The sequence below is a fragment of the Rhinolophus sinicus genome, linkage group LG14, assembly GCF_036562045.2.
Source record: "Rhinolophus sinicus isolate RSC01 linkage group LG14, ASM3656204v1, whole genome shotgun sequence".
In the NCBI taxonomy this organism is placed as follows: Eukaryota; Metazoa; Chordata; class Mammalia; order Chiroptera; family Rhinolophidae; genus Rhinolophus; species Rhinolophus sinicus.
In genome coordinates, this window is record NC_133763.1 from 6,751,871 (window position 1) to 6,823,959 (window position 72,089).

Below are 72,089 nucleotides of genomic sequence, written 5' to 3' on the forward strand. Positions count from 1 at the left end.
ATCAGAGATTTTATTACAGGTGGATTGGTCATAAAACTATAAACTCATTTTTTGTTTTCAGTTACTTTCTTATTGTTGATACAACTACAAAACATCACAAAAAGATATGGTTCTCAAATGATGGCATATACCATGTTCCCCCGAAAATAAGACCTAGCTGGATAATCAGCTCTAATGTGTCTTTTGGAGCAAAAATTAATATAAGACCCAGTCTTATTTTACTATAATATAAGACCCGGTCTATAATATAATATAATATAATATAATATAATATAATATAATATAATATAATATAATATAATGCAATATAATATCGGGTCTTATATTAAGTTTTGCTCCAAAAGGACACATTAGAGCTGATTGTCCAGCTAGATCCTATTTTCAGGGAAACAGGGTATATTAGAAGGTTAGTAATAGCTAACATTCCAAACAATACATATCTATGAAAAAGCTTTCAAATGAACACATATCAATACAATTTTTAATAAACTTAAATTCTGTGCATTCTGGAACTATTAAGCGCATTCTTTGATGGTGGCTCACTGTAAGATATTGTATTGGAAATCTGTAAATTAAGCAACTGTTTCTTATGATATGCCTCCGTTTCCTGGTTGGCGTGTTCATCCAGAGATTTCCTTACACAGTTCTCTAATTCTTCAATTCCTTCTTTGGTTATTGCAGAGATGGGGGTGATACGTTGGAACTCCACAGTCCTCTCTGGAGTCACGTTTTTTTCAAATAAATGCAGAAAATCTTTAGGATTCTGGAGTTGGTGCATAGGTACATGGAATTCATCTTGGGCATCTGGCAAGTCCATTTTATGAACTGCCAGGAGGGCAGGATTTGTCTGAACTTCCTCTTTGTACAACTCCAACTCTTTTGTAAGCAGTATTATGGTTTCAAAGGCAGTTCTGTATTGAGTTTGGGAAGAAAGCTGAAATCCAGACATATCAACAACAAAAAGTAGTTGTTTCGTTCCTTTGCTCATATGTGCTTCTTCTATTAAACCAGGAAGAGCAGCTACTGATATGTTTGAAATCATTATACATAATCTTTCCAAGTTCAGGCTTTAGTGTTGTAAATGCATAAACTGCAATCGCAGGTTTTGCGTGAGAAATCTGCCTCAGCAAAGAGATTTTCCATCATTTGGGAATCCCACTAGGCCTGTATCAGCTATAAGTTTGAGATCAAGGTGAATTACTCATTTCTGGCTTTTCAATGGTCCGAAATTTGTAAGTAATTTACCACCAAGCCCTCTTTCCACTACCAAAATTCTGTCTTTCTCTTCATTCAGTTCTCCTATAATTTCACCATTTTCTTCAGTTACTGAAACACCCACTGGTAGAAGAATCTCACAGTCTTTTCCTCTGGAGCCTTTCAGTGCACTACCCCGACTATTTGCTCCTTCTGCAGCCACAAATCGTTTCTTAGGATATTTGTCTTCAAGTGGTTTTAAAGTCATTTTGTTATGGGCTACAACCCAGATGTCACCACGGTTTCCACCTTCTCCACCTAAACGAGGGTAACCCATTCCACCACTTCCCCCCCTGGTGAAGAGTCTTAGGTTATCTCTGAAACTTCCATACTTTCTGAATAACACACAACTGCAGTGCACCATGCTTGCAACTGGCCAGAACTCACTCCTGCGGCAGGTGTACAAACTCTGTCACTGTTGTTTAATTCCCCATACATTTTAGAATTTTCTCTCAATCTATTTACTGATAAATGTTAGAGCACATGTATACAAAAAGGAGAATAATCAACTATGTACTTTGCTGCAATTAATTCCCTATATATTGTCAATCACTCTGATTTTTCTTATTCTTCCATTGTACAAATGACATTTAATTCAATGTTAATAATAATTAAGATTAAGTGAATCTTTACTATAAACCAGCCCCATAATTTACATAAACAAACCCATTATACTCTCACACTTATTACACTTCACGTTATACCTTTCCTTCATTATAAGGAAATGGGGCTTCGACAATCCACCTTCTGACCGAAGCCACACATCAAACAGAACTTCGACTAGAGAGTCAAGTCCCATTTGGTCCCACTCCGAAACCTGGGCTCCACCTACTACAAGATACTTTGGACTTCTCCTTACTATTTAGGTCCTCAGTACTGTTTACTGAAGGTGTGTTTTTTTTGTTTTTTTTTTTTAATTTTTAAATTTAATGATGAAGCAGATATCCTGTCAACTAGAAAATACAGCAGCCCTGGGGGTTTTGTCTCCAAAGTGTTGGCAGTCACTCATAGAGAGATTTCTATATCCCACCAGAAAGATGGTTGTGAATACAGAGGTAGAACACAGAACTAGAAGACAAAAGTCCCAAGTACTACAGTCAACTTAAAATGGAGTGTGGAACAATAACATGGTCAATTGTATACATAGGTACAGATAACACTTGAAATTCTTACCCGTTTAGTCACTTTTTTGGGTAAAGATGTCGTCTCTGGAAGTTCCAGTTAAAAATAAAAGGCTATCTGTTAGTTTCCATTATGACTTTAGCATGATTTAAACTAATGAATTGTAAGCAACTGCACAAAGGGCATCATAGCAGTGAAAAGCCCCCTCTCAGCTGGGGTTACTCAGAGAGGTAAATTGGTCTCCAGATGAGCAGACAATTTCTTAGGCTCCGACTGTCTTCCCAACCAGGAGGGTTGCAAGGAGAGGGTGGTGGTGCCCTCTGGAGATAATGAAAGCACAGTCCAAAGTGGCTTCCTGTTCTTCTCCCAGAATAGAATTGGGATCTAAGATCAGTCTTTCTTCCATATCAAATCTTTCCCAGGCTCCCCTTAGGTTAAGACCTTCTCTTCGGCTTGCCACATGGAGCCCTTGGTGGTCTACACTCCAGCTTTGTCTCAGACTTTGCTCTCATTGTGAGTTTTCTGAATCTTTGAACTTCGCCCAGTGTACCTCCAGGCAATCCTTAAAAGTGCTGGAGAACTATTTTGAAAAGAGTAAATGAATGTATATGACTGTGTTTGCTAAATTTCCCAAACTACTAAAATTCCATGAAACGGGGTTTCGACTACTATAATCTACAACTCTCCCACGTTACCATTTTAAGTACAGCAGGACACCAAATAGGTGACAAGGAGGTAGGTGGGAATAAAAATAAAATACTGTTCTTTTGTCTTTTAAAAATGAATTACACATATGAAGAAATAAACCTATTTCTTTAAAATCCGATAGACTATTTCAGGCCATATGAAGAGAGAAACGGAATGTGTTCAATTAAAAATGATAGAGAAATGTTATTCTTTACTTTAAAATGGCTGTCACTTTAATTATTTATCAGTTTTAGTCTCGGCTCACTAGTAAAAAGACACATTTTATATAACCGGATAGCTATTATAAGCTAACCAGATACCTTTGTCTTTCTTCTTGCTTTTATATTAAGCCCTATAGACTAAACGCCTAGCTATAAATAAAACTATTGATGTTAAAAGGTCATAGCTGTGAACTTTCACATGTTTCTTCTCCACTGTATCTATATACACTGTATACTTTACAGGAAGAAGAGATTCTTTATTTAAGAGAGCTTAAACTGTTCAAATTTGTAATGTACTGGGGATTTTGGAATGTCTAGGGGACTTAGTGGATAAAGCGCTGACCTTTCATCTCTGAACCCAGACACAGTCTAACCTCAGATAAGTGCAAAAGTTTTGTGTCAGTTGCCTGCATGATAAACTGGTACTATCCACTATCTTCCAACCCAATTAAGCATTACTGGCAGATCTGGCCTCAAGAGGCACATGGGGCATAGAAATGGAATTAATTCTACTCCTAGAGAGGGCGTCTGGACCTTTAAGATAGGATTTTAAAGTTATAAACGGGAAGCATCCACAGATAGAAATCCATAAACCTGTGTGTAAGCCACCCCCCCTTCCCGCAATCACATGCAAATCTGAGATACTGGGATACTTTTCCAGATTCATACCTTTAGCTTTTATTTGGTATGTCTTCAAAGGCAATTGGTAAAATATATTTTTTTTCTGTTACTTTATAGGAAAAAGAGAATTTGAATGCGTTGGTAGTAGCAGTTGTGTGTAGTAGCAATGGGCAACGCAATTTGATGCTGAAAGAGCCAACTTAATGTTCACAGAAAAGTGTGGACTAGAGTTACTAAAATAGTAAATAATGCACAAATCCCTATTTGTCTATTTTGGAGTATGTGGTGATACGATGAAGTGGTGACAAGTTTTCATTTTATTATTTAAATGTTACTGACCTGCCATTAAAATAAACATTGGGGATAATTCAAAGAACATGTTAGTTTCTTGTGGACGTGGTTGCTGCTTTTGACATCTTTGATTTTTCAAATGTACAACCCAACAATGTACAGGAGATGCTCACTATCTGCTTTATGGGGAATGAGTAATGATGGAAGGAGGTCTTATTGCCTAGCTAGAGGCCATTTTAACTTAAAAATTAAAATGAAATGTTTCAGTTTTGCAGAAATAATGAGGAAGAGAAGTTTGAACAATTCCTATAAAATATTTAAAAAATTTAAAATGTCAGCAATGAAAGGTATCAGATTTAACTTGAGAAGAGCCTTTAGTTTAATAGAAGGTAATACAGTGATTAAGCAGTTTTATTTTTCTCCCTTAGCGAGAAGAAACAATGGCCATTGTCGTTTAATTTAATTTTAGGAGAGGTTTCATTTACATACTCATTTATGCTATTCTTTAGATTCCACACTATTATACTATTTAAAAATTAACAAAAACTGTAAAAGCCACTGATTTAATCTATTCAGTTGGATTACAGGTTATTTTCTTTTGATTTTTTTATACTTTTTCAAGTGTTACAAAATATTTGGTATTAATTTTTTATTAGTTGCAGGTAATAGACATTTATGCCCCTCACAAAGTGATAACCCCCCTCCCCCAATCTACTACCCCTCTGACACCATTTACAGTTGTTACAATTCCATTGACTCTATTCCCTATGCTGTACTCCACCTCCTGTGGCCATATATATATATCTTTATATTAAATTATAGTTGACATTTGTTATTATTCAGCTTCAGCTTCGGGTATACACTGCAGTGGTCAGGCATCTATACCGTCCATGAAGTGATCTCCCTAATAAGACAAGTATCCGTCAAATAACCTATAAGATCTTTACAACATTATTGATTATATTCCCCAAATTCTTTCATATCTCCATGGCAATTCTGTGGTTACCAATTACACTTTCTAATCCCCTCACCTTCTCTCTTATCTCCACTCCCCTCCCATCTAGCAACCCTCAGTTTTCTCTCTGTCTCTGAGACTGTTTCTGATTAGATTGTTCATTTATTCTGTTCTTTAGATTCCACATATAAGTGAAATCATAATGGTATTTGTCTTTAACCAGCACAAGTAACTTCCGAAACAAATACTGCTCTCTAAATTCTACCACCTCACAACTTTCTCTTTAGCGATCATTCATGTTTGGAAAACTAAATATAGTATTCACTCTGTAAATCTGAAAATCACGAAGTCCTTTGGACATTAAAGGGAGAATAGTTGAAAATTTTTGTCATGAGTAATCTAATTTGAAAGTTGAGTGAAGGTGAACACAATAAAGGTGAAGGGTTCAAATTTAAGAGCAGAGGCAAGGGTGGCTGGAAGGGACCAGAAACTTGAAAATACTTGAGGAGAATTGTGTTGTGTGGTTTGAAAGAAAAGAAAGTGCTCAGATGACACGGACACCTTATATTATTGGGTTTTGCCAACATTGGACAAATTAATTATTACTCAATCATACTTTAGTGAAGACATGAAGTATGAATGTCAAAAGTATTAGCTAAATAGGAAAAACAATCTGAAAGAAAGAAGTAAAATCAAGAGGTTAAGAGATTGAAAAGAGCGAGATATGAAGCAGCCAAACCATTATCAAATTGGCGGTGAGAAAATGACGCTACACTTGATCTTGACAAAGGAGATTAGAAATCTGGGCTGAAAATCTGAGTGGGATTGGAGTAGAAAATTGATGTGAGGAAGGATGAAAAGCTAAAATTCCGGTCTTGTGACTAAGGATTTTTGGTTTTATATTTTAAGATGATCTGTATGGCTTTTCAAAGGGAGATTGTACATGCTCAGTGAGAACCACTTAGAAATGGCTTGTTCTGGAAATGGTATCTTCTGGCACTCACTATTTTTGCTACCAAACATGGGAAATTAACTACGAAACCCAGAATTCTGACACCAGCACACAAACATGTCAGCCTTCTCAAATTTTTTGTTTATAAAGGTTTTTTGTTTGTTTTTGTTTTTTTAGAAACTAAAGAAATAAGCTTTTAGTTACTTTACTTGGGGTAAAGCATTGCATCCTCACCGCTATACAATGATAAGTATCTGCAAAACTCAGTTTTATGTGAATTCCATATTCTCATGACCCTTCTCTATGCTTCCCCCTTACAGCATGAATAACAATTGTCGTTTAGATAGCTACTTGGTTATTAGTTTAATATATGTATATCTTACTAGACACGAAGGTGAGATTATGTCTATTTTTACATTGTTGTCGCTGGAGTGCCAAACTACATGACACATAGTAGGTGCTTAGTAATTGTTGAATGAAAGATTGAATCATTGAATGAATAAAGCACTCCTTGAGCTGTCAGTTTGAGTTAACATACATGTAAGAAAATAGATGTCTAAAATTAAGTGGTTTTCCACTGCTCAGAAACAATTTTTGCTATTTGTAGGATACATAATACTTTTTAATCTCATTGACTTGGAAATAAGCATTTCTTCTAGAAACTAAACAAAAAGCAATTGTACAACCACAAACTCCACACAAATATTTAAGGAATAAAATACCAATTAACTAAGAAAATGCAAGTCATTGATGAGCACCATATTTTTTTTCTTTAAATTTCTCCGTATTTCTCATATACAAAGGATTGTTTAGAGATACCATAAACTGTAATTTAAAACCATGTCCACTTATTCAGTGCCTGCGGTCACTCAATGCAGAGTAAAAGCCAAGAGAAGACCACTTGCTTTAGAGATAACGCCTTTGGAATGCTAATAGCGTAAAACTTTCTGAAGGAAAATGATTCTTTACTGAACAAGCCTAGAGTCCGATTGGCTTCGTCCATTTTGCACCTTTGTGCTAGGGAATCCTTAGGTTTAAATGACGGCAGCTTCAGTCTTTGCTTTTCCATCCCTTAATCCTTCAGGAGCACAGGTTTCAGTTCAAGACAACTTCACACGGAACATAAGAAGACTCTGTGAGCCTACGTCAAGTACGACGATCTTTTTTTCAGCTGTGATCTTTCACTTGCATCCTATAGTACAAGTGACTTTGAGGCCAACCAGTGTCAAATAATTAATGCATTTTCAACGAAGGACTTTTTTTCCACTATGCTATAATGCAATGCATGAAAAGCAATAAATGCTTTCATGTAAGCCACTTGTACCTGTGGTTTTCATCACGGTTTCACTGGGACCCCTCACATTAGAGAACCTTTGTGAGGTGCCTGAGCTGAAATGGAAAGAAAAGCTGGCCTGGGAGGTTTTACATCTGGTGTACTACCCCATTACTTAAACAGGCTTCATCTTAAAAAAAAAAAAAACACACACACACACACACACAAAAAAAAAAAAATAGAAAAAGAAAAAAAACCGTTACACAGGTTGAATTGAGGCAATTATGTTCTGATCTAAGACATATATATTTGTCGATTATTTCCAGGTGGTTCTTTAAAAACATGTTTTCTTGATCTATAATTAATATTTTGCTAATGGAGCTCGAGCAAAATGCCACAAAACGACTCACCATTTCTCCATGCCGTAAATGATAAGAACTAATAGTAACCATATTAAGATTCTTAGGTTTTTAAGCATTATCCTAGTTTGCGTCACAACTATTATTTAAAATTATAATATCCAGGTGCTGTATATGGTATTTGATCAAAGGGAATGGAAATGTAATGAGTTATAAGTTTTCTCCCTGAGGACTCAAGCTGTATATAATGGGAGTGGGTGTGATTTATTTTCGGAGTCATTCTGGAAACAGTTATGAAAGCCTTTAGTTAGATGTTGGTAACTGGGGTTATTGAATCTGCTGATATTTACCACTTGTAGGGGGTTATAAGAGTGCACTTTTTGAGGGAAAAAGTGAACTAAAACGTTTTAAAAAAATGCTGCATATCAGAAAGCATTATTATCACCTGCTGATTTTTTTAATGTATGTTTCCAGACCCGATATGACATGTTCGTAGACTCAAAAAAAAAAAAAAAAAAAAGTGAAGACTTCAAAATTGACCTTTACAGATAACAAAAAGTGACACTTGATTTTTTTTGATGGTGATGAATGCATCCTCTAAATGACAATGAACAGTAGAGCTGTAATTTTATGGGGACATTTCTAATTTTTTCTCGCATTAACCTTGTATTCAGAATTGCTGACAACTTTGAATCACAGGAGTAAATCCACTTCCCATTCCTTGCCATCAATGAAAATGATCCATCCTTTCCCTTTAAGCAAATGCAGTAAGGAAGCATCAGAAGAAGGTTGAACCCTTTTTTTTTTTTCATCTTCCTCAAATATTGTTTGACCTTAATCACTGTCTTCCAACAAGCTTAATGTGACATCACCTTGAAACAAAAACACACAGCTCTCTCAAGTCTGGCTCTGGAATGAAACAGCCCTGATTATTAGTCCGCTGTGTGATCTTTTCCCATTGCACTGATGAGATGAAGCTTAATCTCGTTTCTCTCCTCTCCAGGACCACAAACCACAGGCAGTTGAAGGCCGCCTGAAAATCTCTTACATCTGGAAGAGCAATAATTCATGGGATTTCGCCTGACAACCATGACAGGCAGCAGGGCAGCCAGAAACAACCGTCTCTTATGTTGTGCTATTTGCAAAAAATCAGAAGGGGAGGAGTCAGCGCAGGGCCATAGCCTTCTTTAGCATATGTTAGTGGAGAGAACCCTTTTATTTTCCGCCAGATGCTGCATGAATAGGTCCTAAATATGACACAGACAGTAGCTATCACTTCGAAACAAAATTCCTGGGTGTCTGCTAAGCTGCAAAGCATATGAAGGCCTATTGTCTGGCAAAGGGTCATGGTTAAATTTGCACAGATTTTATAAAACAGAGATTTCAGATTCTGCACGTGATTTATGGGCATTTGCACACCCCACTGTGCTTGAATATGATACCATCTTCTGAGTAGGGTGATTTCATGAAATGTATATGGGATTTAGCTATAGCAACTTTTACTGGGCAGCTTAGAAGGGCCAGCGGAGTACTAGAATTTACTGCGGCACAGCTTGTGCTGTCAGGCTCAGGGTTGGTGTTTATGATTTCTGCAGAAGCAGAAATAAACAACTTCTCCTTAATGGCCTTCTTTATGTGTAGGCAGCAGTGGTCCTATCTGGTCTCACACAGTAGCTGGTGCAGCGGTCTGTCCCATTTCATGTGGAACCAATGTCTGAAAATTTGCATTTCTGCTTTTCTGAGCTTTCTGTGGCAGTCGCCAGAAAGAGGGAAATAGTCTGCGACTCTTTCAATGGGTAGCATTCCACTCTAGGTTTCTATGCTATAAATACATCGTGAATAGATAGAATGACTCAATTTTAAGACTCTGACAGAGAGAAGGGAAGGAAACAGCCGGATTTATTTTCAGATCGTACCTTGTCCATAAACCCTGTAAAAATACTCATCAAAGAACATTTAAATGACTTCGTTGAGATGCGTGTTCTCCCAAAGTATGCATGACATCCCTATAGCAGCACTCAATACACATGTCGATGTGTATTTAAGCAATGTTAAGAATAATATGGGGCATACACACAAATATATGAATATGTTAAATATATATTCTCCCATTAGAAAAAAAAAGTAAGTATTGAAAACTTTCCTGATATAACAAGTTTTAAAAGTTCCAAAGAATGTTGACATATTTGTATCTAGGAGCAGGCAGAAAATGCATTTTTTTTTTTTTAAAAAAACTAGACAACCGTTTCATGCCAAAGAAAAACAATTCCTTTGCCAAACTACACATTGTTAACTTAAAATGTGTTCCATGTGGAAATAGGAAGACTGATTTTAAGGAAAGGCTAGTGATCTGAAGTCAGCTGGCTCCATGCCTGCCAACTACACATTTTGGCTTTTAGTTATACAGCTAGAATTGGAAATATTTATTTCCCCTCTTTAAGACTAGCTCTTTCTCTTCGCCTAGTAAACCAATGAATTTGCTTGTAAACATGCATATAGAAACAAAACAAAACAAAACAAAAAAACTTCCAGGCAATACACAAGGGAAGAATAATTTAAAATCTTTCGTAGGCAGGATATTATAGGTTGGAAAGACTGCATTTTACTCTGTTCTCATTTTGGCCAGCCCTTTTGCCAGCATTTTTGTATACTCATCACATTTTTCTGGAAAGAAATTAAATTACCGAAGGCTTCAGCTCTTGAGTATGAAAGCTTAGGCCCATAAGACAGACACATATTTGGAAGACTTATATCTCTACTGATGACAATGTTTACCGATCACCACTGTTTAGAATTATCAACGTCAACAAGCCTTCAGAGAGCCGGTCACTGGTTTCTTTGAAGTATTCATTATACCATGGTCTTATGCAGGTTGCAGATAAATTCTGAAATGCAGCATGAATCTACAGCTATGAACAGTCATTGGAAATAGCTTACAAAGAAAGAGTCCTGATGTTGTTTTTTTTTTTTAAAATTACCTAAGCCTCATTTGCCAATCTTATCAAACTCACATTGGGTTACTTAATTTATTAACACTGCACATTTTTCAGCAATGGATCTCTGCAGAAATACTCAAGAAGTACTTGTACGTTGTTTTATGTAATATGAAAGAGGGGGCATTAGAACTTCGAGTGTATATGGAGGTGTAGCTTTTATGTCAGCTTCCCTCGCCAGGAGACAAATCCAGAGGCTTTCAGTAGCCAGATTTTAGTAAGTCTGAGGGGGCAAAGGCTATTTATTGCAATTCTGAGAGCATAAAGCTCCTCCTTTTCACACATACCCCTTTGCTGGAATGCCCAAGTTTTATTTATGATTTTGGATTTTATTTCACAGCATTCCAGTTTAGTTTAGCATGATGTATTTAATAACCATGTCGACTGTCTTAATTACCCTATAAAGCAGGGTTCCACTGGCATTTGACCCTCCACGGCATTCCAGAGAAACTGCAGGACCATGATAATTACCAACCGCCTGTGAGAAAATTAAACAAAAAGGCCCAACTTTTAAACCACCATTTTAAACGACCTATTACAGCTCAGGAATAAATCATTGATGAAATAGCCTGCTTAACAGGAAAATAGCTATTCCATAGCGAAGAATTTCCCCTCGCGTGATCATGAAGAGAATATTAAGTATTCTTCAGCTCAAAAGGTTAGATTTTATGTCTGTCCAATGCCTTTTAATGACACATTTTTGTGTAATTTTACTGTAATCAAAGGCTTTTCCAATAGAGGTTACAGACTGTGGGTATTTTGTCAGACTTAAACATTTTGCTATCCATAGAATAGTAAATGAACTTAGATATGGCCAGAGGAAAAAAAAAGTCTGTGTATAATTGGAGAAAATTCAGATTAAAAGAAGATCTATGAATAGTTTTATTTCCTTTGATTAGCAGAGCCATTTGCTATACGTTTTGCAAAAAGTGCTAATCAATCACTCGGTGTGATAAGATTGATTTATTAATTGTTGCCATAGTCCAAAAAAATAGTGACCTGCTTTGAAGGTCTAAATGTCTGGATTAATTTGAGAGTGGTGCCAATATGTCATAACTAATCATGATATATCGTTATGTTTATTTCTATGTAATAGTTCTATCAGTCTGAAGCTCAACAAACATAGAGCTTACATTCCCTCCCCCCAGCACTCCCCACGGATAAATATTTGTTTTGTGAAAACTGATATTTTACATACGTTTCCTATTATGGTTCCCAGTGTGACATTAGAGTTATACTAGATAACTCTTTTCTGATCTCACTGTAATCCAATAATTAGGGTCCTCACTTGAAACATTTTTTGACTACAGCGCAAGTAAGGACATATAAAAATTGTAAGCTTTTGTTCTTTTTTTTGCAATAATTTCGACTCTTCTTTGCAAAAAGCAAGATAAGCACATGTGCCTTGAGGTCACATAAGGTCCATTTCCAGGTTTCTAATACTGGCCACTTTTTTTTTTTTTTTGGCAAATTGCCTGGGGCCCAGGGAAGCTGGCCAATGGGTACTAAAAATAATTGGGTGAACAAGTATGCATTTTTGGCAAGGCTCTATAGTAGAAAAGAGACGTACTAAGTTGCAGTCAGGTATCCCAGCATCCCAAACTCGTTCTGCTGCTCACCAGCTGTGTGATGTTCAATAAATGAGTCACCTTCTCTGAGTTTCAGTTTTCTCACTTGTAAAGTGGAAATAATGGTGGCTGTTTCACAAGGTTTTGGGAAGGATTAAGTAAGACAATATATGTAAGATGCCTTCCAGAAGGTCTGGCACCATAATAGGTATTCGGATTTTGTTAAATTTGATCTTTTGGCTCTGTCCCCAACTGGGGTCACAGTAACATGACTAATGCTTCGTTACATGTTTTCTTATTGAAACCCACTCAAAAGTGCCCAGGCTTAACACTAAGAAGAGATCACCTATTATCAAGGAGCGGCTGACCAAGGAGCCTTAATCTATTTCCTGGACCATTCATGCCACATATATTTCTATGACCACCAATGCCAGTTTCCATTGGTACACTCCTCACTGCTCTTCAAATATTGTGTCCCTATCATAGATTAGTCCCTTAGTTATTTTCAGTACAGCTGAAGAAGGCTTAAAATAATTTTAAAACACTATGAAAGAAAAAAAGATAAATAAGGGGAAAAAAATAAACCATTGGATTCTCGAAGTAGAGATTTCTGACTTTTCTCATAGCTAGCTCTCACCACGGTCTGTCCAGTTCTAGATTTAAACCCAAAGTTCTGTGTCCATGGACCATTGTTTTCACACTCCTGGTTGCCCCTCGAAAGGAGAACGCTTCACCTTTTCCTGGAGAAGAACCATTCTTTTTGACACGTTCTAGTATTCAGGCTTCACGCTAACCATCTGCCTTGCCACCCACTTAGGAGTTTTCAACTCAAATCAAGGTTTTGGTCTGAGAAACAATCTCTTCTCAATAAAGCCGCATCACAAATTATGTCACGTTTTGGGTGAGGTGTATAGGAAACAGGTCAACGAAGACACCACGGCCCGATGAAATTCCCAAAGTGGCAGTGACTTTAATATTAGTGAAGTTACAGTTCTTTGGAAAACAAGTCTCAGGAGTAGCCCTGGTATAAAATCATCTAGGTGGAGATGGACAGCCCTGATCCAGTAGCTCCTGAAATCCACTTTTAATTAAGGTCTTCTCAAACTCTTATCTCACTGACCCATGAGTATAGCAGCTCTGGACTCCATGGACCCTGAAATGATCCTGAGAAGGATTCAGAGGGGCTGACCACTTGGGTGGAAAAAAATCACAACTTGATTTTCACTAACCTCAAACTAGAATTTATGATTTTGTTCAAATTTGAATGCAGACAACAAACCACAGTAACATTAACAGGACTTACGATGTTACCAAAATAAATCACAGATATTTTCACATCACATTACACATGTGGCGGATATCATTTATGCTCATCAACACCTCCAAGTTCCATGAGGCAGGAATGAGGTCTGTTACCATGTCTTATTATTTAATGCATTAATAATGAAGCACATATGTTACTACATCATAAATTATTTTCAAAATATTTCGATCACTGTATTTAAGTAGCATGACTTTCCTTTGCAATCGTATATGCTGCATTGTACAGATGTAAATGCATTATTCCTAGATAGGATTTTTTGGAATTTACCAGACTGCCAATGGGGTCTACAGCACAAGAAAGTTGAGAACTTATGCTAACAGCGCCTTTAATTAGCAAACAGCTAGACTTCTGATAAAGACTCTGCTTTCCTCATCCGTCTAGAGAGAAAGAAACAACTTATTCAAGCTGGCCAAGTTGTTTTTTCCCTCCCAGACTTTCCAGACTAGAAATGACAATAAAATGCTCTTTTCTGTTTGTTGAAGCTGTAAGGATGTGGAGCCAGGTTTACCACTAGGTAAAGAAGGTTCAATGACAGAAGAAAATTAAATTAACAAGCAAGGGAAGAGAAAGAGGAGGAGAGTGGAATGTCGGATACTTGTTCTTAAATCTGGATCCAGTCCCTGAGGCCAGCACCATTCCTTTATGGTTGGGTTGTACAAGCCAATGGGTTTCCTGTCAGAGTTGCTTTAGGAGGGGTTTCTGATACTTGTAACAATAACGACAACAACAAAAACATCCTAACTGATATAGAGAAACATCACTGCCTCTTTCGTCTCTGACTCAGGTAGTATATCACAAATCCCTGTCCTTAGAACATCTCTATTGTGGCCATTTATTATTTCTGCCTCTTCCGAACCCCTCCCTTCTTCTTCCATAAAAGGATACCATTTTTCCTCGGGACACTGCCTCTCCCTATTCTCAGCCTACCTGTGTGGATAAGGCTGACCCGCCATAAACTGCAGGATTCAGCCACTCAGCACATTTCATAATCCGGGCCAGGTTCAATGTAACATACGATCTGGACCCCTGGGGATCAAGTCTGGTGCTTTTATGAAACTTGAGAACCGATATAGCTCTTTCCATTGGGACTGACGGCAACAAGGAGCAGTGGTGCTGTAGGTACAGGAGAAAGGTGAGGACGTGTGCCTCTGATAGTCCTGTTTCCCAGAGGCCAGAAACTGTTCATGCTTTTCCTGCCTTGCTACAGGAGGAAATTCTTCGAGCGACGCAGCTCAGTGACCCAATCATCTCCCCTCAGCACTTTCAAAGTTGTGCCTTTTCCCTATTCTCCCCATTTTGAATGAATAAACAAACGAGTGAATGGATGAATCGAATCTCTTTAAATTTAGCCTGTACCTGGCACTGACCTGCCATACCTGAGACAGCTGCTGCCTCACCTGGCAAAACCTGTGCTCATTTTGCTTCTGACTCACTTTCTTCTACCCAAGCTCAGACAATTCTGGCTTCCAGTATACTGTGTCACCGGGCTTGTGACACAAGGGAAGCCTCCATCCTCAGACAGAGGATACAGACGTCAACTAGGAAAGGATCAAAATGGTAATAAGCTCAGAGACCGAAGAAAGAATAAAAAGGTCCTGGCTTCCACAACCCTCTTAGGTGTCGAGTTCATTTCTAGAGTACACAACATCTGAATTGTGAACACCTTCACCTCAAGGGCTGGCACTTTTTTTTTCTGTGTTTTGATTTCCTAGTTCTTGGCCTATATTTGAACAAAGGACACCATCGTATAGACCGTTCTACATATTACCTTGGTTCCTTCAGGTTTACCACCAAGAGAACCACATATCCATAGATCTCATTTGCTCTGTATCTTCTCAGGTCTTACATCAAGTGGAGAAGCATTTCTGACCCAACCCATTGTCCACACGAAAAACCTCAGATTTTCCGTACCTTTGATACCTTCACAAACTCTGTGTAATCGAGGTATCCCAAGTCCCGACTGTGCATAAAAATGAATCCATCTGCTTATTAAAGGTACAATTGTAATTAAATACACAACAGGTATTGAGCACATCTCAAGGACCAGACATCATGTCATGTGCCGGCGGTCCATTAGTTAAATGAGACAAGATTGTTACTATCTACACAGAGCCACCTAAAGAGAAAGGCTGGTTTCAGACAAATCGATCAAAATCTGCAGAATGTTAAAAATATCATGGTGGGTTCTGAGCTAAGATAGCAGGTCAGGAAAGGCTCATCAGATAAGATAACACTGAAGAAGCAAGAGAAAGGCTTCTCAAACACAGTGAAGAGAACACCCCAAAGGGTCAAGACAAGGGATTAAACGTACTCGTGTGGCCAGAGGCTAGAAAAGCAAGAGGGAGAAGTGTCCTCAGGGAGATCACGGAGACGGGAAGAAGCCAGATTTTGGAGAGCCTGGTAAGCCATGTTAAGAATGTTTCTAATCAAAGTAGACTTGAGGAAAACTCTACAGATTTGCAACAGATGCTGTGGGATATGGGAAATCGCTGTCAAGAGAGGTGCAAAGAGATTGCCAGTGTTTGTGAGGGCCCAGCTGAGGTCGGACATCATGACAATGTAATGAAAGCAATTAGCACAGCTATTTAATTTTCCCCAACAACACTTAGCAGCCTGGAACGAGGCAGGATGAAAACAGGCCACTAGGTTGCGTCAGAATGAAGGAGCTGATTGGTACGTGCAAATGTCTGAAAGGAAAAGCAAGGAAGGGTGTGGGTGTGAGCTGTTATACTACAATGGACCGTGAGGCCCAGGTAACATAGGCAAAGAGTAGTTAGAAAAGACGTACAACATAATGGACGTCTACACAACTTTTTTGTTTACTTCCAGGTTCCAGGAGGCCCTGTGACCTTGGGGACATGACTTCAAATGTTTGAACTAAAAAAGGGAGCTTGCTACTTCTTACCTCATGTTTTAGGGAAGAAAAAAACAAACAAACAAACAAAAAAACAGAGAAAATTCATGGCAAGAGTTTAGCCCAGGGCCTGGCCCGTAGTAGACACTCAACAAATGTTATTTTATGAGGAAGAGAGGATGGCAGGTGTGTGAAGAGCTTAAGAGACCTGGGGAAGAATTGCTAAAGGGCAGGAAGTCCTGGCGAGGTGAAGCTCCAAGGTCGCAGTATTGAGGAGGTAACCGAGATGGAAGGAGCTTACAGAAAGTTAGAGATGGACTTGCTGAAGAATGGAATGCAAGCCATTAGACAAGTGGAAAGTTGGACACCCTGAGAGCAGCATTTTACAGGCCATCAACTTGTGTCCCGTGATGATGACAAGAGGAAAGTCACACTGCAAGCCAGGGACCACAGTGAAAGTTCTGGAGGAAGGGACGTGTATGGGACGTGTATACACAATCCACAGGGACAACAGCTATTCAGTTCTAGGCCATCATCCCCTTAATTACTGTGGTTTCCTTCATGGACCCTTCAGTTCCCCTACACTTGGGAGTCTTTCCCTGAATGGACTCTTTGATTTCTGCTCTTGTGACAAAACTTTGGTCCTCATCTCTTCTGGCTGTGGCCCGTCTGGGCCCTCGGCTCAGAACCAAAGTTCTGCTGCTCACGTTCCCTAGGCGCTCTCTTCCTATTCCACTGCCTGACCAACCGAGCCAAACTGGGGCAGCTGTCAGGATGCATGGAGACTCAAAACACCTCACCATCCACTGGGTTCTACACTCTTACTCGTGGCCTAAACATGTCTATGAACGTTTCCTGTAAGGGCCCAGCTGCCTTGCTGGGAGTTATGCCATGTGGCCCAGTCATGGTCATCACTGTCTCAGTGGTTTGTAACATTGGATTTCCTCACTTTGAGCGACACTCTGCCTTTGTGACTCTCAGCCGTGGAATTGCACCCATTCCTCAGGACCACTGATTCCTTCAGGATGTCACTGCCCTCGACTACTTTCCACAGTGAATAAGCTTCATGGGGTGTCCGTGATGCCTTGCTTCTCTCCCTATACTCTGACCTGGGAGATTTCTTCTAATTCTCATTCATGCAACTTACACTTTTCTACAGCTAATTCTCAACGATATATTCTATCACTGACCTGCCTGCAAGTACCAGTCTGCCTTCCTGATAACTCCCCAAAGCTAAAACTAATAATAGCAACGCAGGTTTGCTCAGTGGCTGTGGTGTTTACCAGTTACTTTTGCATGACTTCTCTGAAGCCCACTATTACATTTATTGGCATACAGAACGATTTCCATTTCCCTCCTTCCCTCCATCTAGATTCTAGAAGGGGAGGTCCTATTCTCTTCTTTGTGACCTGCCATTTCATTCCATTCTTAGCGCAGTCCCCTCCTCTCTCACACGGGAACTTTTGCCACCAATTATCTCCCTTCTCCTCTGGGTCTTCGATCTCACCGTTTTTCCTGTGTCTCCTTTCTTCAGCCAACGACCATGTTCACCACACCCACCTCTCCGTTCCAAAAATGACCTCCCTTTCAACCTTGACTCCCCAATAAGATGGCCTCATCTGTCTGCACTGCTTTCTGCACTTCATTACCCCCAATCCTCTCATTACGATCAGGCTCCCACACCTACTCCACCACGGAAGCCCTGCTCTTAAGAATCCTTGAATTGCAATGCAGTGCCTGCAAATGTGAATTTGCCCTTTTGAAATTTAACTATACCTCCTAGGTCAAAAGAGAGAGGACATCTATTCATCTCTACACTCTAAAGCCCCTTCACACCAGGCAATGGCCTCTTCTAACCTAGAGGAAAAGGGGATACAGCCCAAATTCAAAGAAAAATAAACAATTCGATTCTTTGCTTTTGAGTTTCCAGAGCCCAGCTACTGAAGACATAAGGGCAATTTAAGAAATTTCCTAGGATAATTTTGAGGATATGATATTATCACGTCAGGTACGGATGTTAGAACTGCTTGCCTATAATGTGCAATTCTAACTATCTCTTAATTATAAACACCAATAACCTCCTCAAAGTTTTCAACTTATTTACTTCTCTGCAGCAGTCTACACACTTGACTGCACTTCTTAAAACATCTTTTTTCTTTAGTGTATAAAACATCACTTTTTCCTATTTTATTTCTATTTGTCTAAGAACTCCTACTAGGTTTATTTTATTCCCTCTTATTCTTTTATTTTTCCTTTAAAAATCAGTTTCCTCCAGAGTTCTATCCTTAGCCCTCATCATACTGGACACAATGTGTCAGGGGTGCCTCACTTTGCTCAGACAGCTCCCCCAAAACCCAGGCCCATACATTCCACTGCCCAGCAGGCATCTTCAACAAAATATGTCCAAATTTCAACATCTCAGTGCTGTTCTTCCTCCAGTCCCAAAGTGAATTGGAGTGCCACGTCCGATATAACAATAGTAGTGGGATTCCTTATTCCGTCTCCTATAACAATATAACCTTCCACATTCACTCAAGCTAAAAATCTCAAAGTCATTTGGACTCATTTATAACTCTACATTTCAAATATTTCAGAATTCTATCTGTTCTATATAGAGGATATCTCAAAATCTTATTTCTACAGCATCACTGCCATTTGATCCATTAGATGTCTTTCTACTCACCCTGTATTATTTGGCTCAGACAAAATTATTTTAGCAACCTCCAAAATCTCAGTTTAGTGTCAGCTCAAGTTATGTGTCTCTCATGAGATACCTTCGGCTCTCCACTCGGGACTCAGTCCTGATGTGGGGACACAGCAAAAAGAAAGAGGACAGAACCAGGTCTTAGGTCTCAAGTTTGGCACAGTTAATGTTCTTTTACTCACATTTCATTGGACAGAGAACATTCCAAGGCCCAGCTTTACACTAAAGAGTCAGGAACTATAATTTTCCCTCAAGGACAGACCCAGGTACATGTGGCAAAGATGTAACCAGTTAGGAAAGACAGTGGATATTTTGAACAAATACTAGAACATACTTTATACTCTAAAAAGATTCTGATGTCTCTCACTCTTTCTTTACTTGTAATTCTATCTACTATTTAAGCTGATCTCACCACATCCATGTCTTTAGCAGTCCTTTACACATTCACGACAGCCAAATCTCTATCTCTTGTCCAGAATACAAGATCCAGACTTGTATTCCAGTATTCCAAACACTACGAGCAGGGTCTGTGCAGCTATGTCACAGGCAGTTAAATTTTACGAAATCTCAAACTGAATACATATCCTTTCTCTAAATCTGTTTTACATTTGCGCTTACATTACCTATTTTGATGAACGTTACATTAAAGCACATGCCATGTGACATTTTAATTGGGTTGTTTATCAAACTGCCCCTTCTTCCTCCCACCCCACCCCCCACAAGAGTGAGCTCCTTGAGGGTAGGGCCATGTTTTGATTTCTCTGCCCCCAGTGCCCAGCTTTACCCCTCATTCCTAACAAGTGCTTTGGAAACACTGCTTTGTCGAATAAATGAATGCCATCAGCACTCTTCTAAATGGTGTGTTTCTAGTTGCCCTCCCTCACTCCATTCTCTACGACATCACTCCGTTTTTTTCTCTGAAGCTGAGAACACACTGGCTGACTTCCGGTCGTCTGTATCGTGATGAGTGGTCTCTACAGCATGGCATATAGTTTTCATCCCTCTATAGCTTGAACTTCCCTGTTCAGCTTCATTTCCCCCAATTTTTTTTCACATACCCAGCCCCCACCCAGCGAGTTGTATTTCCCAAGTAGAGTATGCTGGCTCTTTGTGTCTTCCCACTTCCTTCACCTCAAGTAACTTCTATCCTTCCTCACTCAACACCTCTATTTTTTGCTTCATGCCCACATTCTAAGTACTTTTTAAAGTTAAACATCGAGTCTTTAAAGAAGGAATTCTTCATGCATGGGTTTCCTTACAGCCCTGACAAAAATCATTTTAATTTTCCCTTGCATTTACCATTTTGTTATACGGGTATACCTATTTTTAAGACACACTACATTCAATCACAATTATTTACTTGCAGGTGTCTCTCAATAGAGAGGAAAGCGGTTGAGTTTTTTGGGACCAGGTCTTATCATCCCTAACGCCGTTGAGGGCTTGGCTGAGAGTTTCGTGGGAAGTAATCATAGGGCTGCCTGCCTGAGTGAGTGAAAGGCTGGGTGTGACTGTGGTGTGGTCCCGTGTCTGAAGCCAGATGAAAGAGGAGCTGCGAGGGAGGTAGGGCAGGACTGTTCCAGAGTGTTCAGGAGGCTCACACCAAGAGGTCTCCATCTTTTTTTGAAAACCAGGAGATTGGAAAGGGTTGGGGAGCTGAGGACAAGGCTGGAAATTTAAAACAAAAAAGCACAGGAGCTGTTCTCCGCAATAGGACTCTGCTAAAAAGCACCAAGTGATCACCTCCAATGAGGTGTTATAAACTTATCAGGAAAGAGCCACTGCCCGTGGGTCTGCACTTCTTCAGTGATGCATTTCTCCCTGAATGTGGAGTGAAGGAATGAGATCATAGTGTGACCAAGATTTGGGGATGGGCAAATCATACATATCTGGGGATTAGTATGTAATACCTGATGCTCCAAAGGGTATTAAACACAGAGAGCAGAACGTGAGAGCAGAACGAGGTGTGTCCTTCTCACAGACAACTATGAGACGTCGCCTAAAAATTTTCCTCTTCACGTAGATAATATTAATACAAAGTAAATCAAACCTCCTGAGCATCGTTATTTACGTTCATTTGTAAAAGAATCAGTTCTGTCAGGCACTTGGTAATTTATTCCAACTCACTTGTATATATACGTGTATGTATATATGTACATACGTGTATGTATACATACATATATAAGTGTGTGTGTGTGTGTATATCTCCACACAAATATGTGTCAGTATAGAATCACAGTTTTGATCCTCTAAGGCAAACAAACCTCCTTTGAAGTATTCTTAACGTAATTTCTGTTATTGCTATAATTGTCCTTATAATATACATTTAGTAACTTATTTGCATATAAAACAATTGCTGATGTCTTCCAACAATCCTGAATAGTTAGAGAACATAATAATGAAGATGAATTTTAGATTTAAAAACAATTTAAATTCCATGAATAGATTCAGATAGCAATTATAATTTGAAAGAGCATCAATTAAAATACTTAACATTGGTTAACAGTCAATACATATTATAATATGAAAGTGCTATAATTTCCCAGAGCAGTAGACATTCAGATATAAAGCTATTACATTAAACAAAAATGATAATAAATACCATGGGACTTCAAATCATTCTGTAATTGTAGAAAATTTTTATACTGAGTACAGTGTTTGAAATTATATCTAGTTTGCAGTAATAGAAAAACAATTTTGGATATCTGATTCCCTGACATGACGTAGGAAGTTGAGACCAACAAACAAACAAAAAAAGAAAGGAAGAAACAACTAGCATTTAATACAGTAAATGATGAATTGTTATTTTTATTGCCAATACTTTTCTTTTTTTCAAAATATCTATCTAATGTGGTGTATTTGACTTGGGAATGTCATTTTGGGAGAGTTTTTTGGTGGAGTGATGAGACAGGGAGAGAGGGTGGTTATCTGGATATGTTAAGTTAGTACAGGCAGGACATCAGAAGGGATGTGGATCACAGCCTATTACGTACCATGGGAAACTACTTCGCCCAGCTCAGGACCTTTCTCTAAAGCCCTGTTCCTTTGCCTCACCCCACCTCAAAGAAAGGACCAAAAATTGGAGCATCAGTTATTTTCCTAATAGAGAGTCGATATATGACAGAGATAATATTTGTGGATTTGAATTGCTGTGGCAGAGATTTTGATATAACTAGATTAAAGAAGTATTAAAATTACACACACACATTACCTAAGAGTAGTGGATTAGGTTTACTTCAAATAAAAAAAAACTCTAGCAGAGTCCTTTAATTTTTCTTTTCCTACACCTTTATTCTAAAAAAAATAGCAAATTAAGAGGTCTCAGCATATGAAGCTAAATTTGATAATACGAGGAAAATCTAAGGCTTGTGAAATTTTTAAAAATTGTGAAATCATAAAAAAGTTTTCATTAAAATAGTTTTATATTAAAAGCATAACTTATACCCTGGAAAAGTACAAACGACTTGTGAATTAATTTATTGTATTTGCTACGGATATTTGCTATGGTCAGTCATTAGGCAGAGAAGAGAGATGTTTCACATACAAATGAATACACAGAAAACCGAACTGCATCTTCTCTTTCATGTTGTTTTCAGCTAATGCTCTTTTGCTGCTGTTTATAATAGTTTTTTTTCTTCCTTTTACCTGATATGAGCGTTCTCCTTTCAGATTAGGGAAATATTTATAAATGTTTATGAATTGGCCCTGTGTCATGAACATACATGTAGGAAGAATAATAAACAGTCATGTCATAAGCCTAAGTTAATCAACTGAAAACTGAGAATTCTTCCAGAAATACTGGGAAACCTCACGTGAGTTGGCATGTTGAATGTTGTATTTCTTAGGGTGAGTAGGCCGCAGCGTAGGAATGGATATATGCAAAGTGGATAACGGCTCACACAATGAGTGAATGTTCCCTTTCCCATCACCATGGTCACCGAGGTGTGTCTTCTGCCTGCGTGGTGGTGATTCAGGGCTGCGCTCTTTCAGCTGTGCCTGTGTCACCGGTTGGGTTCTCACCATCATCTGCTTCTTGCTGGAGGCAGGAGGAAGAAAGTACAGGAGACAAAGCTACTTTCTCTATACACTGTGTCCCAGAGGTAGGATGCAGCCCTTTGCTTACCTTCCGACAACTAGAAATAAGCCACTTCACCACACTGCAGGGCGAGGGGGTGTAAGAATATAGTCCCTGGCTAGGTAGCTGCTTTCCAGCTACAGGTGCTCACGTGCTATGAAAGGAAGGACAGATTTGGGGGAACAGCTCGCGTTCTGCCATATATATCTACACCTGCACTCAACCTTTGATGTTAAAATCTAATGGTCCTAATTTGGCAAATTACTTAATGTAATTGTTTAAAATTCTACATATAAGTCACATTTTCATCATCTGAAATTCTTCCCTAGTTCTGGGGGTTATGTCCCACCAATAATAAGGAAAGAATAGATTTGACATAGCGAGGACTGACGACTGATTTCAACAAGCAATTATTTAACTTCCCCTCGGGGATAAAAAAAGTGAATTAGATGAACTTCTACCTGTTTAACCCTTTCCTGACTCTGATAAACAGTTGTGAACAAAATGACGTAAAGCTTAGATTCTCATGGGTAGACCGACAATAAAACATGGAGAACAGGAAACAAGAAAACACGAATCAACAATATGAGTAGAGAGTGACAAGTGCCATGAAAAAGAGGGTGAATGGGAATGGCAAGCTGCATGAGAGACCTGGCTGGGGAGACCTCACTGAGAAGGTGACAGTTACATGAGTGATGAAATGGTGGCAGCCATGCAAATGTTCAGGTGGAAATTTTCAAGGCAGTGAGGCTGGGAATTATAAGGAAGGCAAGTAGCGTTGGGCTTGGAGCCTGTATCATTGTCCGTTGCCAAAGGGTTGAAGACGTAATCTAGGGGTGTGAGAGGGTCACAGAGCAAGGAGGAGACATTTCGTGTGGGGCTGTGGAGGCCACGGGAAGGACTCTGGCATTTATTCTGTTTGGAAGAGGAAACCACTGGAAGGCTTGAAGCAAGAGAGGGCACACTCTGATATAACTTGGAATTGCTGCCATATATCGGATTAGGGGACATGAAGATGACTGTAATGAGAATATATGGGGGTGTGAGGATTTGCACCTCAGCCAGATGTGGGAAACTGTGAGCACCTTGCTGAGGGAGGTGATATATGGGTTTGAGTTTTGAAGGATTAACTATAGTTGGACAGTTGAGGTGGGTAAATCTGACTGAAGAAAGAGCAGGAGACAATAGAGAGAGAGTAAAAAATTATTAATCACGTGTGGCAGAAGATGAGGTCCCGGCATAGAACCAGAGTACAACCAGAGAGTGTTTTGTATTATATTAAGGGATTTGGATTTTATCTTCCAAACAATAGAGCATTTGAGGCCCTAAGTGGAGGTGGGGCAGGATCAAATTTGCCTGAGAAGGAGGCTGAGTGCGGACTGAGTGGCATGGAGAGTAGTTGTCTGCACGAAAAGTGACAAGGGCCTAAAGCCATAAGCTGAGACCAGGGCTATACAAGTGGAAATATTAGACACTGGCAGGAAGAATAAGGAGATGTGTAGAGTTTCTCCACTTCTCTGGATGTTGCTCGCATTTTCACAGATGGAGAACACAGGAGAACCAAATATGAGTTATATGGTGAGAGAAAGGGGCTACAATGGGGTAGAGGGCTTACAGTGTGTAACACAAGTCTTATTTGTAATTAAAAATGAGTTTCTAGGAGTGAGTAATAGTATGATAGTTGGAAAGTCATGCACCTTAAAAGCTATTGCATTATTTCGATCAACTTGAAATTTAAATATCTAAATAGCACAGGGTCAGATACTTCCATGTTTCCCAGAAAATAAGACCTAGCCGGACTATCAGCTCTAATGCGTCTTTGGAGTTAAAATTAATATAAGACCCAGTCTTACTTCACTATAATATAAGACTGGGTATAATATAATATAATATAATATAATATAATATAATATAATATAATCAGTCTTATATTAATTTTTGCTCCAAAAGATGCATTAGAGCTGATTGTTCGGCTAGGTCTTATTTTTGGGGAAACACGGTTGTAGTTAGATAGTATACTGATTTAAAAAACAAAAACAAAAAACGAGCACATCTCATAGCAATATTTACAGAGCTGCATTTGGGGGTATTTTAATATCAACTAGTGGGTGAAGACTCTACCTATTTGTTCAACATTATATCATTAACTTATATTAATAATCGTATAAGTAATAAGCAACATTTACTAAACACATTACCTGTTAGACATTGTGCTAAGTACCTTTCATATATTAATTATCTCATTTAACCTTAACAGTCGTGAAAGAAGAACAAATATTATCCCCTTTTATCATATGAGGAGCTGAGCTCAGAGGGGTTGTGTGATTTGCCAGTGCTCACCAGCTGTGAAACGGCCGGGCAGAGAACCCCCTCTTACTCTGAACTTGAAGAAGATACAACCTCTATCACATTTTTTTCAATGTAATATGATGATTCATTGACATGTCTTCTTGGGGCCTCTTATCATATGACAGAATGTATTTTAAACCAAGTTTAAAACATGTTAAAAACCAAGTTAAAAAATGTAAACTTGCTTTTTCATTTTAAGTGCATTGGACATTATTGTTAATTAGTTCAATGCCCTAACAAAAGCAAGAGTTATCAGGGCTGGTTTCTGTGGTGGAAAGGGCCAAAGTTTTGGAGTCAGCAGGTCGGGATTCAAATCCGTTTCAGCACTCATTGAGGGGTGTATCCTTTCAGGATTCACATCTATAAAATGAGCGCTGTACCCCACATCAGTGCTACGCACGGAGTAGGCAGGCATTCAATAAACACAGTCGAGTACTTTTAAAAATGAAGTACAGTAACCACTGATTTGGAAGCAGAAATATTAGATCCGTACTTTCTTCATTGCAAATGAAACTAGCACGTTGATTGCACTTTTCTTTTCTCTTCTCTGTTTAAATCAAGATAAAGCATTCTCTCATTCCTGGTCTTGGTAACTTTGCCAGTCTTTTGTGTGTCTGTCCCCTCACCCCACCAGAGAAAACCCCCCAAAGTCAGTCAAGAGATGAGGTGCCCAAGCCTTTAGAATCTTGGGGTAACTGTGCCAGGGACAGTAACCTGCCATCTGTGTTAGTCACCAGCTCCCTCTCACTTTCCACTTGGCTTCTTGCCCTTCTTTCCCATGTGTTGGCTGTTCTCATTTCCAGATCAGAGTTGACCTTTTTTGTAAGGTTAAAAAAAGCGTTAAAAGCCTCTGCCTTTTTACTGTCATACATTATTAGCTTTCTCATCCCATCAAATAAAAGAGCTGTATTCTCCTTCACCCGGCTCTGTGACTGATGTAGTTAAAGAAGCCTTTTTTCCCCTCTATTTTCTTACAGTTTACAAAAAAAAAAAAAAAAAAAAAAAATCTAACATCATGAATTAATTTAACAAATGTAGTAAAACAGCCTTCTATCTTCATATAGAACCCCCCCTGCCCACTATCATTAAAAATTAATACTGCCTTGCTGTGAGTCATTACCCAAAAAATGCCAGCATAATCACAAAATTAAAGCCGGATCTTTTTCATTGTCAAGTACATATATTTTAATACTTCAGTATATGCTGATGCTTCGAGTGACATATAGATGGCAAAAAAGATATTACCATTGTATGACACGATTTAAAAAATTCTTGTTTTGAGATAATTATAGGTGCACATACAATTGTAAGAAATGATAAGATAAATCTCGGGTACCCTTTATTTAGTTTTCCACAAGTATTTTGAAACAAAGTCATTTCTAGTTGTGTGTGCTCCTATATAATACTTGGATTAGCTCATGTACTGGCTTTTGTTTGAGACCTGAAAAGAATTTCTTCAGTGTCAATACAGTTTTTGCCTTCTCAGCAGCCACATGCACACAAATATTACTTTCTTTGTTCTCTGAGGGAATTCTTGGAAAAAAGAATATTAAAAAACTCTTAATATAAAAACAGAATTGTTGACCAGAAATGCCATTTTTAAAGTATGTAAAATAATGACAGTATTTAAATAAAGCATTTCACCCTTTCTGAAATATCTGTTACTTATCATACAAAGCATACAGAAAAGTTCTTAAATGCCATTGTATTACAATTGATAGCTATACTGTAGCTTGTTGTTTGCACTGGTGTGTGTGTGTGTGTGTGTTTGTGTGTGTGTGTGTGTGTGTGTGTGTTTGGTTACTTTAATTTGTAACTCATAAAGTGTGTGTGTTTAACGTGGTCGTCTCTGTTATTTTTATTGTGACATTTATTTTATTGAATTTTCTATAGGATTAGTAATGTCTCCAAAGATGCATATCTTTTGAGACGGACAAACTGAATGAAAGCTCTTTCAAAACAGAAGGGTTAAAAACAAAAATCTCCTCAGGATTCTACAATGTTTTCCATGATCTAATCATAAAACTAAATTATCATGGTGACAGCCTTCCATATCTGGTTCCTCTGAGTCTCTTTAAATTAATTCAACACCATTACAATTCTGGGGAGCTAGAGGCTGTGACTTAGAGTCCAATTAAAAACATAACATAATTTAACTATTGATAAAAAGATAATCTTAGAAAGTTCATTTTCATGGGAATTATTAAAAACTTGATATATTCCACATGGGAATAACAATTTCATTTCACCTCAGGTAAGGAAAGTAAATGGAAATAAATTCAATTGTAAGTACAAGTAAAAAAAAAAAATGCCTCCAAAAATATAATTTTGGATACTTACACTGCTATTCTTGATGATTGATAGAAAAAAATCCATGCTTTTCTTTCTAAGTTAAAAGTGGAAAAACAAGCGAACAAACAATAAACCCTAACATAGCTTTAGCCTTCTGACTCTAGCAAACCAAAGCCATTGAACAGAAACGTCTCAGTCCACATTGGAAAAAGCCACTAGGTGAGTGAACAATTTTAGAGATGAATTTATAGACCACTCGAGTTCTTAGTCATATTAATAGTTGAATAGTATGTGCAATAATTTGGCTCAAGTATTAAGAATGACTAAGCCTACCTAATTAGGTAGACAATAACTCACTTTTGGCTACAGTCTCACTTGAAGCTCTAAGTTATAATATTCTTTATTAACTATTCTATAAATTCCTAACGAGTGGTGTTACAAATTCCTGTGTTCCGACGGTAGATGTTGTCAGGAAATAGCAGATATTTTCCCTTTGACCTAGAGATGGCTGACCTCTGGGCTCTGGCACAAACACAGAGGAATGGAGGAAGGAGAAGGCTGTCATGGGAATTATTCACTAGGCGGAAGGAGAAAACTGTGCCGAAGTTTTTTGTATTTAAAAAATGTAACATGTTACTTTTGCATATTTCATGAAAAAGCTGTTTGTCCAAAAATAAAAGAAAAATACTGTAAATAAATAATAAAAATGACTGGTTCAACCTTCACAATTTGTTTTAACTGAGACATTGATGGTGATGGAGATCCATGGGTAAATCTTGAGATTATCACGCTAAGCGAAATAATTCAGACAGAAAAAGTTGAGAACCATCTGACTTCCCTGATATGTGGGACATAAAACTGAAAGCAACAAAGGAACAAGGTGAACAAACAAAGAAACAAAAACTCATAACACAGACAACAGTTTAATGGTTACCAGCGGGTAAGGGGGGCGGGCGGTGATAGAAGAGGGTAAATGGGATCAAATATATGGTGAGGAAGGAGAACTGACTCTGGGTGGTGAGCACACAATGTGATGTACAGATGATGTACTATAGAAATGCACACTTAAAACCTATGTAATTTTACTAACCATTGTCACCTTAATAAATTTAATTTTAAAAAAAAGAAAACCACAGGAGGCAGAAAGAAACAAGTTTCCTATTATAATCTATTAAAAAGAAGATTCGACAAGCAAATTCATTGCACTAGTACCATCAATGAGCTGTTGCCAACTACTCATTTTAGCTTCTGCTCATTTTCACTTCTGTTCTACCATGTCAGCATCACCCCCACCCTAGCACCACCATGCTGAGTCACCTTCCCCTCTTCCTTTTCGATTTTTAGCTCCAGAGCAGCCTAAGTATTGAAAACACTGAGCCAGATGTTCAAGCCCATTGGCGAGTGCAGGCTGGTGGGCAAAAGTGGGGTGCCCAAAGTGTCCACAGATACTGAGCTAGGTCTATCCGACAGTCCGCAGGAGAGTGTCGTGGAAGGAGGTTCCAAGAGAAACACACCCAGGAGGCCAGACAGGGAGGCAGTGAGCAGCAGAAAAAGCCACAGTGAGGGAAGATTCCAAACCCTGGTCTAAGGTATTGTCAGGGTTCCCAGGGCTGAAACAGGGGCTCACGAGAGTAAAGTAGTGCCATTCAGGACCTAGACAATAAATGAATGCATCCTGTACTTCACACGGATGCAGAAACCTATTGGGTTACGCGACATGAATGTATTGGCAGTGACGTGAGCACACGATTCTCTTATCCTAATGGTTCACCTTAGGCTAAATGCCTCAGGGGGTACAGCACAAGCCCCCACTGTTGTTCCAGGGCATTTTATGATATAATGGTAAGGCCAGTGGGTAAAGTAGCTGAAACAATAAAAGAACATTCTACCTCAAATCAGGATTGATCTGAAAACTGGTGCAGAACATCTGCGCTTGAGGGGAAGTAGATTTATTAGTGGTACACAGGATTTGGAAGACAATGGTATTTATTGGGGTGAGAGGAGAATAAGATGAAAGCTGACATTCAGGGCTGGCGGCTGTAGTCCAATGATGTAATATGCTAAAGAGCATTTTGTAGATTATCAATCATTATTTTAATGAGCGTTTATTGATACCACTTGCCCTAATACTTCTACTAACTCTAGGTACGTTGGTCAATGAATTTAATAAACAAAGATGCACATACATGATTGTCAAATACACACAAACTGTAGAAGTATCAGTTTAACTTTGATGTCCCATCCTTTTTCCCCCTCCCATAATAAGCAGAAAATGCCAGCTCGGTATTTCAGGTGTATATCCATTAACATCTTCTAGCAACTTGTAAACTTACGAGTGCTCTAATATTTCTCTCAGGGTTCTGCTTATCTTTCTGGAAGTTCTTGCCAGTGCTATTCTTGATTCTCCAGCACTCTTTTTTCATTACATGCTTTGGTTTGTAAGCTTTCACAACATCGTGTGACTGTATGCTTTTGTTTCTATTCTAAAGGTTGTCTTTTCAGATTCTCTCACTGCTGTGGCTGCTGCCACAGGATTTTGAAACTTTGCATCTCCCTCTCTTCTCTCTCTGGACTCTTTCTTCCACTCTCACCATAAAAACGAATCCCATCCTCTCACTTTTCATGGTGCAGCTTTCACTTCTGTCAGTACGGACTGTTTCCTGAACCCCAGCTAAAAGCAGGGCATGGCGGATGGGGTGATTCTGAGAATCTTTTCCAGTGTTTGCATGGGAGAGAGAGTCACGTATCTGTTTTGCAAGCAGGGAGACAGTGGGTAAAACTCAATCATTTTTGTAATATTTTGGGTCTCAGACCCTTGGAGAATCTAGTTAAAATTATTATGAATCCTTAAGAAAGAAAGTACATATACAGGCATATTTTTTTTCAGATAATTTTAGGAGGTTTACCCCCGAAGCCATGTATGAATCTACTAACTTTGCCCAAGGGGCCTTGCATCTCAGGTTAAGACTTCTCTTATATAAAGAAAAAAAAATATTATGGGCTTTGTAGAGAGACCTGACTGTAAGTCCTGATTTTGACCGTGTGATGCTAAAATAAACCACGTGCCACTGACTGGAAGTTTCCTGTTTAAAATAAGAATATCAACCTTCATTTGCTGAGTTGTTGAGGGTTAGAAATCATTTCGTAATATCCTGGCATAGGGGAGTCCTTTAGTAAACATTATATCGTTAAAAACAATCTATCCCGTCACTTCCTGGTAGAAAATTATGTCCTACATCAAGATAACGGTATTGGGTATGTAGTGAACAAAATTAAAACTATATACAAGAAATTATTTTGCCTTAATCATTTTCCATCTAGATTTCAACTGTGGTCTTTTGCTAATTTATATATATACATATATATATATATATATATATATATATATATATACTGATTATTATTTTAATTTATATATATATATACACTGATTGTTATTTTGTTATTTATATAACATATATATATATGTGTGTGTGTGTGTGTGTGTGTGTGTGTAACCAATGTGTAACACATGGGTAAATTTTAAAATACTTCTTACTTGAGTTACCCATCAGAGCAATAGATCCTAAATGAAAAGTCCTGGTTTCACAAATTGGTATTAAAATAAAATTGCCTTATTTTCTGCTATATTGCCTTAATCAAATAATGTCACAAAATACTGTTCCATGATCCACGCACATTTTATAAGAACATGCAGACTATAAGTGACTAATTCCCCATACAAACCTTACTATCTATGTACTTTTGTATGATACCTTGTCCAATAAAACCCTAAGTTCTGGAGTGCATTTGTAGACAGAGTTCATTTTTTGATACATGTCATGCAATCTTTTAAAAAGATTATTATTAGAGACCACAGTGCTTTTCCTTCTTCTGCCACTGACTCTAAAGTTATTGGTAATTTCTCAAATGTTTCCACGACACCTGACAAACGCGTCTAGGTATTTCCTTGATGCCCATCAGAGAGATACTAGGTGCTCTGAAAGAAGTATTAGACTGTAAACGAAATGAATGAGGGCGAGTGCAAAGCTCATCTGCTGCCTCCTCTCCGGTGGAGCTGTTCAGGTGGTTACGTGTTAGAGAAAACTCTGCCAGGTCAGTGATTTTAGTTTCTAAAGCTCTACTTTTCATATGGCTGCAAAGGGGACAGAATTCCTACTTCACTGCTGTCATCCTAGAACTTAGAGCTTTAACATTTGTGACTTTTATACTCGGCAGTGTAAAATTGCATTTTTTAAAAGTCCTAATATTTACATATTCCCAGTCCCACCTTCCTAGGAACAGGGCTTCCTGATGGAATGACAGTGATGAAGGCATGATTCAAATTTTAACTAAAGTAAGGTTTACAAAAAGAGTTTCATAAAGTGGGACTGTCTAGACATACAAAATATTAAAAATAAAAAAAAAAAAACAGTAACAGTTGCTTACCCTGTACGTATTTATCCATTTGGAATCGTTCTGGTGCTGTAGATTTAAGCTACACTTCAGTTTGTTTAAACCTGCTTTGCAGTATGCTTACCATGTTATGACAGAGATAAAAAAAATCAAGTAAAATTGGACGTACAGCTCATACCGTGTTTCCCCGAAAATAAGCCCTAGCATGATTTTTCAGGATGACATGCCTTGAACATAAGCCCTAATGCATCTTTTGGAGACAAAATTAATATAAGACCTGGTCTTATTTTCGGGAAACATGGTGTCAGCACAGGGAAGCTGAGTGTGATACAAAATAGAAGTGTGAAGTTTATTAAGAATTAAAATGAATTGGTAACAGGGATTGTGGAAATTTAAAAACTGTATTAGAACATTTGTTGACCTACCTGGATTTTTAAAACTCTGTGTTAGGACGGCAAGAAGCAGAACAGATAATCTAGGAAGTTCTCTTTCTATGAATTTAAAAATTAACTATAAGGTGAACTGAGCTGTGATCAAGCTTCAGTTTTTCCACTGAATGTTTGAATTTGGGGACATGGAAAGGTGGTTTTCAGTGAGTGGCTATTTCAATGGTTATTTCTGGCAGTATTCTGAAAAGATTAGGGAAAAAACAAAAAACTATTGGATCACCTCAAAAAAGAAAGTTATAACACGTAGTACCTAGTACACACTCCTTAAGAACAAGTCAAGCTTATTAGGGAACCATAGCACCAGGTACACAGGGCAGCTTGGGACGTTTGACAAAGGAGTCCCAGTGTGCAAGCTTGAGAGACACAAACCCTATGGGGCATCTCTGAGGCAAGTGTTTTTATTAGCAGGCTTCATTATAAGGCCCCTTGTATGGGCCTTCCCAACTCAACAATTTTATTAATCATTTTGAAGGGGAGAGTTATAACATTCTGATCACATTTATGGAAAAGCAAACAGCAAATGCCTTTTATGATATAAAAATCCATGAGAATTTTTATAGCCCAAATAAACAAAATAACTATTAGTAATTTTATATATGAGTTACCTCCTAAAGATTAAAAAAAACAAAAACACACACCACACTTGTACTAATGTGTATAATGGGGAATACAGTAATTAAAAGGGAAAAAGGTAACGATATAATTAATAAGGTAATTAAAAAGTATTAAGTGAAAATCAAATTCATTGAACAAATACTTGTCAAGCATGTATGAAAGGGACTGTGCTAAAAGCTGTGGATAAAACGATGAAAAGGAGAAACATATTCCTTACCCTCATGAGCTTATACTATAGTTGCCAAGACCAAAAACGAACAAGTAAACAATTTTTAAAACAAATTATCAATGATTTCAAAAGTGCTGAAAAACAGAAGGAAAAGAAGGGAAAATCAAGAAAGGTCCATGGAGAACAGGCAACATCTGTGAATGGACTAGACATGGAAAGTAGGAATGAGGAGCAGGTAGAATTAAGAATGTTTCAAATTTCTGGTTTGCGCAACTATAAAAATGGTTGGACCATTTCCTAGAGATAAGTTAGGCTGAAAACAGATGTAGGGAAATTCAAGCTTTTCATATTGCCATGTGATTTTAAAGGTAGGTGTGAGATATTTCAGTGGAGGTATAAAATAGTCAGTTGCATATGAGTATATAAGAGAAACGGTCCGAGCTAAACACATCAATATGAGAGTGATAAGAACAGAGATGACATTTGAAGCCTTGCAAATATATGAGACCATCTCAGGAAAGAATGAGCAGGCAGGAACTTAGCATTTAGGGTTGGGAAGAAAAAGAGCTGGTGAAGGAGAACAGAGTGGCCAGTGGGGACGGTGAAAACCAGGAGTTTTGGGGGTCCTGGAACCCAAGAGAGGAAAGTATTTTTTAAATGAGGGAAACGTAGATTTAGTTAGATGGAATAAAATGAGAACCAAAAAGCTATTGTACAGGACAATTTGGAAGCGATGTAAGATCTTCACAAATGTAGTTTCAGAGAAGTCAGGGACGGATGAGTTAGAGATAGTAGGTAAGAACAGATTAAGGTATAGATAAGGCAAAACAGATAAGGCAGTATTATAGATAAAGCAAATAAGTTAGCTAAACATAGTAGGTAAGAAGAGACACAAATGATAAGAAATGAAATGGAGACATTATGTTTAGTCAAATGTTTTTAGAAGTTTCTGTAAAGGGAGCCATGACACTGGAGTGGTGGCTGGAAAGAGATGTGGTATCGTGGAGGAGATGACTTTTAAGGAAAAGCTCCTAAAGCATGTCAGCAGTGCCTGTGTGAATCCAATAGAAGTGGGGACAGTGGTGATCACTGCGAGATCAAAATTAGTCGTGATGCTAGAGGGATAATCAGAAAGAGAAAGGACTCCAGGTAAACACTGGTTTGTAGCTTTGATGTAAAACAGTGAGGGACTTCCAGTTTCTTCCATTTTCTCAGAGAAATACGAGGTGACGTCAACAGGTAAGTTTGAAGGAGTAGAAAAATTTATGGGAGGTTTGAGGGAAAAAAATAAAGATAAGGTATGAAATAGTCTTTGAGGGGAGTTTAAAAACTAGCCTCATAGAGAAACATACTATGATTGTGTGGAAGACCTAGGTCCCCAAATGAGGTTTTGGGTAATGAATCTAAAGTGAACTCGTCAGCTTGGGTGGTTTACTCGAAAGAACTTGAGCTACTCTGTTGCCCGCACTCAAGAAAATGGGAGGGTTCACCTAGTGTTGAGATTTGCCAGGGGAACATTATGAACAAAGGGAGTTAAAGGAATGATTAAAAATGACAGAGCATGAAATCTCTGTTGGACCATGAAGGGAGTAAAGGAAAGTGTGGACTTCTGGATGGTAACATAGAAGAAGAATAAATGGGTTGGCGTTCAAAACAACGTCACAGGGTTGTTAGAGAAAGTTAACGTGTAAGATTGTGTGTGGTGACAAAGCGAAAGGTTGGCTACTAAAGTTTCCTCAGTGCTACAATTTCCAGTGAGGATAACATCTAGGATGTGACCATGGCAGTGAGTGACAGAGATGGAAGGAAGGAAATTATCACTGGAGTTGCGGATGTCAAGAACTAAGAGACCAGAATGTAGGGATGGTTGGTAACACCTGATCTGGCCCCCAATGACTTCTTTCTTTACCCAAAGATACAGGAAATATTGAAAGGAAGACATTTTGATGACATTCAGGACATCCACGGTAATACGACGACAGCTCTGATGGCCATTCCAGAAAAAGAGTTCCAAAACTGCTTAGAAGGGTGGACTAGGCGCTGGTGTGGGTGCATAGCTTCCCAAGGGGAGTACTTCGAAGGTGACCGTACTGATATTCAGCGATGAGGGATGTAGCACTTTTTCTAGGCTGAGTTCATGAACTTAACTGTCTGACCTTGTATGTTTTCTTGGAAAACACTGAGGTATCATCATTGGAGTTACTCAATCTGGTTGGCATATTGACAAGGAGCTTCAAAAATCAGAGGTTAATGTCCGTTCATTTGTCCATAGTCTATAAGGGCATCAAATTGTAGGATATCCTGGTATTCAAAAGTACATTTTTTTTTTTGTTTTTTCAAATGTGGTGGTGAATTCTTCCTGGTCTATATATTTGTTAGTGTGATACTATTTAACGTATCTTGTTTCAGTCTTTCAAATTATCAGGGACAAAGTGAGTGTGGTAGAGTCTAAAAATGATCAGACCCAGACTTAAAATTGCCACATTTGAACTCTGACTATTCTGTTTATTAGTTCCTTAATTTCACTTAACTTCATTTTTACACAAATATAACATGAGAATAACTGCTTGGTTAAGGAGGCTATGAAAATGTTTTTGGGGGAAGCAGGCCAATAAAGAAGAGATTAAGGGCAAGAAAAAGTTATTAAGGTTTACACAGATTACTGAATACTTCAAAAGGGGTTGGTGCATATTAGATTTTTCAGGATGGCATAATGAAGTTTCTAGTAGCTTATAAAAGCTCTCCTAATTTTTCTGATAAAGATAAACTGAATAAACTGAAAAGGACTGTAGCGAAACTAATAACCCTATTATCCAACTTATAAATAATTGGTTCTTTTAATATTCCTAGTATGGATAAGAATTATTTTTGAGCTCAAGATATCTAGCCTGAAAATGTACTGACTGGTTTTGTCACAATTTACAAGATGAGAAATACCAATGCTAGGGCAATAGCATGATTATATCTGCAGGCTCAAGGCCCCCAGGGAGCTTTGAAATATATAGACGACGGTAGAAAACTAACAGCCAGCCAGCCTGTACCACCCTGGAGATTCTACATAATAATATGTAACTTCCTGCACAAATCTTTCATATCTTTTACATTGTCTCTGTCAGAGACTTCCTGCTGGACTTGAGAAAACAGAGAAAGGATTTAAGTTCACTCCACCAGTAATCTCAATTATGTAAGAAAAATGATATTTTGCATGATTTTGTTTCAGGCGTTTAATATCGAATAAAGCCTCATCATGGCTTGGAGTTAAGAGCCCTTGACTCAGCATTAGAAAGGTTGGATCTTGAGATTATTATGCTAAGAGAAATAAGTCAGACAGAAAAAGTGGACAGCCACCTAATTTCACACATATGTGGGATATAAAACTGAAAAAAACAAAGGAACAAGACAAACAAATGAAGAAACAAAAACTCATAGACACAGACAATAGTTTAGTGGTGACCAGAGGGTAAGTGGGGGGGGGGGGTAGAAGAGGGTAAAGGGGATCCAATATACGGTGATGGAAGGAGAACTGACTCTGGGTGCTGATCACACAATGTGAGATGTAGATAATGTATTACAGATTGTACACCCGAAATTTATGTAGCTTTACTAACCATTGTCACCTCAATAAACTTGAATTAAAAAAAAGTAAAGCTTGGGTTTCAGTCCTTTTCTGTGGGGGATCTTTGGGCAACTCCTTTAGTGCATCTGAGTCTCAGTTCTCTTCCAACCAGTGGCGATAATTCCAGGCTCTCCCACCTCATGGTTTTGATGTGAGGATAAGAAGTAGGGGCTACGTTTAGTGGATGGAGCTATGGGCAGATGTGTACACATACGTTATTTCTTTATACTCCTCATAGATATTCTTCAAGGAAATTATTGATTTGCACGTTTTCCAACCCCCCAGAAATGATTACTGAGGCTCAGAAACCCACGTACCCTACTAAAGGTCACAAGCAATAAGACAGCCAACATCAAATGTGACTTTACTAATTTTCACGCACATGAGTTTTCCACAGCTCCAGGATGAAGCCATGTGTGCCAGAGCCTGCAAACAGCAAAGCATTCATTTATTCCAGGAAAAACAAACTTTATCCCAGAATGGAGGCTTAATTATAGTATACTACTTGGTTCTGAAGTGAATAATATTTACATAATTATAGTAATGCAAACCCTGGCTACTTATTTAACTAAAAATAGGTGTATTGGGAGGATAGGATTTTAGAGAATAATGACTAAAATGAAGAAACCAAGAAGCCATAGTAGAGGCATAGCATTTAAAAGTTCACAGATAATTACTACAAGAATTGGCGAACGCAAAAAGAATAAAACTAAGGCATGGAACTGGGAGTGGGGGCAAAGGAATAAGGTATGATTACGTTCTGTTATCAGACGTTTACAGCTACTTGATGTTTTAACTACGTTCATTGATAAACTAGCAAGATGAAACACTGAGAAAACTTATAAAAGCTTAATGTGGCCACTCTGTAAATGGGCTGCATTTTATGTTGGGCTTTTGGGACCTATGCAGAATTGACCTTGCTCTTTATGGTTTCACATTCTGACAATCTGGCCTATTTTGTGTCTATTAAGACTTCAAAAAAAGTGAGGGGTTCTTACGTCCCTAGGAAGAGTCTTCTCATGTCTGCTAAGTTTGCAAAACTCAAGTCTTAGTCGATGGCTAGTATTTGATTTAACTACTGTTTATCATTCAAAAGCATGTTGCTTCTTCTGCGGCTGAATTCGAGTTAAGGTGAAAAGTCAGAACTGGTTGAATGTGGAAATCAGCAACAGGAAGGCGGTAAGAAACTGTGGTCATGATCTGTCCCCAAATCCTCCCATCACCTTGCTTCCTTCAATTAGGGAGCCACACTTCACTAATCAGTGCTGGAGTTCAGGTCCCGCTAATGATGAAATGATGAGTGAACTCCTTGAGGGCTGAAAATATATGACCAGGGAAAGACAAGTCTTTCCTGAATCACAATATGAATGTGACAGGTGAAGTATTGGGTCTCATGCCTGACCATACGCAAGAAGCATGGGAGAAACAGGTATCTTTAGCTAAAGGCATCTCTCTATTTTTAGTTGACAGATTGATAAAATAAAAATATGACACTGAAGTTTATGTTTTGTAACTTAGAGAGAAGGTTTTCCTCCATGGACATGTGTATCTATATATAAGTATGCCCATGCATATGTACGATACTTGCATTGAAAATGTGAATATGTAAAAAGTTATGACTGATTTTTTAACCCAAAATACCAAAAAATGACATATCTAACTACATGCTGTCCTTTGGAGAATAGTTATTTTGGAAAGAATTATACCTGTCCTAATAGTCTCCCTAAATTTAAATTTTTTTTTGTATCCTTTGCTAATACGTTTTACTAAATATCATTGAAGATAGGTTTTGGAGAATCGATAATTTCTGGAAACAGCCAAAAGAATGTAGAATGAAATCTCCTAAAGGTGAGTAAGCCATCTGAGTCATACGGTTGTGACTAAACTGTGAGTTTGATGATCAAAGGTAAGATTACATTTCTTATTGATCAAGCTAAGAATCCCCCATGGAAATCCAAAAGCAAATTCCACATATGCTTTTAAAGATGTTGTGGTCCTTGGGTTATGTCTTAGTCTTGAAAGTCACTCTTCCTCAGTTGAAAATTGTAATTTTGCTAAACCCAACAGAAGAAACAGTCATTTTATAGTCACATCGCTGCACACAAATCCAGAAATATTGGCAAAAGATAAATGTCATCAATATGCAAGATGAATTAAATAGAGAAATGGCTGGAGTTAAAGAAATCTAGGAGGAAGGCAGAAAGGGACGCTTAGGCTGACAGGATGCGATGAACCTCTGATGACCATTTTACCTACAGCTATGGAGGGCTTCCTGATGGAGACAACACGAAGTCAAAGGGGGAAAGTACATGCCTGATGACATTCTTGGTCTCCTTTGATCCAGCTGTTACTGAAGAGGGTTATCCTTAAACTTTACAATTAAGTGGGCCAACTAATACACATTTATTATTATTTTTATTTTTATTTATATTATTTTTTTACATTTTTAATTAAATGTATTGGGGTGACACTGGTTAGTAAAATTATATAGGTTTCGAGTGTACATTTCTATAATACATCATCTATATCTTACATTGTGTGTTTAATTTTTGATGGTGGGAGTAGAGGAAAAGCAGAAGGAGAGAAGAAGTGAAAACTGAGGATTAGGGATAAATAAGAATGAATAAAAAAGGCTCAATCTATCCAGGGGACATTATCACTACCTTTAAGAAAGATAAGAGATTTGGGAAAGCTAACAAGTTTGAGGAATTGGAAAAATGATTCATTCAATATTTAAAAACAACAACAACAAAACTTAAGTTTGAGAGGAAGGTACTTTTTTTCAAGGAGCTCATATTACATACTTACGCTTCCAGTGTCACCAAACGTCACAAAATTACAAACCGAATAGCTTCTGACTTAAAGGAACATTTTGTCTAACTTTGAACATATATTCTATATTTCCACAATCCTTCTAAAATAGGTACTATTTTTACTGTCACTTTTCGTATGGGGAACCTGGAGACTCTGGTGAATTTAAACTTGCTCAAATGATAAGTTCCAAGCGTATATTTGACCCTGTTTTTCTGGATTTCAGTAGATAGTCCTGTGTTGCACAAAACCTTTCCATCAATGGACTGCAGTACCTTGTTTCTCCGAAAATAAAATCTAGCCGGACAACCAGTTCTAATGCATCTTCTGGAGCAAAAATTAATATAAGACCTGGTTTATATTATTATGTTATATTATACTCAGTCTTATATTATAGTAAAAGAAGACCGGGTCTTATATTAACTTTTGCTCCAAAAGATGCATTAGAGCTGATTGTCCAGCTAGGTCTTATTTTGGGGGAAACACGGTAGGAGGGTGTTCCCATGAGATTAAACTGGAGCTGAAAAATTCCTATCACCTCGTTAGAGCCTCATTAATGTCTTTACACAACACACTACCCAAATCCTCACCATTGTGTTCCAGTTGCCTACAGAATTCAGTACAGTAACGCGCTGTACAGGTGTGTAGCCTGGGAGCTCTAGGGAACAGAATTTGTCATCCCAACGTGTGTCTCTTGGGCACAAGGATTATTTTAGGCTAGTGAATTTTAAGAAACAGCATACAAGGGAGAAACTCTGAAAACCAAGTACAAGTTACCCTTTGTAAAACATATTTATATTTAAGGGAAATGTCCATTTGTAAGGGTGTCTCTCTAGCCGTACCAGCAACAGGGGGTGACCTTATCTCTAGAAACTCTTATCAGTGCAGAAGGCAAGGACTTAAATCTGCATAACAAACTGCTCTTGTTTACTGTGCTTTTTCTGGTCACCTCCCATAACTGACTCCCCCCATATCTCCCTTTGTCTACAGCTGAAGATGGTATTTAATGTGGTGGCTTCAGCCATTTTGGAGAGTTACTCCGTTTTCCTGCTCTCTCCCTGGTATCCAGGAGGTATACACGTTAATAAACTTTTGTTTGTTTTTCTCCTAATAATCTATCTTGTATTACAGAGATGTCTCCAATCAAGAACGCAGAGAGGTACAGGGAAAATTATTTTTCCTCCCTTACGGAGCAATAGGCTGCACCCCACAGACTGGGTGTGTATAGGCTGTCCCATGTAGCTTTGTGTAAGCACCCTCTATGATCGCATGACGACGATGAAATCGCCTAACGACGCATTTCTCAGACCATGTCCCTGCTGTTAAGCAGCTCATGACTGTATTATATAAGTCCTGAGCACCCTCCTTCTATATAATTTCCAGATTTCTTGCAATATCATTTAATTATATATTCCCCATAGCTTTTGTATGGACAAAATACACTGGAAGAGAAACCTAAGTTTTTAAGACTGTAGATTTCAACTTAATAAAATTGATAAAATAATGAGCTCTATATGCTTGTCCATATTGTCTTGAAATGAAGTCAACTTAATGTTTCATTTCATATTTACCTGTAAAACCCCAACTAATAATACTTATAATTGTTGTCTGTAAACTATGTGTTTAAATAAGAAGACCTTCAATCAATTTTAGCTATAAGATGAATACAGATTTCTAGCCGGAAATTACATCAGAAAAGTCTGTGTACTTGCTATACACTCTAACTACTATATGTTGTCCCTGATCTGTGTACCAAACAAAATGTTCATGTTATTACGTTTGCTTATCACTTTCACCCATAGCATCTCTTTGAACAAAGCTAATAGTACTATCTGCCTGGTGCTTTCTACTTATTAAACACTTGAATTATTAAAGTCTCTCTTTATCTTCCTTAGTATTACTGGTGGCAATGTCAGCACTAATCTCCATTTATGCCAGGTAAAAGTTACTACTTCCTTGGTTTTCCTTAAACCAAAAACTGTTTTGCACAGAATGAGTTAGGGGAAAGTCTAAGGACGTCAAGAAGACGGTTAAGGGTTCTACACCTCACACTTATGGGCAGAGCTTTCCTACTTTCACAGACAAACTGCATGGATGGCCTGATGTCATGACATCGTACAGCTGGAAGGAAGCTGACAGATCCTCCAGTCAATGTTACTCTAATACAGGAAGCTCTTCTTCAGCAAGAGCAATTGGAAGTGAAAGCTCCTTTCTTTTGAATGGCAGCCATCATTTTTGAAGATTAATATTTACTTGAACGTGTTTCTCATCAGATTGGAAATCAGTTTCATTGATGCTTAACTTTTTAAAGGAAGAAACTAACGTGAAAAGGTGAATGGAATAGTTACCGCTTTTGATCTTACAACAGAGAAGATGTTCGAAGAGATGTTAATTATAGCTGGAGAAACATCTCCACAACTGTTCAAAGGAACTATTGGGAGCTCATCATCGGCTCATCACCATCATCAGAATGATCTCAGTCATACAGTTTATATTTCCAACACCAATGGCATGCTATTTCAGGACTATACCCCCAAAATAGGATTATGAGGTAGTACTCGGATTGTATTTGCATGCGTATGGAATTAAAACTAAAGATGGACTTTAAAAAAACAAAAGAAAAAACACTAGAGGTGTATGTAGCCTGTCTGATCTTTCATGCTAATGCTGTCAGAACTTCAAAGCTTTCTTACATGTTTAATGAACTACCTCACATGGTGTTTAAACGTTTTTTCACCTTTTTAACAAGACTTCACAGATATTATGAAATTGACATGACCTGTGAAGAATTAATGTAGCAATTTGACATACTCTTGAAATTTCAAGCATAGTCTAATTATTACGCAAGTGAAAAAAAAAAAAAAAACCTTGAAGACTATGCAAAACCATTCCTAAAGCTGAAAAGGGAGATCCTTAAGTATTATTTCAATATGCTAGTTTTCATTTTCATTAACCTGAAGAAGAGCATTTTCATTGTTCTAATCTGCGTGTGTTTCCGTTGGCCTGAGCAGAATGAATGAGCAGCTATGTGGACATTCCAGGGTGGGTTTTAAGGTCACTGCGGATCATGTGACCCATTAGGAAAAATAATAAAGAATTACAGTTTATAGAGTTCATAGATGTCATTTTAGTTATTCTTCACTTCATTTGTATATGTGTCTCTGTGTGTGTTTAAGTAAGAGGTCGTGGCTTCAAGATGCAATGGGAAGAGTTGGGAATGACAAAGCTAATCAGATCCAAGTGACAACCAGTCTGGATGATTTAGTCTCCTATGAGTGAGTGGTGCTGGCCCTGCATCATCCGGCTTGTTTGTCTAATGACTAATCAATCCCTTTCTCTACACACTTTGCCTTCTAGACCCAGCCAGACTCACTGTACAGTTGGCTCTAGCTTTGCCTCAGAAATCCTGATTGACTTATGATACTGCAGTGACTGCTAAGAGGGTTTGTGGGACGCTGGACTTTCCAAGCGCTCAAACCAGGATAGTTTTGGAAAAACTAGGAGGTTCATCATCCTAGACAGACACAGTATGTATGCTGTTGCCAGAAGCCAAGCGGGTGGGCTGCCTTTTACGGTACCTGTTCCTGGTCTACCGTTCCAAATCATATAATTTCATATAATTTCAACTGCAACCGATGCTTTCTTTTCCTAAAAAATAAATTACTTCCCAATAAGAATGAATCGGTGCTTTATCTAAAAGGAAACAGAGACATGGAAAAGCTGAGGAAGAATCTTTCACCTAGCAATCCTTTTCCCTTGGAGACTTTGTGGAGAATGAAGCAGTGATCTTTTCTCTGTCCCTCTTAATAGGCAGTATGGGGTTAAAATAATCACGCTCAGCGTACGTCGTCAACCCACTAAAATCACAGAGCAGAACCAACACATTTAGCAGCACTACCTGTGCTTGCGCAGTCTCAATTCCCCACTCCCTGCCCAGTATTCTAGTTTCTGCTCTGGGTAGGTAGTCTGTGCATAAACAAAAAGATGCAGCAGACATATGTGTGTGTGTGTGTGTGGGGGGCAATAAACTAAAATAAGAAAATCCTTAGAGTGGGTTTTTGTTTTCCTCTTTTTCTTCTTCTCTTCCCCCTTTTAAATGGATAGTTCACTCTATTTTAATGGTCCTGTCTGGGATACAGGAGGCAAACCTTTCTTACTGACGGGGTCTCTACTTAACTGGTGTCTCTGTCATCAGCCTGACCTTGGAGCTTTCTCTAGTGCCATTATCCCCTGGGCGCTGGCTTATTTTCATACAGCAACCCCCTGCACTTGATCCCACTTCATCTACTTCACGGACACAGACATTTGTTGGGTTTATTAGCTCAGCAGGAGCCTTATCGCATTTTGTATCTGAGGCTGCTGGAGATGTCAGGAGATGGAAATGCTGTGTAGCTCTTTAGCCTTCTTTCTTTTTCTCCTACAGCCCAACACTACGTTTGGATTCAGCGCTCCCGTCCTACTAGCTGCTGAGATCTCTTTAAATATGTCTAGCTTTGCCATCTGCACCAATAACACTGCAAAGGCTTAGCCATGATTAGGCTGTCAAGATTTATTAAGTTAAAAAGTATCAAAGTTTCTTGCTGCAACCCCAGACCTTTTAAGAGTCTACCTTCTTTGGAATCCCTTCCCCCCCTCTGCTAACATTTCAGTCAATGGGTTTTGCTTGACCTTGACAAACATCTGCACCCAGGGAACACTAATGAATTTGGGCCAATTCATCTCCAAACTCCAAATTTAATCAAGTTGACATGCCGGGGAAAGCAGACTGTAATTAACTTCTAGCATTTTAGGTAATCTGTAAATTTTCATAAATTTTACCTGATAGAATTTTGCCATGTTTTAACATTTTCTTTTTTCCAGAAAGACACACTGTGAAACTAACACATTCATATTGAATTGCTAATTTTCAATAGTAAAGAAGTGTGCATGTGTATTTTTAAATTTGACAGATACTGAAATTAAATATTTGCTATGTAATAAAACCCCACACAAACTGCAAAGCTGTTGCAAATATATTGGTTTTGTTTGTTTTTGAGGTATCTGATGTAATCATTTGAGTAAATTTACACATAAATGGCTGTAGGCTGTACCTGATTATAACTAAGTTCAAAGAGCCTGAATTAACCACTTTTCTTTGGCCATCACTCTATTAGAGAATGGGTAGTATCATTCACATAAGATAATATTCTATTTGTTGTTGTTACCTGAACAGGAAGATCTCTAATTTGATAGAAACTCTCCAAATGAATTGAGTAGGTTCCATAGACTCATTTATAAATGTCATTAATTATTATCAGCTCAAATCATAATCCAATTATTCCTTAATAAACCTAAAAATGATGTCTGTTCAAGTATGTTAGAGAAAGTCTCATGTGTTTGTCCCTAAATTAGAATGATGCAATCTTGGAAAGGTCATTACTTTACTTCTAATATATCTATACTGGTGTTGTGTTTGACAGCAAGAACAATAGCATATAAGAAATACCAAATCTTTAATTTGCAAAGTACTCTGCATTGCAAAAAAAAAAAGAAAGAAAGAAATGTAATGGTACATGGTAAGTATTTAAACATATTTGGTGCTATAAAATGCACAGAGAAAAATCTGCAATAACAGCTTCTAAAAAATAAGGGATATTGTTACTAAGCTGAATTAATTCAAGGAAGACATTTATAAATATCCTGTTCTTCAGTAAGGAAATTTCCAATTTGTACTATAGGAAACTCTCTTGATCCCACATTTTTCAATACTATACACACAAAGGCCAATCTCACATGTTTATATCGGCAAGAACATAAGCGTTAAAATTTTAAATCAATATTTGTGTACAATTTATTATAATATTGATGATTTGGAAGATTTGGAAGAAACAAAAGTTTAAATGATGCTAACTGGAAGAATGGTTTTCGTATAAAAGTATTTCTTTAAGAAAGATACTTTTTTGATGTAAACCTGATTAGGCCATTAAAAAAATCTGGTACATTTATTCCTTTATGCTTTTAGCAACTGTTAAATTCCTCTCGATCTTTTTCAAGAGTCAACATTTCTTTTCTTTTCTCAGTGAAAATATTTTCCTTTAATTTCGAAAGGGGTATGCCAAGAAAGGAATTTCTCATCCTTAAATCTTTAATGAGGTTCTTTAACAAGATCCCAATAATCAAACTTTATCTTGTGACAATGGATCTCAAATAGCAAGTAAAAAAACTATTATGTGCTTAATTTTCTTCTTTTAACTAGTTACATTGTTAATATTAACATCTAAATAAAAAATTCCTTCATTTAATGTGTTTCCTTATATAAAGAACTTTAGGTAAATACATGTACTAATCATATGTGAGGAAATGAAAAACGAGACACTGAAATTTGAAAATACTTCCTTCAAATTGAAATATAAATTTGTAGTTGTATTAACAACAAAGGTAATGATTTCTTTTTATTCTTACTCTATTGCCTTGTTCATAAAATCACATTGTTCTATTACAGGCACACAGAATGCAAATGGTAGGAATGATATAAAGTAGGCAAAGCTATTTTCATTTTGTTTCCTTAATCATTTATATTTTGGTTTTCAAGCCCAGGTCGGGGATAAAACTGTAAACGTTGTGCGTAAGAGGCAAATTCTGTGTTAAATGGCATCAATATTAAATTAGAGATTCTGGTTGAATGAAGAACATTTTACATTTATGAGATCTGCACGAGCTGCTATATTCATATAGTAGATATGAATATAGCACCTGCTATATTAACCCTAAAATGCCTAAGGAATTATTACAGGTGTTCCAGATCTAAAGTAAACAGTAGACGTGTGCTTTTCAGAGATTCTTCATATGTAGCAAAATGTCTTACTTGGGTTTGTATTTGTTTAATATTCACTAAGGAGCCATGTATAACTGGCTTAGAAACACTGATCGAGAGGGTTTCCGTTTATATAGATAGAATTTTCTTTTTTGTCTGTGGGTGGCATTTACATGGGATGGTCCAAATTATCTGAAAGGGGATTATTAAGGCTGAAAGAGATACGAGAAAAAAAAAATCTGTTATGTTTACGTTAATGGTAATGACAACAGGTATTCTGTATAGTACGTTACAGTTCATGTCACTGTCCCATACTTTTTCTCATTTGATCTTCACTAAAATTTTGTAAAACGTTGAAGTTCTTCCAGAAATCCTGCCTATGAAACCCTGGGGGGGAAGTTCAGCATCAGATGCACCTGTGTTCAGATCTTGCCTCTCCTGCTACTTTAGTTAACCTCTTGAAGGTGGAGTACCATCCTTTACATGCAGGAGAAATGCTCCCCAGATTAAACATGATGAGTGTGTAAAGCATTTACACACTCACACACACGCTAGCTGCTATCACTCTTTGAAGATGAGGACCATGGGTATTTAACGTTGTCCTCTCAGCTCATTGTTTAGTACCTAGAAGAGTGCCGAGGAGCCTGGTGGATGTTTGTTGAGTAAAATTAATGAAAAGTGAGAAGTGAGAGTAATAGAGTCAAGTGATTTGTCTGAGGTTGTGCATTGGGAAGCAGCAGAGCTGAGAATCAAGTCCACACTTCTTGACCCTAAGGTCCGAGGTCTCCCTGCTGGAGCTTGCGCTGAGCAAGGTCACCACTGCCCCTGCCTTCCTCAGGGGACTGGATGTCTCTTATCTACCCATCCATCGATCGCTGCACTAGCCTTTTGATGGCCCCAGCCTCTTCACCATGTATATCTAGTAATTTAATGTTTCAAATCATCAGCAAAGAGTAAAATCTGGCAGGACATTCTAAACACTCAAGCAAGTAGTCCCAGAAATCGCTCAAACTTAGGCAATGGTGATGCACACACCATCAAGTTTATTTCCAGCCTCCCTGTTCTGAGCAGTTCTGCTGACCAGAGATGTCTTATAAGGATTTTTCAAAATAATCACTTTCATGTAACACATCGTGCTCTTGAAGAACAAGGGAGCAGAATGGGTATTTGATGATAAAAACTGTAAGAGCCAGAACCATGTGAGCCATTCCACGTAGTGTGAAATTCTACAGATTCATCATGCACGTGTGCCTGGAACCCCACACACAGAAACCCAAATCTTAAGGAGGATTTGTGGATTGACAATTTGATAAACAGAAACACAGCATCATGATATTAACTACCTTAAGGCCAATTACTCTCAGGAGGACTTACAACAGAAATCAGCAACAATGTTGACAACAAAAAGTCCCAGTACCATCCATAGGAGCAAAACCAGAAAAAAACAAAACAAACAACAAAAACAAAAACAAACAAATGAAAAACAACAAGAAAGAAAACAGGAGCACGGAGACTTCACATCCCAGTCATTGCAATCTCTTTGAGATGAATTTCTCTTTTGTTGTCATATGAGTTATTGGGGAAAATAATTTTATTCATGATTCTTTTCAGTATTTTTTAAAGCTAAACTTCATATGATCAAGAAAGTCATATGAAATAGTCACTTCGATAGGGATGAATAGCTCTTATGGAATTCTCAATGTATGACACCATTTCCTTTTTTTTTCTTTTCTTTCTTTCTTTTTTTTTTTTTACTGTTGTCATACAATTCTTGCAAAGTACCTATAAGGTTGATTAAATCAGCCAGAGATTAAAGCATATAGAAGAATATCTACTTTTTACATATAGGATGAACAGAAATCGCTAAATTTAAAAATCATATTGGAAGAAAGGGAAAGACCTATCTTTACGGGTCCTACATCTTGTATTCAAAGATGGGAGCCAGCAAGATATTGAGAGAGGAAAGAAGCAAGAATTGACCCTGTGCTATGTGTTCAGCAAAAAAGTGCTTTGGACAAAAAATAATAATAAAAGGTCACAGTTCAAATTAAACTGCCAGGCAGTCTGTACGTGGCCGGCTCATTATATATTTATTGTTTCTTGACTATGGAAAAATGATCATTATCATCGTGGTTTTCACCTGACTTTCAAAAATGAATGTACATTATCTTTCGCATTATCTAAATAGAATTGGCTATGTTCCGTGCCGTTGCGAAACTTAAAATGATAGAATGTTCATTTTGCCCATCTGTCTCGTGCATCTCTCTTCTTTCACTGGGAGGGAAGAAAGGGGGAGACAGTCTTTTTCCTATGGCAGGCGGGTAAGCCAGCCGTTGTTTCAATGCCAGTGTCATTTTATGAGTCAGCAAGACGCAGTTAATGCTCTCTGGGATGGGGGGGGACTCTATGACTCCCCAGGCTTGAACCTGCTCTGGCCCAGTGCCAAAGGAGTACGGGCAGGCTCCTCCAATCTCAGGTCAACGTCCATCTTACAGCTCTGTGGGGCCTCCTACTGTGTTTATATTACCATCCAGGACGTTTGTTTATACAGTTAAAAAGCCGTCCCTCATTTTCCACTTAGCGCTGATGTTAACAACAACAAGAAAAGTGTTTTCACAAAAAAGAAACTTCTGATTTCCCGGGCATGCACTGAAAATGAAAGTGACGAATTAAATACGATTGGAAAGTACTCATTGTCCACTTTCATCTACTGTCTTCAACCCACACTGAAAAAACACAGGTGTTTTGCAACACGCAGCTTAGGTCTGACATCCGGTGTTTGATGTTCAGGGTTAAATTTAAATCCACCTGGCCTGGTTACCAATCTCCACAGTTGCACCCAGGCAGGACTACGAAAGATTGATGATTGTGATTGCGAGATTAATCCTGTAATGTTTACAAGACTCCTGAGCTGAAACCTGGTTGGCCGTATAGTGCTACCCAGAGAAGGCCGCTTGGCCTGCCAGGGTAATTTCTTCGGATGCAGTAAATAACTAGGCATAATGAAAACACTCTGATGTATTCCACTGCCTGATTGATGGTCTGCATGTGATACGGTAAAAGCAGTGTACTTCCTATCACAAATTTACATATACAAACCAGCAGAAGACGCATGATAATGTCAGCATCCTGCAGAGGCCCTGGGATGCTACCCAATTTTACAGCAGTTATGAATTACTGTTGACCTTTCTGGCCTCTCCTACCAGTATGCTAGACTTGAGCATATTGAAAATCATCAGTCTGAAGCAGTCATTCTTTACATAATTATGGCTATTTGTGTGTGGGGGGAGGGCAGGGTTTCTCTTATTGTTAAGAGTTAGCATTAAGAGCTGCATGGCACTGCTGTGACCTAGGACAGTCTCTGCTGCTTTACACACATGTTCATAAAAGCAGGCAGAGGGACCCTGGAAATACCGCAGCGTATTTTCAAAGCACGGTCACACTAAAACCAAACATGGTATCTGTGTTTCAGCATCTTTTGAAACAGCGGAGAAACAGGATCCTGGCAGCTTGCATTCAGTTTTATGAAATGCAATGATTACAATTATTTTTCAGTCTATCTCTGTCATAATGGAGCCACATTTTCTTGTTTCATGTCGTGTGTCTGTGACCTGGAGAAATAGTTGGTAAGATCATGGGAGACTTTCGAGGCCATATCTAGGTTCAGGTTTTGCATTCATGCAGCTGCCACAGTGAAGGCAGCTCCGTACTTCACACTAAATATCTGAATAATCAGGCTTTCAGGACATTGCTAAACACAGCTCCTTATTATCATTTGCATTTTAATGTCCTTAAAATTATTACACGAAGGGAAATGTTTTTGATACATTACAGCATTTCCTCTAAATGTGTGATTATGTTAATGAGTTTTCAATCAGTATCCTAGCCTGACACCATACGAAAATGTATGCAAAGTTCATACCCTGTCAGGGCCCTTAATCAGGACCATTTATTAGAGCCCTGCCTTCTCTGATGGTTGCTGCAGCCTTTATTAAATATACTGACTTGGCCATCTGAAGAGAAGGACAATAAAAGGTTACCGGGGATGAAAGCATGAATGCTATTTGCTCATGTTTCCTTTGCAGACACTTCTTCAATAATTAAGGACGGGCTTTCTTTGGCCTTTTAGGCTTTTGAGGTGCATATCAAACATAGCAGTTCTTGTTTTATGGAATGCTTAACACTTACATTTAGTCTTAAACACAAGTAAACTAACTTAGAGGTTGTGAGCACAGGAGTAAATACACACACGGTCACACACACACACCTTTTTTTTTTTTTTTTCCTTCTACCAAGAAAAATGATGACAACCTGGTCCAATATGTGACATCACGTCACTGGATTTTCCTCTAAGGAGACCAGATATGCTTTAAATCACATAGAAAATAATTAAATTAAAAATGCTGCCTGCGCTTTTGATTCTTAAAGGTAGATACCTTTTTATTTCCTATCTAGCCATGTGGGGACTCAGAATGGGTTGTGGCTCTCTAGTCTATTAATAAATTGTGAATTTGACAAAAGAGCTTTCATTGAAAGAAATGTGGTTTTTAGCTTGTGCCATTAGCACTAGTGACTTTAAACAATGAATTAAGACAATGACCGTGAAGTTATACAAGGGTTGAAATTGGCATGAACGATACCATTTTTCTGAATTACATGCAGAGTAAAACAAAACAAACAGAAGCCCTCGCTAAGCAGTATTGACAACCTGGGGTTTGGATACAAATTCAATATGAGAAAACAGACTCACTTCAATGAAAGACAAATAAACAACAAATTCTGTTTTAACATGTCTAAATAGGAAGTAGATGACTGACAGGCTTGGGTCAGAAATTGATAGGAAACCATTTGATTTGAATGCACGTGGTGTTTCCCCTCAGGGGGTGAGCTGAGTGGTGGTGGTGGGGGGGTCACAGGCACCCCTTTCACCAAACATGCCTGCTGGGCTATACCTCAGAAAATGAAATCTGTTGGGTCCCCTAATTTTAACAAGTGTATAACTCTACCATCAATTTAGAAGGCATAGTAATTATAGCAGTCCGCTGATTGCTCGTTTTTTTATCTCCCTTAAATCGCACTCCTTTTGCTTTTTATCCAAATTTTAAAGGCAATTTTATAGCTAGAATTTTGCCCATTCTCAGGTAAAAATTAGTTTTCAGGTTTGTGTTATTGGTTGATTACAAAACCTATTCATGTCACTCCTAAGGTAATTTCTGAATTGTTTATTTAAAATAAGATGGCTTGTTGTTTAAGATTTGGTAAATGAATTAACTGATCATTGCATACTTTCCAGATATTTCCTCTCTCCAATTAGCGTGGCTATCCATGTCTATCTATTCAAGTCTATACACAGGAAGTGCTAAGCCAATAATATCATGCTTTGAATTGTTCTGATTCTTTTTTTTTTTTTGATTAGTGATGCTTATTGTTATATTTTCCCTCTGGGGGGAAAAAATCATCCTTATATAGACAGGCTGCTTATTTGGATTAAAAAATAAAATTTAGTGTTGGTTACATGGATTATTTTTTGGAAATTCATAACAAAAATTATAAATTTGAGCACTGGTGCACAAAAGAATTGGCATTTAAAGAAGCTCTGAGTTAATTATACGTTTGTAGCAATGAAATTACTTTAAAGGATATCTTAGTAAATGAACCCTTTGATATAAGCATTGTATGTAATTTCACGCATGCATTTCAGATACACTGCATCATGTTACAGTCATTTTTTTCTGATTGCTGGTCCATCTTTACCACTCCTCCCCCTTACGTGCCAACACACACACACACACACACACACACACACACACACCCCACCCCATCAGGCAGACCAAATGAATCAAGCAGTGTCCACTGGTTTGAAGAAAGAAATATATAGAATGCATCTCTAAGCACATCAAAACAGCCCATAACACATCTTCAGTATTATCTTCAATATAATATTATAGAGTACTGAATTATTATTTCACTTATTTTGGAGTTAGGAATATATATGTCTTTGGTTTCATCAAATAAAAAGGAATAGGGCACTTCAATTCACAGGGAAGGATGCAGAGAGCATACATGAATATTAAAACTAATAAACCATGCTGGCAAGATATATATTTTTTGGCATTAGGTATTTACTCCCACCCCTCTCAGTCTCTGAGCAAATATTCAGAATCTTTCTGAATATGTATGTGGGCAGGGACTGCGTGGACAGACAGCTTCGCCTCTCCCTTTCCTCTCCCATATGTTGGAGTCTTAGGAGGTGAACAATAAGAATGAAAATCAGCTTCTGCAAAAGGCAGCAGAATCCCATGATTCCATCTGAGCCAATCACTTAACATATCACTCATAATGCTAGCCCGCTCCCATCTCCTTGCCCTGTCAGTAGCATCTTTCTTCATTTTCTTTGGCTGCTCAGTTCCAAGAAAGTGGAACCACTGTATCATTTACTGTCCACAACCTCAGCTGCTGATTTAAGGGTTGATTTGTTATTTTCCATAATGTCCTGTACAATTCTTTTTGATTTCAATGCAAAGTTTCAGTTGGGGAAAAGCCTTACATAATTTTGACAGTGGAAGGTTTGGATAAGATTAAATTTATCTATCTCTTTGAATGGCTCTAGATGGTTTTAAGCATTTTAAGAGATTTAAATAAATGTTTTATGGTAAGTGGTCCTTTTTTCATTCGAGGCTATTATACACTAAGTGGACAAAACAAATGACCTAAGATATCTTTAGCACAAGTTAAAGGAAATCTTTCTTATCACTGAAAATTGGTGGCTCAAAAAATGTCTATAATGAGAAGGAAAAAATATTTATTCACCATCTCCTGAGATAGTTATGGTCCCATTATGTCTAACAAGGCCCTCCTGAAGGTAAATTCGTTATCATTTGTATTTTTTCTTATTATTTTTCTCAGCGGACAGTGATGACTCTCTGACTTAAAGCCTAATCACCAGTGCCTATTAAATTTGGGTTTATATGTTGCTGAAGGTAGAAGTGATTATCATAGTGAATGAAATACTTGTTTGGCCTATTCCCAGAGGGCAAGAAGTCATTCTTCAAGGTGATACATCTCATTGGAGGAATACATTAACAATTGAAGGCAGTTAAAAATACATGTGAACTCCCAGTGAGGCAAATCTGAGGTTGACCACAGATATTTACTGACTGACTCTCGCCTCATTCCGGCAGGAAAACTGGGATGTGGAAGGTCGATTTGGGCACCACGTGAAACCTTGATTTACAACTGTAATGCAGCACGTGGATAATGTGTACTCAGAACTTACTTATATTCTTAACATGCTGCACAGGTTCCATGTGTTTTTATGTATTATTAGCTATAGAAAAGATATTAGGAAAATATGTCCCAACAGCATTAAAAGTTTAATTAAAATACATTAAAAAATTAATTAAAATTAATTTCTCAATTCAAACATATACTACAATTTAAATAATATCAGTTCAGTTGTGGAGGCATGGATCTAAAAGTTTATCAGAAAATGCACGAAGTCTAAATTATTTAAAAGCCAGAATTATTGGTAAGGCAGAACAGGTCAGATAATGATTTTCTAAATTAGATTGACATCCACAGTCAAACAGATAAGATATAGTGTGATTAAAACCCCGTTTCCCTGAAAATAAGACCTAGCTGGACAATCAGCTCTAATGCGTCTTTTGGAGCAAAAATGAATATACAATCCGGTCTTATTTTACTATAATATAAGACCGGGTCTTATATAATACAATATAATATAAGACCGGGTCCTATATTCATTTTTGCTCCAAGAAACGCATTAGAGCTGATTGTCCGGCTAGGTCTTATTTTTGAGGAAACAACGTCAGTTCACATGCTTTTTTGCATTTTCACTTGACTAGTTTTTTCAGTACAAAAATATACCAGTATTTAAAAGTGAAATTATAATTCATTGAAGAAAAAGTAAGGCATAATTGAAGCTTAAGCATATACTTTTTAGTTTTTATCACTCCTAAAATACAAGTCTAGAGAAAGTCTAGGGATCTTCATGGTTTTCAGATTGTTTTAAATGGCAATAAACTATAAAGAAATGACAGCAATGAACTAATTTATGGAGTACATTAAGGAAAAGTGAAAATTGGTAAATTTATAAAGTAAAAAAAGTAAAACCATTCATTTATTTGTAGAGTTCAGAGCCTTTCGTTGTAAAAAAAAAATTCCTTTTATGCACAGCAATTTTTCTCATGAATTAGCTCAATTAGTTACCACAAGGTCTTACGGATGTGGATGGAAGTGTCCCAACAGTGTGAAAACTGAATTTTAGATCGTAAGTGCAACTCAGCCAACACCTGGAATCCAGAAACGGGTGGGACTGGGAATCAAGTTCTAATCTTTGGACTTCTGATCAGTACTCAGTCTTTTAAACCACACTGCTCCTCTTTTTGTTTTTTGTTTTTTTGGTTTGTTTGTTTTTTTGTCAAGTAAAGGGTTTGTGAGACTATTTTGCTCTGTATGAAGTATAGGCTTATTGGTAGAGTGACAGAACAGAGCAGTGAAGTGCAAACCACAGAAATAAAGTCATGCACAAAGTTATACAAGAAATATGTATATTGAAATCCCATTTCATGAAAGTCCTAGCGGTTTCCCATATTATTTATGAGCATACTGTTATTCTATTATTACTAATTATTGTTATTATTAATTACTATTATTTACCTTCTCTGATATACCATATTGTTTTAAATAAACTGTGCTGCAGGCAATATGAAGTGTGAGTGGTGCACTTGGATTTAAAAAAAGCAAAAAGAAAAAAAGAGCGTTACTTAGGTTCAGGTGCTAAACTCCTTCCTGGCTACAACCTGAGGCCATTTCAGGTGCATCATGGAGCAAATGCATTTCTATCTCTGAGGAGAGCATCCTTTTCAGATGATTTCGGAGCTGAAATAACTGGAATTTCAGAGGAAGTATCTGCCCTTTCATTCAGCTGCCTGTAGTGTTGTGAAAGCTGAGACCAGAAATGGCAGGGACTGAGGATTTTAAACAGTGAGGGAGACAGAGGAAACAAGCTTATGGGCTCCCACAGCCCTGACTAAAGCCTACTGGCTTGACATTCTGTTTGAATTGATTTTTAAAAGCCTGACATTTCCTAATTCATTCCAAAGTCATTAAAAAGAATATAAAAAAATTTTAAATAAAAGGAAAACTATCAGAAAGAGTATGTAAAACACCTTCAAACGGGACATTATTTGTCATTCCTATTTTTCCATGTGTATTCGTATCTGATTCTTCACAACATTTCAATTCACTTTTAACCATCAGAGGTTGGATGTTTCACCATCTTGCCTTATGTTAATTTATAATATTAAAATACTTTATTTAATAATTAATTTTTAGTTTAAAAGGCCATTAGGAAAATTGATCATGCTATTTTACTTCCCAAGTTAATTTAAAAAGCTATGTTATTGTGATAACATGACGCTGTTATTTAAAAAAATAATAAAATTAGAAGTACTTAAGAAGAAGCCTGCATGAAACATTAACCGAAGGTAACGCTGAAAGACAAAGAAAAGCTGGGCAACACACTATTAAAGAAGGTGGGCTCTGGAGATAAAAGCTTAGGTTCAAATCCTGCCATTTGACAGCCAGCCTCTCCCTCTGCTTGAATTTTCTGGTCTGTAAAATTGGGGAAAGCATACAATCCCCTTTCATAAGACCATTGTGAGGATTACATGCAAATGCTTCCAATAGTGCCTGGCAAATATAAAATACTCAATATGTGCTAGCTCTTTTGTCAAGAAAGGTATATTTAAATGGTGTTATAGTATAATTCAGGCCTAAATTAGCCTTGTACCAAGAATGGGTAGGGGTTTCAGGGGTTCTAGAAAGACGTACAGGTCAGGCAGTTTACAGAGAAAGAAGCAGAGACAGGCTTACAGCTTTGAAGTCAGGCAAACATTCTGCCACATCTTGCCTCTTATTCGATGTGTAACTTTTGAGTTTATCTGTTCTATGGCCAGCTTCTTCATCTGTAAGATGAATAGTATACAGGATTTTTTAATTTTAATTTTTATTTTTAGCAGATCAGGGTAAGATGCTAATCCAAATAATTAGCTAGTCCCTGGAAACAGTAAGCCTTTAAGCTTTGTTGTAGTATTGATGGGTGGTTGCGGTGGTGGTGCTCAAAGAGGGACCTGGTACCAACAAGGTGGGAGGGAGAGACACTGGGCTCCGACCACAGCACAGTCCCCTGCAGAACTGAAGCTAGGGGTTGGTCAGATCCAGCCAGCAGCTGGACCAGGTGAGGTTTAATCTATGCCAGTTCAATAGTGAAGTTTCACTGGCACTGAACAGCCCAAAGTCTGTGTTAGAAGGGTTGACGCTGGACAGCACCAAGGATAGCTCCCGGGGCCTTCGGGAAGGCGGACCACTTGTGTTGCTTCTCCCAGTCTCCGCTCAGGCTTTCAGAGGGTAGGTCCCTTTGAAGACAGTTTCCACACTTCTTGATGAAGACTGAGTACAGTCCTTCATCCGCCAGGAGCCAAGGTGATGATGGGACAACCAGACCATGGCCTCTACCTGATGGGGGACCAGGCAGGTGGGCTTCTTTCTGGCTGGATGAGACATGTTTCTTAGCCATCACCATCATTCTTTCGGTGGTCTTATTCTTTTAGGTTGGTGGATTCTCAAGGCCAGCGTTACAGAACACGGGTTTGTTAGGGTCTGTTCTGAAGTTCTTTGCAAGTAACATGCAACCATAATGAAGTCAGCCCGTGCTGAAGTTTGCCAATGGTTTACATTTTAAAATAGACAAATAAAATATTTTTGAACTAGAAGTTTTGACTTCTGAAAGAATATCACAGAAAACTCTGCCCATTCTATAGAATTTGGAAAGCAAAATGCAGAAAAGTAAAAATAACATTGTTTAGGAATACATACATAGGTGGTATGAATATAGAAAAGAAAGAGAATGATAAACAACAAATTCAAGAGAGAGGTTATCTCTGGTGACAGGCGGATCAAATCAGGGAGGAATTTACTAGTAGCTTCAACCACACTGGTAATATTTTATTTCTTAATTTAGGTCATAAGTTTATTAGATGGGCAAATTTCCAGAATTACTGAAATTATCCCAGGTAACTGCTTCCTTCTCATCTTGATCATAAGTTTAAATTTATTCCTATTATTCCATATAAGACAATATAGAGGCATTGTAACTGTGTACCCAGGTTTAAAGGTAGATACTTTTTCATCTCAAGTCTATCAGGCCAGCTCCAGGTCGATCAATTTGCTCTCATGGCATTCACTGTCTCAAGAATACTTCTTAACAATTATACTAACAGTAGAAAGGCTTAAAGTGTTTAGCATTGTTTACTGTGTAAGAAACTCTTTGGCTCCTATGCCTGAGACTAACGATTTGGGTCACTGGAATTTGAACTCACTGCCTTAGATAGGGATTCACTTCTATTATAATCATTCCACAACTTTGGTGAGATATGATATTAGGTATAATTTACGTCTAACTATGATTCCTTCTATGGTTGATTGTGGGGCAGAAGGGTTTTCTGTTTTTCTTTCTCTCTTTGCTTTGCTTTTCTCTCATTTTTGAATGGTGTGTGGCCTGTGGCCTTGTCTTTCTTTGCTTTGAAGTTCCTGTCAAATCAATTGGAGATTAGAAGTGAGAGGGGAGTAGATAAATTAGGAACCAGTTGTGATCCAAGGGCCTTGTCAGGGTCTAGTTTCTCATAAAAGGGCAGATTGGTGGGTTTTCAATAGAAAGTGTCCTGAACTCGAAGAGAGAATTCCTGAGTTCAAGTACGGGCTCCCAATTTTAAGAGCTGCTTAAGAAGACCTTGGTTAGGTCTTGTAGCTTTTCTCAGGTGTTGTTTACTCCTCTGCAAAACTGAGAGTAATAACAATTGTCATTTCTTCATTAGTGTCAGAATTGAGTGAAGTGAATACAAAAAAGTTTTGTGAATAGCACACTGACATGCTAATGTGCAATATTATTATTATCCTTAACTTCTTCCTATGCCCCTCATCTAATCCCTTACAAAGTCCTGTCAATCTTACTTCCTGGATGCCTTCAGCATGTGTCCACATCTCTGCTTTCACCACAACCTAGCTGAAGCAACATTTTTCTCCCTACCCCGTTGTGGTTGTAGCTTTTTATCTGTCCTTCCTTCACTTATTGTCACGCAATTTATTTTCCTCACTGGAGACAGAGAGCTCTTTTAAGAAATGCAAATCTGATTATAACATTCTTCTGCTTAAAACCCTTCACTGGCATCTCACATCAGGATAAAGACTAAAATCTTAAGTTGGTCTAAACACTCTGCATGGTTGGCCCCAAATCACTATTCTTGCTTCATTTCACTCCATACTCTTCCTCAAATTTTGAGTCACAAACCACATGACTATATCGACACTTTTTTTTTTTTTAATCCTACTTGCTTGGGAATTACAGTTTGATGCATTAATCACATCCTACGTGTCACACAACCTAATTTAGAAAGGAAACCTAAAACACAGGAAGAGAAAGATGAAATTATGTATTCTGGGAACACTGATGGGTCTCTGGATGTTGTTATTTTATTATTGCCTTACTTTCTTGAATTCAAAAGCATTTCAAAGATAATTCACAAGGTAATATATTTTTGGGTAGTGTGTGAGAGTGAAGTGGAAGGCATCTTGATGGATGGGGTTGGGAAACCTTCATAAGCTCACAGATATTGACAGAATGACATTTTACTCTTCCGAGTAGTACTTACTTCCAGGTAATGGGTAGGGAAATTTAGTATGTTGCCTGTCTTTTCTAAAACATTTTTTTATGCTTTGACATGTTGAGCTGGATTGATTCACCTGTGTAATTGAAAAGTATAATTTGGTCTTAGTGTAATTGGTCTTCTCTTGGAATGCTTATCTGACAGGACAGATCAATTATTAGGTTGGTTCTGCCTTCTACCTACACACAGATCAGAACATATGTAAATTTTTCCTGGAAATTCAGTTATTAATGATATCCATATATAAGCAGGCACGTGAAGCTTACATTCTATTTATCTATTACTCTCTCTCTGTTTCTCTCTCTCTGCACATGTATATGTATGTGTATAAAAACATACATAAATTAATTGCTTCTGTTAATATTGATGATTTATTACTTCTGTTAATAATAATTTTACTAGATTTTGTAGGGGCCCACTCATGTTTTTAATCTATAAATACAGAATAAGCAAGATAGTTAAAATGGGTTTTCTTATATATTCTTAATAATTAATCAGCCAATATGAAAAATGTATATGTCTTCTTATTCAAGTTACTATCCACGAAGTTAAAATTAGTGTCGTTCCCATGTAGCTCTTCGTACTCCAATCCATCTGTCTTTCAAATTGCCATCAGAGCTACATTCCTGAGAAACAAATACGATGGTGTCACTCTCCTGTTTATGAATCTCGCTGGCTCCCCTTTACCTAAAGGATAAAGGCCAAACTTGCTTGCCTTTAGAATCTCACCCAATTTAGCATCTGTTCCCGTTTCTCCCTTATACACCTCAACTGTCAGTCACGATGAGCTTTTCAATATTTTCAATGCGAGACGGGTCTTGTCACGACTCGGGAATTTTTACATTTGATTTTCTTTTCCAGGAATATCCTTATGTTTTTATATCTAGAAAAACACCATTTGTCCTTTAAGACCCAGCTAAATGTCACTTTTTTTTCTGTGAACATTTTCTTGATTTCTTTAAGCAGAGTGAGTTGATCCTTCTTTCCTGGAATACTCATTTTATACTGTTATTAAAGCACGGGCCAATTAACACTGCAATCATTTGTTAACTCACCCCCTGCTCTATATGTATATGTATATATATCTCTGTATAGATATATGTACATTTATAATATATCTATCTGTATATACCGGAGGTGCCAAAAATATGTATACACATGAGTTGTATTCATCTTTTGTAATTGGTGTATATTATTACAACTTTAATACAGTTTTTTCCTTTCTTAAAATGTGTATACATTTTTTGGGCACTGTGTGTGTGTGAGTGTGTGTGTGTGTGTGTGTGTGTGTATTTTTTAACACAATCCTCTTTCCTGTGGTGCAGGACCCTTGTATTAGCTAAGATACAGTTAAGTTGCTATAATAAAAGAAATAAATGAACAAAACAAAAGTGTCTTAAACAAGATGGGTTTTCTCTCATCCATCTGATCATAAGCAGTTCACAGTTGACATGGCAACTCCACAATCAGGACCCACGCTCCTTTTGTCTTTACCTCTTTTTTCCTCCAAATATCACTTCCATCCTGCCATCTAAGATAGTCGCTCTTGCTTCTGCCATTATATCCACGCATCTGCCAGTTAGAGTGGGGACAGGGGAAGGGGAGGTGTAATTCCTAGAATTTGACGACCCACGTCACTTCCAGTAACGTTGGTTGGGAGGCTGGGAGATGGACCCTTAGACTGACTATCAATCTCTGTCCACTCAAAATACTACAACTATGGAACAAGTAAACAACAAGCACTGGTCAAATATAGGCCATTTTCTACCCTAGAACACATCTCTGATTTCCCAATGCCTACCACACAAAGATTTTAGGAATCTTTCAATCCTTGAGGAATCGGTGGATGGATGCATTGCAAAAATCATAGCAATTTAGAACCACAACGGACCTGTAAATCATCTGGCTTTACTCCCTCATTTCAGAGGTGAGACAGCTGGAGACCTAGTGATTTTGCTGAATTTACTACAATAGCTAGTATGTTCGGAAGCTTATTAGCAAAACGTATTTTTAAAGCAGTAAAATTACCGATAATCCCAAAGCATTTCTAATAGAAGAGTAGTCTTATTAAAAGGGAGTTTATATCTGTTGTATTTCATCGAAAGCCTTGTGTCTATAATACGTTCCTTTATCTTCAAAGAGACCGATGGGAAGTCAAAACAAAGTTAAGTAAGTTTGGACTGAATCTCCCCAATACAACAAGAAAAAAGTAGTTAATATCTCAAATTTTAAATAACTTACTATTTTTTTCTTAAATGTGATACAAGTACATGACAGAAAATTGATACAATACAAAATGATCGCATGAACAATAAATGCTCTTCCATCCTCATTTACAGCCCCCCAAGTTTCCCTATCTGGGGGACCCACTGTTACCAGTTTCTCTTATATCATTCCAGGATATTATATGCATATAAAAATGGATAATAGCATGCATTCTTGCATATTGCTTTTTTTTTTTTGAATTTCACTTATATTGGAGCGCGGATAGGGCATATTTTAAATAAGGAAAGGTGCAAATGTGGAAATACAGGCTTACATTTACAATGGAACCCTTCTAAAATTCAAAAGAGACATACTGCATCTTCAAAGAGCCCTGAGATTTGTCATTCAACCTTCATTTATCACCCCATTTTTGGTCTGGGCTCTTGACACACTAGCTTTCTGCCAATGTCAAGAACACGCCAGCCCCTTTACAACTTGCGTCTTTTGCACTTTCTGTTCTCCCTGACTTAGTGCCCCTGGCAATTCGTGTGGGTGACTCCTCATTTTTCAGGTCTCAGCTTAAATGTTAATTCTTCAGAAAGGCCTTGCATACCATTTTACCTATAGTTCACAGTTCACCGCCAGCCCCTGTTGGTATTTCCAAGAGCTGGCTGTGCATACGCGTCATAGTACTCACCCAACCTGCAGTTGTGTTATTTATTTGTTTGCTTGCTCACTGCCTGAGTGCTCCCCTGAAATACAGTCTCTGCTGAGGCAGGAACAATGTCTATCCTGTCCATCTGGTATATCCAGCCTCTTGGCATACAGTCAAGATCAACGAGTATTTGGTAAATGGAAAAAAACCAAATACACAATAACAAGCTCCTCTTTGGAGGCTGTTAATTCACTACTATGTGCCCATCTTCATTTCATCGAGCTGTTTCCCAACCCCTAACACATATGTGAAATGTAAAATACGTAAAACGTTGTGAGGAAAGATATAATGGCTCTTTCCTTTTATCCTGATAAAACACTCTACAGACACATTTCATCTACCGAATCCTTTCACTCCTTTGTGATCTCCCATACTTAGCACCATACTTTTTGTTTTTAAAAGGCATTATTTTCTTAATGATCTCTTCTCATCCCATATTTATTTACACTTGCTATCTTTCGCAACTTTGCTGACACGAAATAGGTTAATGACTACCTGGGACACATGACAAATATGGGCAGCAAAGCATTGAGCAAGACTTTTAAATAAAACCTGATCATCACATCAATGGTTAACAAAATTAAGGCGAGTTCAAGGGATGAAGCGAATGAACATTAGCAAGGCAGCAATGGAATGACGTTAGAATTTCATGTGTTCATATTACTCTTCTTACATCAGCATTTTCACAATGTCATAAAGGAAGAGCCTCAATGCGTCTGATCAAAATGTGTAAGTAAATATTGAACCATATTTGACTGCACGGGAGATAGCATCATACAGATGTTAAAACAAGAGTCTATATTTACTATCTATATTTACCAATCTTCTTTTTAGATCAGTCTTTGTTTTGTATATCAGTATACTAACCATTTATTCACTATTACAAATACTCCCCCCAGTTTGTTCCTTTTAAAATACTTTTGTTTATGTTTCGTCTAAAGTTTTAATTTCCCAGATGAAGTGAACATTTTATATATGATTACTCTTTCTTTCCTTGCACCCTCTAACAAACATTAATTAGGTACTTGTACTGTATCAAGCTCTGTGGGGACACGGGGATGTGGGGGATGCTAAGAACACCTAGGAATAATGGCCCTTTTGTTGTCTCCCACTAAGATCCATAAATGGATTCTTGAATCTTCATTTTTCTACCAAATTGAGTCAAAGATATTTCTTGCCACATAAAAGTAACTTGTAAAAGGTACTCAGTCCAAGTATTATTTAAAAATTGGGTAGAGTGATATAGGTTCATGAAAGAAAAATTTAAAGGTACAATAAGAAAAAAAGGAAAAAGTCACATAAAATGTGACTAATGAGAAATCTATCTATCTATCTATCTATCTATCTATCTATCTATCTATCTATCTATCTCTAACTATCTATCATCTATCTATCTTTCTGTCTTTGTTTCTGTCTATCTATCTGTCGCTCTACCCTTCCAATAGGTTTTATAAGAATAGGTACATGAATATATTAACTATACGATTTATTTACAAAACAATTTTAGATGATATATTCAATTTGTAACTATTTTTCATAACCGTCTCTGTGAATATATTTGAATAAGTAAATAAATAAACATATTTATTAGGAACATATATGATAACCACATTTATTACCATCATGTATTTAACCAATCCTTTGTGCATTATAATTTTTTTCATTCTAGTATACAAATCACTGCGGCAAATATGCATACATCTTTCCTTAATTACTTCTTAAGATAAATTTTGTGAAAGTATAATTCCAGAATGGAAATAACAATAAATGCTTTAAATGTATTTACTCAATACTTGCATTATATATATACTTCCTTATACATTTTTACTTATCTAGTCGTCAGAACAACCTTATGAGGTATTTACTAAAATAATGATACATAAAGAAGCCCACATTTGATTGAAGTGAAAGGGCATCACTTATAAGAAACGCTATTATTATATGCAATTAAAAAAGAAAACAAATAGTGCTAATTAATTTGTGATAAATATTTAAATACGTACCTTAGAATTAATAAAGTATGGTGATTTGCTCAGGATTCGATAATCTTCAAGTGCAGAGGTGGCATTTAAACCTAAGGCAACTGGCTTCAGACTCTATACTCTTAACCATAAAGCTCTATTTTCTTCCCAGAATGTTCTCACATTTCTAAGAGTTTTGATACTAAAGTGCCTTTCAGAAAGGTTGTAGCTGCTTGCATTTCCACCAGCAGGGTTAAAAAATGAAAACCAAACCAAACCAAATCAAACAAAGACATTCTTCTGCATGTCTTTGCCAATATCGATTGCTATCTTTGTAGTTTTGTACTCTTTTATCATTGTGAACAGTTAAAAAATATAATTTAATTTGCATGTACTTGATTACTCGTGAGGTAAATATTTTTGTCAGAGATATATCGACAATTTATAGTTCATCATTAAAAAATTATAGATATTTGTTCATTTATCTCTGTATATATTAAGGCTATTAACAATTTGTTCATCATTACAAATATTTTCTGTTTGTTGTTTTCTTTTTAAGTTTGTTTACCCAGTAGTTCTCCCCTTATTCACAGGGGATACGTTTCAAGACTCCCAGTGGATGTTTGAAACTGTGGATGGTACAGAACCTTACATATACTGTTTTTGTCCCCCTATACACACACACCTTTTTACTTAAATGAAGGACTTTAAAACTTCTCTTTGGCATATTTGAATTGTCTGTCACTACCCTTGTGCTTTGGGGCTGTTATTAAGTTACTAAAATAAGGGTCACTTGAACACAAGTACTGCGCTATCTCAACAGTCAATCTGGTAACTGAGAGGGCTACTCAGTGACCTTTGGGTGGCGAGCGTACACAGCGTGGATACTGCAGGCAAAGATGTGATTCACTTCCTGGGTGGGACGGAGAGGTACAGCACAATATTTCATCATGCTACTCAGAACAGCTTGTAATTTAAAACTATGAATTGCTTGTTTGTGGAATTTTTCACTTAATATTTTGGACTGCGGTTGACTGTGGGAAACTGAAATTGGACAGCAAAACCGCGGATAAGGGGGGACTACTGTAATATGGTTTTAATTACAAACTCAAATCTATCAAATATCTTCTTCATAATTACTCTTGTTAGTATAACAACATCCTGATTTAAACACAGATGCTCCTCAACCTACAATAGGCTTACGTTCTGATAAACCTAAGTTGAAAATATCGTTAAGTCAGAAATGCATTTAAAACACTTACCTGCCAAACACCACACTCCGTCTCGCTGATTTCCACTGAATGCGTTTTGCTTTCATACCATCATAAAGTTGGAAAATGGTAAGCTGAACCATTTTAAGTCTGGGAGCATGTCTGTTAAATTTTCATAATTAGCTGATAGGAAAAGCAGAGAAGACACCAGTGAGAATGTAAGAGATCTGAGATCTAAGAAACATGTTTAAAATTTTGACTAAATTGAACTATATAGAAACTGCACCCAACAGTGACAATATACACACTTTTGAAATGCACATTAAACACATAATCAATATTTCAAGGTACTGAAATAGTTCAGAGTATGTTTTCCGACCATAGTTAAAACAAGCAAGAAATAAATAAGAATTTATAACAATTTTAAAAAATCAAAATATATGCCAATGTTTGGAAATTACCAATATACTTTTAAATAGCCCATAGGTCACATGAGACATCATAATGAAATTTGAAAAGATTTTGAACTGATTATGAACAAATATATAGCATATGAAAACGTGAGATTTAGCTAAGGTGGTGATTAGGAAGGCATTTTGTACTATTTATTAAATGCATATATTTAAAAAATGTAAAACTAAAAATCAATAATCCAAGAAACTAGAGAAACAAATAAGATGTAAAAAAAGTAGAAGTGAGGATATAACAAAGAGCAAGATTCAACAAAATAAAAGAAATACACAGAAGAGAAAAATCAACAAAGTACAAATTTTGTTGTTTGAAATGATTAATAAAATTGATGATCTCTAGCAAGTCTGAAGAGAAGAGATGAATTTTCAATATCAGATTTTAAAAAGGGGGCTTTGAGAAAGATCATACAAGCATTGAAATGACAGAATATCAACAATTTTATGCCAATAAATCTGAAAATTTAGATAAAATAATAAATTTAGAAAATACAACTCAACAAATTGATATAGGAACAGAATAAATGAAGTGGGCTTAGGATGACGGCTTTCAAAGCTTAATGTATGTATCCATAATAATGTCAGGCATTTTTGGGATAACAATATGGATTTTTCAGAAATGTACTTTTTTTGGTGGAAGCTAGAGACCAGCATCGTTCTGGGGTAGACAGGTGGGAATCAAACACTCCCAACCAGGAATTTTACACCATTTGGGCATTTTACCTAAACCTTTATTCTCTTGGAAATGAAAAACAGCACAGTGCCTGATCATCTGTGCCCTTTAAAGGGACACTTTATTCAGATAAGCAGGTCATTTGTTTCACGTATGACTACTTTCTCTTAATAATGGTAACCTCCAAGCACACAACAGGTGAGCTATTCCAGAGGTCGTGGAAGAGAAAAAAATCACAGAGGAAATGAAAGCTTTTGAATCAGCAATCTATTAAGTTAACTTTAAACTACACAGCAAAAAGCATGGGGAAGGTGATGAAGTTAACACACTTGGAATAGGGAACAAGTAGGGGAAAGGAGCACACACCCTGAATTCTGGGGTACGCAATGTTCGTATGTCCTATCTCTCTTTCTGCCACATCAGACTCTCCTGCTTGTTGAAAGGACCAGTCTTGAGATTCTAGTCAGGGAATCTATAGACGTAAGGTGTGGGTCCTTTATCAAAGAGACTGAAGGACTAATGTGTGGTCTGTGATAGTTGGCCAGTTAGTGTGATGAACACCATGGACTTGCTATGTTTTTTGGTCCAAGGTCATGTGGGACCAGAAAGGGTTTCATCAATGGGTGGTTGAATAAAAACTTGACTGTTAAGTATTCATGTACATTTAGGATATCTTCAGTATTTAACATATCCTTGCTCTATTTGCTAAGTACTTACCTTACACATTACCTATTGTATGCTTAGACTTACTACATTCTATGAATTCTGCCCATGTCTTACAAAGTTTTGGCTTACTAGCCATTGATTTATACTTAAGACATCTTTTAAAATGTGCTTATACATATGATACTTATTTATCTAATAGAATTGGATATTCTCAAAAGAAAGTGTGTATTACAGAGGGGGAGGAGGAGTCAGACATGCACACATTCAACTGTAAAGTGAGCAACATATGCTGATAATTCCATTTGGGGGTGAGCGTGAAGGAAACAAATGAGCAAAGCTTGTTAGCTTTCCAGCTTGAGCTTTTGGGTGATAAATTTTACTGATGTAGATAATAAAGGGTTCTAGATGATGATAGTTGAAAGCATGATTATAGACGGGAGCTCCCAGGGAAAGCTGTGAACAGAACCATGGGAAAATCAAAAGTAAAGGGATGAGTGAAGGAAACATTCCCTATAAATGTGGAAGAGAAGGAAAAGTCAGGATGGTGAAGGGATGTGGAATGTGCCTTTTTCACTGAAGCCAAATGACCAAATCCCTTTGATAGAGAGGGGGTGATCAACCATATCCAACATAAAGATTGGGTCCAGTAGTTATCTGGAAAAAAAAAGTGTTTCATCGGTTGTGGGGTGGGATAAATTTTTTATGGGAATAATCAGTTTTGTTCTAATAGTGTTTTTTTCTTTTTTCCCACACGCCCACACCCTGTGTTGTCCCCAGTCTTAACAAACTTCTAGAGAGAAAGAAGAGCCCCTTGCAGTGAGGTTTCTCAATTTTTTGTGAAAGCCTAGATCATGGTAGACGTCATCGATGGGGCAGAAGAAAGGAAGTCCTTTTGAGGGGGAAAAAGAGAATGAGAGGGTGTCCACCATATTCAGAAGGGGGAGGGGTGTGCGAGTCCCTCCCCTGCATTGTGCTGTGCACTATGGAGATTCAGAACAGATGACTGAATGATGTACCCAGTGAACATCTGGATACCAAGGTTTTCATCTTCAACAAAGATGCCTTGTCCCCAGTAATGAGTGACCCAGTGCTTTAGAAATGTCAGTGGTTTCCGTGATGCCAGTTCTTGAAGGATCCTGCAAGGCTGAGACTGACTTTGATAGACCTGGGTGAGATAAGGTTTATAACTAAATTTAAGTTGTCTTCAAGAATCAAATTGAATTGCAACACTTGTAACTTCTGTACCTCTGAGGTTGTAGATCAAGATTTCTATTCTCTACAATTAGGAAATTAGGGAAGCAGGAAGTCAGTAGCATAGTATCTGAAGAGCAGTAAGAAATTATATTGAAGTACATTGAACACAGAACAGGAGGTAAGAAAGTCTGAGAAGGGAAGGAAAAATTTGAATGGAAGATAGACAGAAGAGAATTGATTATGTTTTTTTTTAATTAAAATTTATTGGAGTGACAATTGTTAGTAAAGTTACATAGGTTTCAGGTGTATAATTGTGTATTACATCATCTATATATCACATTGTGTGTTCATCACCCAAAGTCAGCTCTCCTTCCATCACCATAGATTTGATCCCTTTTACCCATCTTCCCTCTTACCCTCTGGTTACCACTAAACTATTGTCTGTGTCTATGAGTTTTTGTTTCTTCATTTTTTTTTTGTCATTCCTTTGTTGTTTTCAGTTTTATATACCACATATCAGTGAAATCATATGGTTCTCGACTTTTTCTGTCTGACTTATTTCGCTTAGCACAATAATCTCAAGATCCATCCATATTGTCATAAATGGCACTATTTCATCTTTTCTTATGGCAGAATAGTATTCCATTGTGTATATATACCACATCTTCTTTATCCAATCATCTATCCAAGGACACTTTGGCCAAAAACATACAATGGAGGAAAGACAGCCTCTTCAATAAATGGTGCTGTGAGAATTGGAAAGCCCAGTGCAAAATAATGAAACTAGACTGCTATCTGTCACTGTGTACCAAAATTAACTCAAAATGGACCAAGACCAAAACATAAGACTTGATTATGTTTACTGGTTGAGAAAAGAAACCAACAGAGAGGAGAAAACAAAGACGAGGAAAAGGGGACAGGGAGCTCTCTCTCTATAATATATATACTATAATTGTAGGCAACACTGGTTTTTCCCCTGTTGGAAGCCTCCTCACATTTGAGGATACATACATCTCTAACTGGGCTTCGATCAGCTCTCACTGAACATAACTTAACTGCTGGACTTCCTTTGTTGTTATAAGGCCAGTCACCCCTAACCCGTTCCTTTCCTCTCTGTCCTTCGGCTTTTCTCCAAAGATAAAAGGTCAATTTAATTCAATTTAACTGATTTGACCTGTTGGTGCGTATTGATTGCTTGGCCACTGATTAAGCACGTCACCGTCCTACCTGCTCCACTTCCTAATTGTCTGCGGCTTCTTCTTCTGTCAGAGTTGGAAACAATCACTCTTAGGCCGTTCAGATCTCCAGGTCAGCAGGGAGAACCATCCCTTGATGGAGCTGTGGACGAGCCCAGGGTTGTTAGGTTGCCTTTATGAAGGGATTCCACTTCACTATTTTCCACGTGAGTTTTGCAGAGAAAGACATCATGTCTATGGGATGAAGTCAGAAGTGATTTCAGTGTATTACTTGTTGGCCAGTGAAAGATAAAACTTTTGTGAAAGATGATTAATAACAGCCTCGATTTTATTTAGGGTGGGGGGATGCAAATCTAAAGATCTTGCTGAAACAGAACATCGTTTTTGTGCTGTTAATTTAGATGAGGATAGTTGGCCATTTTCTGTCTGAGATGAGATAGTAGACATTTATCGAAATTGGATGGCACTGGCTCTTCCTTCTCCATTTGTAGAAGGGAAGTGCATGTCTGATCTCTGGCAACTGGTCAAGCTGAGTGGGGATTTCCCTCTGTGCACAAGGAATAGAAGTTTGGCGCATTTGCTAATCAACGTCTGCTCCGGAAGTGACTGTGGCAGCATAGTGACTGAGCTGCCATTTTTAAACTATATCTAAAATGGAATGACAAATACCTATTCCGAAGAGTGATTAATACACGAAGAACGCTGAGTCCACTGTTTGTGTGCCCAATGAAAAACAACTAGTCTCATTCACAGTCATTATTGGGGAGCTGCTGAATTGTGCTCACCTCCAAGGGAGAAAGTGAAGGGTGGAATGTTTCACATTATCAACGTGATCTACTCCAAAGATTCAGTCCTCCTTTGTTTGCTCAGCTCATTTAAAACATATCCTACCCTGCTCTCTCCCCCCAAACTAAATCTAAACCCGATTCATTGATTCATACATTTGCTCACTGAGAAAGCACTCAAATTGCTTTGAGTATGTGACAGAATAGCTGTGCATAGGGGCGGTCGGGAGCCTTTTCAGGGGTCACAGAGCATTTGGGACATTGGGTTTATTTTGAACACGCAGCTCAAAAGTTTCCAAATCCTTAGTAAGGATTTCCCAGACCCTCACCACCACCCTCCAATTCATCGTTTCTTCCTCACTGTAGCTCCTTACACTTGGTTCTCACGCTGTCCCACTGTTACATCAGTTGTTCAGATGTTTGCCCATCCACTTGCATCATGAACCCTCAGACTGTGTCCTTCAGCCCAGCACTGGGAGGATGCTTAATAAACACATGAAGGAACTCATTAATAAGTGGCATTCTGAATATATTCATCAGTGATAATAGAGAGGTTCAGAACAGGACGGAAACTGTAGCCTAGTATCAGTAGAGCAGGGAATCTGACATTTTCACCATTGCAGGGAAAACTTGAAGGCAGGCATGCACACTTCTAGGTGTTTCTGGAATAGCTATTTCGTTGAGGACCAAGAACAAAAGGATGGATTTGAGGGGACTGGGCTGCTATAGAACCCCTTCTTTGTCCTGGGATCCACTTCCCCACCCACACCCACCCCATGTTTACCCAGCACTATCCTATTGAAAGGAGTCTAACTTGGAGTCTAACGCTTTTTCAAAATTAAAATGTAGTTGACATACAATATTAGAAATAATGGGCAGAGGACCTCAATAAGCATTTCTGCAAAGAAGACTTACAGATGGACGACATGTGAAAAGATGTTCAGCATCACTAATCATCAGGACAATGCAAAGTAAAACCACAATGAGGCACCACCTGACAACTGTAACAGTACTGCCTGACAACAAGAAGTAAATGTTGGAAGGGATGTGGAGAAAAAAGAACCTTCCTACACTGTTGGTCGGATTGCAAAGTGGTGCAGACGCTGTGGAAAACAGTATGGTGGTTCCTCAAAAAGTTAACAATAGAACCACCATACAACTCAGCAATTGTACTTCTGGGTATTTAGCCAAAGAAAACAAAAACAGTAATTCGAAAAGACATATGCACCCCTATGTTCACTGCAGTGCTATTATAATAGCCACGATATAGAAGCAACCTAAGTGCCCATCAATAGATTTGATAACGAAGATGTGGTACGTGTCTACAACGGGATATTACTCAGCCATAAAAAGGAATGAAATCTTGCCATCCGCAGCAACGTGGATGGAGCTAGAGGGTGATACGCTAAGAGCAATAAGTCAGACAGAGAATAACTCATTCCTGCTCAGCATGAGTGATCCAGTGACCTTGAAGAGGCTGGGAGGAAAACCCCACTGGGCTGCAAAGCAAAGCAGACCACGATGGTGGACA

The 72,089-nt window shown here is 37.7% G+C and overlaps 1 protein-coding gene across 1 annotated transcript; it reads right to left on the minus strand.

The window, feature by feature from the left end:
• Window positions 1-490: 490 nt before the first annotated feature.
• On the minus strand, window positions 491-1,618 carry LOC109443990 (GTP-binding protein 10). Its single transcript, XM_074318792.1, is given in 3 exon segments — window positions 491-1,031; window positions 1,033-1,135; window positions 1,138-1,618. Coding segments are annotated over 3 exon segments (1,125 nt in total).
• Between the last annotated feature and the right edge of the window lie 70,471 nt (window positions 1,619-72,089).